This window comes from Rhineura floridana, chromosome 6 (genome assembly GCF_030035675.1).
Source record: "Rhineura floridana isolate rRhiFlo1 chromosome 6, rRhiFlo1.hap2, whole genome shotgun sequence".
Lineage (NCBI taxonomy): Eukaryota > Metazoa > Chordata > Lepidosauria > Squamata > Rhineuridae > Rhineura > Rhineura floridana.
This window is the reverse complement of record NC_084485.1, coordinates 2175063-2246952: the sequence shown is the minus strand read 5'-3', so window position 1 is coordinate 2246952 and position 71890 is coordinate 2175063. Positions and strand designations below refer to the sequence as shown.

Genomic DNA, 71890 nt, shown 5'->3' with positions numbered 1-71890 from the left:
GGTTTGGGGATGGGAGGGCCCTTTTCTCTGAAATCTAGAGGTTGTCCAGAACACTTTTCTCAAAAAACCATTGCACCTGCCGACAAATATCCCAGTGGCATTACTCCGTGCTGAGCTAGGTATCCTCCCCGTCAGCGCTCATATCCACTGTGTGTTGTTAAACTTTTGGGAGCAAACTAAAAACTCCCAATCCAAGATCATTTTAAAATCATGCGAAGAGCTGGCCCGCAGAGATAGGCTCTGGGGAGACAAGATCTCTGGCATATACCGTTCATATCACATCTTACCACCTGCTTCAGCTCTTTATGATAGATCAGCCCTCAAAGATTCAATTTTCCTCCACTGTCAATGGTTAGACAGACTGACGATCATCAACTCCAAACCTTTTAGATGGTTGGAGCTATAAAACAGGACCATCAAAGGGCAAACTATCTGGCCCACCCTATGGCACCCAAGCTTAGGCAAGCACTCACTGCACTCCGGTTCCAGTCAATGCCAAATGCGGTCTTGGTGGGCCGGTACAACCAGACCCCGTGGAGCCAGCATTTATGTATTTGTGGGACAGAGGCAGTGGAGGATCTCACCCACTATCTACTAGACTGTCCTCTATACGCTCATCCACGCGCCAAATTTCTGAGTGAACTGATGGGCTCGGGAAGGTCCGGAAGGTCTCGGCAGGAGCTGGTCGCTTCTCTTTTGGAGGATAAAGATCCGACAATTTCATATAGGGTAGCACTCTTTGCCTGCGCAGCACAAAAGATAAGGGCGGCACACGTAGCTCAACTCCCGAGTGTAGTATAGCGGGTTTTAAATTTTTAATTATTTATCTGTTTATTTTATTAAATCTTTTGCCATATGTTTGAATTTGTGCATTCATGACCAATTATTGTATGTGTTGCAATGGCCTATGGCTAGGCAATAAAGATTGGTTGATTGATACTTCTCATTAAAACAAATACAATTTACACTACATCTTTTTAAAAACAATTTAAAAACATAATTTAAAACTATTAAAAACAATTTAAAAACACATGCTAAAACGCCTGGGAGTCTTGACCTAGCGCAGAAAAGATAACAGTGTTGTCGCAGGTGCATCTCGTCAGGAAGATCATTCCATAATTTGGGGGCCACCACTGAGAAGGCCCTCTCCCTTGTTGCCGTCCTCCGAGCTTCCCTTGCAGTAGGCACCCGGAGGAGGGCCTTTGATGTTGAGCGTAGTGTATGGGTTGGTTCGTATCGGGAGAGGCATTCCATCAGGTATTGTGGTCCCAAGCCATGTAAGGCTTTATAGGTTAAAACCAGCACCTTGAATTGAGCTCAGAAACATACAGGCAGCCAATGCAATCTTCTGTGCTGATCCCTGCTCCTGCCCAGGTTCCCCAAGAGGAGAAATGGGGGGGGGAGGACACTTTGCCAGTACCTGAGTCCAGGCAGCCAAGGCTGCACCCGGTGAAGCAGCACTTCTGGGTGAGGGGACAGTCCCTGTCATCTCTGCAAGTGTCGTTGCAGGGGGCAAAGGTTTGCACCACTTTCCTTCGGGGGCACACGCCGGGGTGCTCTGAAAAAAAAAAGAGTTGGGAAGGAGGAGAGGTTTCCTTTGTGCCCCTGTGCCACTGAGGCATGAGCCCTGTTCTACCTCCAGCTGTACTTTTGCCCTGGAAAACCACTGGGGAGTCCTGCTGAGTCTCTCCCAAACAGGCTCTGCTTCTTCGTCCCACCTGCTGCCAGGACAGCCTCAAAGCTGCAGAGACAAGATCCAGCATTTCTGCAAGAGCAAAATCCAGGAGATCCTGTAGATGGATCCAGGCCAATGGCTCACCTACTTCAGCATCCTGTTCTCACAGTGGCCAACTGGATGCTTTGAGCCCTGGCACCCCTTTCCCTGTAGAGATTAACCATATGGCCTGGCTGGGCTCTCTGCACATGGCCCGCTGTCATGGGGCCCCACTGCATCCCTGGAAAAGAAATACCTTCCTCAGCCTCCGTGCACATCTGCCAGCACCCATATCTGCAGCACTTCTTCCGTGGGATGCGAATGCCCCAGCCACAGTCTCCATCAGTCAGGCAGTTTCTCAGGCAGAGCCGGGACTGGCCACCTTGGATCGTTGGGCAGTAGCCATTGATGGCTGTGGAGGAGCAGAGGGCAAGAGGTGAGAAGGTGGAAGGAGATTCTGCTGAGGCCACGGAGGCCTTTCAGGCAAATCATTTGTCTATATGCCCTGTATTTCCCAATTGCTTAAGGCGGCTGGGCTCGCCTCAACCATGTAGGTCCTTTTGAAAACAAGAATTAAAACAATATATAATGTTTTGCCCTCCTTGCGAACACAAGTTAAAATCAAGACCCTCTTGGCCCAACAGGCAATTTCCCCCCAGAGCTGAGGGGCCATTGCCAAAGGAGTGTTTGCACTCTCATTTCCTGGTGCTGTTTTTATTTAATTACACACAACACCTCCCCACCTTCAATCAAATCGTGCCTGATACCAGCTTGATGGCACCTGCTGTAGCCCTGGGCAGGGGATGGAGCCCATTTACGGACCTTTTGCCACCTACACGGTTATCATATGTTTGTCTGTCCTGCAGCACTCTTGCAAAGAAATCTAATGTGCCTTCATCTATCCAGCTTAAGGTGTGGTGATTGCCCTGCCCCCTTCTCTTCCCGGAGCCACCTGTTGAAGCAAGCCCAGGATGGGTGGGCCACCCTCAGAAGATCTCCCCATCCAGCCTAACTTATAGGCCTGCCTTAGATTGTGAAATGAAATGAAATAGATTGTGAGCTGGACTCTAGTCTGAAAGAAAGAGGTCTTCTTCAAGGGACAGTCTGGACAGACCAAAGGATTGCAAGCAGCTGCTTTATAATTAATGAATTTCATTCGCTAGACTGCTTATTTGCTGTTCTGTGCATCATAAGGATTCTGAAGGTGCTTTTTTAAAAAAATACAGGATAGGTTTGTTGCTGCACAACAGGGGTGGCTCACTGTGGCCCTCCAGCTGCTGTTTTCCCATCATCCCTGGCCATTGGCCATTCTGGATGGAGCTGACAGAAGTTAAAGCTCACCAACATCTGGAGGGCCACAGGTGAGCCACCTGGCTATATACCAGTAGCAATCAGATTGTTAAAAAGTACTGGCAGTTATTACTATCACTGCAATGTTTTAGTTCTGTTGTTATATGCCTTCAAGTCGATTATGATTTATGGCGACCCTGTGAATCAGTGACCTCTAATAGCATCTGGTTCTTTACTTCCTTTCTTTATTATTGCAATTCAGGGTTGGGCTAACATAACTATGGGTGGGAGATCTGCTCTCAAAATGGACTGAACCAGCCTACGCCTCCTGCAGCTGTAAGGATGGTGGTTATACCAGAGCTTGGAAAAGTTACTTTTTTGAACTACAACTCCCATCAGCCCATTCCAGTGGCCATCATCATAATCTCGGACCCTATGATCAGGATGCGAGCCCCAGTTGGTGGTGATCTGTGACAGGCCATGGAGACTAGTGGCTCCGAGATCAGTGGGGCAGTGAACGCGCTCAGGGTTTTAGTCCAAACATTCAAGGTGCTGTCCAAGTTCCTGAAACCTACTGCAAAGGGCCAGTCCAGATATTGGCTTGAAATATGGATAAAATATGCTGAAATCATTTACATTTGCTTATAATGGCTTAGCTTATAGCTTACTACCATATAAATGGCACAGGGGGAAAATGTCCTCTTTTCAAAATGGGCTTTTCCCAGCCCTCCCTTCTGAATAAAGTCATGTTTTCTTATGAGACAGTGTACAAAGAGATAAGGAAGTCTAGGCAGTCAGCCAACACTCCGGCTGTTTGAAGAAGCTCCTTATATGGCTGATACCTGTAGACAGGGCAAGCAGACTTTCCAGGGAGTCTGCAGACAGTTAGGTAAACTAATTGTTGACACTAGTCATACTTGCCCTCTCTAGGAGAAGGCATGAGGAGACAGCAAGGAGAAGGCAGCAATTGATTAGGCCACAGGAACACGCTTTCCCTGTGATAAGAAAGTGTATAAAAGGACAGGTTTTATAGCACTCAGGAGCCCTCAGTTCTGCTGGAGTGGGGACCTGAAGAAAGTGGGAGAACCGTCCCTCTAGTTCATCTGTGACATCTGATGGGTGATGTATCATGACATGTATTTCCATGTTTTTTGTAAATTTCGCCCTGTAATATGATTTAGAGTTTAACTTGGTCCTTCGTCTATTGTAACTTATTTTAACTAAGATGTGCCTTTAAAGTCCTATACTGGATATCCAGCAACGTCTTTCATGCTGATATGTATTCTTATTTTTCTGTTTCTGCAATGATGCCTAAGGCCACCTAGAATGCATTTTATTAGTTGTAGTGTGAAATATACAGATAAATAGCATATATTATAAAGATTGTTTTGCTATCTGAAGTCTGACTCCCAAAAAGAGCATTTCTGGTGTACACACACCATGGCACATGGTGCTAAGGGGTACGTCATGCCAGGCCATAAAACACTGTTTGGTGCATAATTTACTTGATGTATCCAGAGCAGAATGTTTAAAATCCCATAGTAAATAATAATAATAATGATAATAACAGTAATAATAATAATAATATTTTGTCATTCTGTGTTAATTAGTCCCCAAAGATATTTCTCGGATCCATTTGTGTTTTCTTCGGTTCCTGGTTTTTGAGCTGGCCCTTTTCCGGGAGGAATCAGATAAAGGCTTCACCGGCTCAGTCCTTTGAGTTGCTTTCAGGAGCTGGGGACTTGAGTGTAAAGAACTGCATAAGGCAGGGATGTGGAACATCTGGGGCCCTCCAGATGTTTTCAATTTCCATCATCCCTGACTGTTGTCCCTGCTGGCTGTTTGAGTTGATGGGAGCTGGAATCTGGCAACATCTGGAGGGCCACAGATGTCTCTGCCCTCCCCCCGTAAAAGTAAAGAGGGTTCCACAGGAATGGGTTGTCAAGGGCAGACAGGAAGGCAGACAGATTGGGTGTTGGTCTTGTTCTCTCCCAGCATATCCTATCTGAGGGTCTTTGAGGCCAAAAAGAGAGCTGCCCCTCCCCTTACCTTCATAAGGGAGCAGGCACAGTCGCCCACAGCTGGTGTCACAGCAGCGCTCCTCCCCTGGGCAGCTGGCATCTGTGGAGCAGAACTGGCCACACAGTGTGTCGCTTTGAATCAGAACAGGGCACGTGCCAGGCTTGACTGTGGCTGAAAGAGAATGCATTCCAGACTGACTCCTTTGCCAACACGTCCTCTTCTACAAATGGAAAATAACATGCACCTAACAAATTCTGGCAAAATATGTGGAACAATGAATGACAAATGACCAAAAGCATCTCAGGTCGTTTGTTTGGTCCAGTTATCTGCCATCTTCGTGTTGTTTCACCCCGTTCTCTGTGTTGCTGATTGTCTCACTTTGGGTCAAAGACTTTTGCCACCAGCACTGAGTGTCTTTCCAGAGTTCCTAACGTGATGCTTATTTTGACCTTAATGACGCTCCCTAGTCTTAATTTTCAAAACATAAAAGGAGCCCTGTGATGTTCCTGCTTATATTGTAAATATGGTAAGTGCTGTTTATATAGAAGACATATGGTAAGTGGAGTGAAAGAGGAGGGGGAGTACATGAGCAGTAGAATGCTGGATGATTGGCTGAGCGTTTGAATGGCTGAGAGTATAAATGGAAGAATGACAGTTGAATCGGGGGGGTGGTGTTTAGAAGGTGTTTGGAAGTGGTGAATTGAGGAGGTGGATGGTGGTCGATGTTGTTGTTGAGAGTGAGTCGGAGTTCTGAGGCAATTAGTAAGAAGTCAAGTACCTAACAGAATATAGATGAAACCATACGCTTGTGAAACATTCTAAAAGTAATCTTGTTATTTCTAATTCTTAATAAATATATTTCTTGGTTAAACATAAGCCTGATTCCTTCAGCTGGGGAACACATACCAGGGGAAATAGCAAAGTAACCGAGGCTGAACAGTTGTATTGAATGGTGGCAGCGGCGGGTTGGAGGAAAGTGTATCCAGTCCCACAGAGAAACCCAGGGCTGTATGCTTCAGAGACAAGAGGCTGCGGGGGGGGGGTTGGAAATTACCTATACCCATAGACACAAGGTATCGAGATACCCAGGCAGAGACTAGGTACAGTCTAAAGTTTATAAGAGATACAGAGTGTGGGGTAGTAAGGCCTAGCAGGGGGATTTGTTGAAATCTGTGCTAGAGCTGTAAAGGGTAAGAAGAAAACCTGACGTTCCTGTCTGCTGGTAGCCACAAGTGAGAGCTTTACTGGTGGTGCTGGGGAAGGACGTCACAAGCCCTGCTGGACCTGACTAAAGGCTTAACCCGAGCAGTATTCTGTTTCTCACTCTGGCCAACCAGGCACCTTTTATGGGAAGCTGGAAACCAAGACAAGAGTGTGACAGCCTTCTTCTGCTTCTCTTTTCCAGCAACTGGTGTTCAGGGCCATGCTACTGACTAGTAGCCATTGATAGGATTATCCTTCCTGAACAAGTTAAAAGCACAGCTCCCAATACCGATCCATTGGGGGGCTCCACTTTCTACATCCCTCCATTGGGAGATGTGCCCATTTATTCCTACTCTCTGCTTCCTGCTACTCTTATTCCCAAAACTCGTCTTACTCCAACCATTTTGGCTGAAAAGGTTTGGCCTCTCCCTTCTTCTCAGCTTGGGTGTTTGTCTTTGGGCCTCACCTGGGCGGGCACACCTGTGTTCACACTGCCTATGAGTCTGGAAGTTGTTTGCATTCCCTGCACAGCCACCATAGATGAAATTCAGACATCTCCTGGCCCTCGGGTTGTAGTACCAGCGAATGAACCTGGCAAAACATGGGCCTGTCTTGGGATGAAGTCTGCAAATATCTGGGGACAAAGACGAGAGACAGCAAAAGCTAAGCAACAAAGTAGAAAAACAACAACATAAGTAAATTAGGCCTCCCCCAGTCCCTGCCCCCCTCCCCAGGAATCCAGATCTCCTCCTGGCTACTGCCTTCACTCTCCCTGGGATCCAGCTGGCAACTCCAGCCATCAGGACAAGAAAATAGCTTCCGCCCTCATGCGGATGCTCATGCCTGATGCCATCACACATGGTCTAGACAGGCTGTGTGAGGCAGTGTGTGTTGTACATATCCGTGCCAATGATGTTGGGAAATGTAGTAATGAAGTCCTGATAGAAAGGTTTAGATGACTCGGTTGCATGCTGGCTTCCAGGAGCACCTCCAAGGTTGCCTTTTCTGATGTATAGCTTCAGCCTTTGGTTATTGTGTATCACTGTCCAAAAGTTGTTGAAATATTTTGTGATGTTTTGTGGAAATGTTCTCTTCACCACCTAGATTCTTCATCCATTGGGCAGTATTTTATACAGCCACAAGAGTGGCTTTATACTATAGTCAGCATGGATTTTTTGTGTTCTGCAATGTTAAATGGAGAATGCCCCCATGCCATTCTGATGCTTCCCATAAGCTCATTTCAAAACAAAACCTGACAAAACATATAGTCCTGAACTCAGAAACACTTGCTTAACAACCCTCTCAATTTTCATGGTGACACACGAAACAGTCAGAGATAATCAAGAGTTAAAAGTGTAAAAAGAGACAGAGAGAAAAAACAGACCCCTGTTGGACTTTTTTCTGTCAGAATTCTCATAATTTGTTGAACTTAATTTAAAATCAGACATGTTCACAGAGTGTCTGTAATCCTATTACTGACCTTGCCCCATACTCTGACCTTCATCTTCTGCAGTTTAAAAGTTAAAAAAAAATGCCTGGCTGATTTTTAATTAATTTAAGAAAATTAGCATTGGAGTCAATAATAATGTCTGGCATGCTCAGGAAGAACCAACTGTCAGTATTCTCAGAGCCAAACTCACAGCTGGTTGGCTTGGCTAATTAGGGGGCCACACCCACACCAGACTTTTATTTCACTTTAGACAGTCATGGCTTGCCCCAAAGAATCCTGGGAAGTGTAGTTTGTGAAGGGTGCTGAGAGGAGACTCCTCCCCTCCCGACAGAACTCCAGTGGTCAGAGTGGTTTAACACTCAGCCGGTCTGATTGAATCTCTGTGAGGGGAACAGAGCATCTCCTAGCAACTTTCAGAACCCTTCACTAACTACACTTCCCAGGATTCTTTGAGAGAAACCATGAATGTCTAAACTGAAATAAAGGTTTGGTGTGGATGTGGCCAAGGACAGCTTTGGTTTACATTTGGGTGGGAGACTACATGTGCCTCCTGTAGAATAAAAAGGTGGGGGAAACCCTGAAAAACAATGATACTGATACTTTTGGAAAGGAAAGGAGCTTTCCTTCTGCCCAGTACCCACCCACCCAATCGCCTTCCCTCCCCCTTCCTCTCTCCCCTCCCCCTTCCCACTCCTCTCCCCACCCTGCCCCTCCCCCAGGTCAATTTCACCTATCTTAAGCATGATTCCACAGGAGTAAATCCCACTGATGTCAAAAAGCATGCAAATGATCAAACCTGCCCTCCTCCTCCCCCTCCTGCCTGCCCCCCTCCCCCTCCTCCTCTCCCCATCCCCTGTGGTCAGTTTCCCTTATCCTAAGCATGATTGCAGGGGAGTAAATCCCACTGCACTCAATAAGCATGCAAATGATCCATCCATTCTCAGCAAACTTGCACAGGATCCCATTTCTTACTTCCCAGATTAAAAAGCAGGGAAATTCACTAATAGGCAAAAAACCTTGCGGTTTAAGAATGTACCTATAGCCCACAGATCTTTCTGTCAAACTTTAAAAAGAAGGGAAATTGGGCAGCTATAGTGAATGCACCAGGGGAGCAGGAGACCTGAACTCCTCTCTGAGATATTGTACTGCCCTACAATGTTGTCAAAATGCAAACACAATTTGGGTTGGTCTTTCACAGTCCAATCCACTTCCTGTGTAGCTTGGAAGAATTTGGTAACATGTGCCTCTGAGCATATGGTGAGTGGTGGCAACACCTGCAATCAGCCCAAATAACAGAAACAAGACATGTGCTGTGCCGATCTTGTTTTAGCAAGGAGGAAGCAACAATATTAAGAAAGTGGATATAGTTCAGATAGTCACTTTAAATATGTTTGATTTACTTTGCAATTTTAGTGAAGTTTCCTATAGTAAAACATTTTCTTTTGCTTTTGTTTCTGTGAATAGGTGAAGTACAGCAACACTTTGCAACACTAAAAAAAAGCTCCAAAAACAATTGTGGAATCATGGCACTAACTCTTCTGCAGAATAGTTTCCAGTGGACACGAGGAGTGTCTCAGTTTGCACAAGATCAAACAGTGGGAGGTGAAATAAATTCCAGGAAATTTCTAGGTGTGCTCTATGTTTTTAATTGAGCATGCCTGCCTTTCCTTAAGTGGAGTGGTTTAAGCATAGCAGGCTGAACACATGCATCTTGGGCAGGCCAAGTTTGTTTTTTCATTGCTGAAGTAGCAACATATTGTAATCAGTCTGATTTTACATCAAACTGCAGTTTCAGATTCAACTGTTAATGCACCCAAAATGGAAATAGAACATAACCTCCAATTTGAAACACAAAAGGCTGCCTTCACCATCACATGACACTGACCACTAAAAAGGCTTTGAAATTAATAAAAATACATTTGACACAGATTTCTGGGAATTGTAATGAGGAAAATAAAATGTTCTAGTTTAGATTCTCTGTACAAACATTAGTAACACAGAAAAGAAGCAAAGTAAGAACACCAACAAACATACAAAAATATAATTCTCCATCTTTGAATATGGCAGGTGTTGCCACCACTCACCATATGCTCAGAGGCACATGTTACCAAATTCTTTCAAGCTACACAGAAAGTGGATTGGACTGTGAAAGACCAATCCAAATTATGTTTGCATTTTGACCAATTTGTAGGGCAGTACAATATCTCAGAGAGGAGGTCAGGTCTCCTGCTCCCCTGGTGCATTCACTAGAGTTGCCCAATTTCCCTGCTTTTTAAAGTTTGATATAAATATCTGTGAACTATATGTATGTCTTTAAACTGCAAGGTTTTTTGCCTATTAGTGAATAATATATATGCACACAAGGGAAGCCTCACATAGAGCTCACTGAAATGGTCTTAATATTGACCATTCCAGTGCCTGGAAGCACAGTGGCCAAGCTATCTCAGTCCAGGAGTGCTTACAGTTGTCTAACCAGATGAAGTTTATGGAAGTAGTTTCTAGCCACCAAGACCTCTTGGGTCACCCATGATAAACGTGGATCCAGAAGCATCCCCAGACATTGAACTTGCTTCCTCAGAGGGAGTGCAACCCTTTCCAGAACAGGCAATTTCTTTATCTCCTGGACACAGGAGCCATTCACCCTCAGGGCCTCTGTCTTACCAGGATTCATGCTCAGTTTATTGGCCCATATCCGTCCCAATACTACTACGTTCAGGCACTGGTTCCGAGCTTGCACAGCCTCACCTGATTCAGATGTAATAGAGAAGTAGAGGTGAGTCTCCTCAGCATACTGATGACTTCCTGCCCCAAAACTCCTAATGACCACACCCAGCAGCTTCATATAGATGTGAAAAAGCTTTGATGATAATATGGTGACCAGTGATATACGACGGTGCCACCACAATGGGGCTGATGAGAACTCTCCCAATGCTACTCTGTGGACTCAATCCTGCAGAGAGGAACAGAACTACTACTGTGCCTCCAATTCCAATGGATACAGTCAATGGTATCAAACGCTGCAGAGAGATCAAGAAAAAGAAGAAGAACCTCCAGGCTGGATTACTGTAATGCGCTCTATGTGGGGCTGCCCTTGAGGTTGGTCCAGAAGCTGCAGCTGGTGCAAAATGCGGCAGTGAGACTGCTCACTGGGGCAGGGTGTTGCCAACATGTCACCCTGTTCCTGAAATAATTGCACTGGCTGCCCATTAGTTGGCTGGCTATCTTCACATCAATTAGGTATTAATTGGGTCATGACAAAGAAAGAAAACTTCTGATATGAGTGTGCCTTGGTACAGACAGTCATGGAACCATTGTGAATGGTGCCCAGGACAACCTAGTATGAGAAGTTGCCGCCCTAGACTCCTGCTGGGAGGAAGGGTGGGATATAAATAAAATAATAAATAAATAAAATAAATAAGTAAGGGGTTCTTTGAACCAGCTGGAAACAGAGACCCCCAGACAGTGCTGTCAAATCCAGCACTATAGAAGTGGGAAGTTGCCATGAAAGTTACAGATGATTTCTTTTTCAAAAACAATGAAGAGATTGCTTGAAAATGGAGCTGAAATGAGAAATGGGAGGGTGACATCTCTTCAGGGTCCTTGGGAGGTTACTAAATGCTCTTCCAAGAGAAGCTCAGCTAGAATGTGTATCCATGATTAGTAAAGGTACCAACAACTCAGAGATAAAGCCAATGTGGTTACAGGGAGAGTCAAGAAACGTATAAAAGGCAAAAACGGCCCCTATAGAACAGGAGTTGCCAATGATGTGCCCTCCAGATGTTGCTGAACTACAAGTCCCACCATCCTTTGAAAGGTAGGGTGGGATAGAAAATTAATTAATAAATTGATTAATTAATAATTGTTGACCACTGGCTGGGGCTGATCAGAACTGGAGTCCAGCAACATCTGTAGGGCACCCTCTTGACCTCGCTTGCTTAAGAAAAAGGAACAGAAAAGAGCCCAACCTTTGGCAAGACAAATGTAAAAGGACAACCTGACAGTGAGGGAACCATACGCACATATCGAAGGAGCATCTTACTAAAAGCACATATAAAGTCTTTAAATTTGTCAGCAACATGGCCTTAAGGTTGCATGTCTATATAGCTGTGGCGTAGTGGTTAGAGTGCTGGACTATGACCTGGGAGACCAGGGTTCGAATCCCCACACAGCCATGAAGCTCCCTGGGTGACCTTGGGCCAGTCACTGCCTCTCAGCCTCAGAGGAAGGCAATGGGAAACCATCTCTGAATACCGCTTACCATGAACACCCTACTCATGGGGTCACTGTAAGTCGGGATCGACTGAAAGGGCAGTCCAAACCCTGCTGAACTCCCCTTGGCTTGCTTCTAAGTAAGCATGCATCAGGTTGGGCTGAAAGGTATTTCTCCTGTCTTCTCATGAAAGCCCAGCAGGCGGCATTAACATATCAAGCCAACCTTCTGTTGTTGAAGACCGGGTGTGCTGGCACTTCTGCCAATTGTCACAATTGAACTGCCAGTTGAAGCCGTCGGAACACACCAGCATCAAGTTCTAGGAGGGCAGTCAGCAGGGCATGAGGGTGAAGAAGAGGACCAGGCTCCTGCACTTCTAACAGTTGCCTGGCATGCCTCACCTGCTGAAATGCCTTCTTCTCCATAAGGAATAAAGGCGCAGGAGCCCTTGCTCCTTTTTCATGTGGCCCCCATGAAAAGTCCTGACTCACACGTCACAGCAAATTCAGTGGTTTTCTGTCCCAAAGACTTTAGAATGTTTTACAATATAACCATGCATCTAAATGAATTATTGAAGAATTAGCCACAAAACAGGGTTATGTTGAGAGTAACTTTTTGGGATGGCTGGAAGGACTGAGGGTAGAAATGCACTCCCTGTTTTGCTGGTACCAGTGCATCTCCACCTCTCTCCTCTGAAAACAGGGGCACATGATGCTAGTTAAACCCTCTCCCTTTTTACTGTAAAACCTGGTGGGATCAGCTTGAGTGCGTTCTTTAATTCAGCTTCAAAGGGATTTTGCAACTGACTGGCAGATCAACCCATTCCCTCCCCAGGTGTGGCCAATGGAAACGCTTTGATCTGGCAACTAGTGTGTTTCCAGCCTGACACAACCATTATTGCTCTTCTGTCTTTCTTTCTTTGGTTGCATTTTATGTACGTATATGCATACTGCATTTTATGTATTTTAATAGTATTTTATGCATTTTAATTTACATTTTTAATTTGTGTTTTTATTGTGTATTTTATTATACATGTGTGCTATTTTATTGTAGCCGCCCTGAGTGCCCTATTGTAGGGTAGAAGGGCGGAAAATAAATATATCACTTCAAGACTTTTTAGTCGGAGAGGATGTATAAATTGAATAAACCTAACCCTAACCATTATTTATTTATTTATTACATTTATATACCGCCCCATAGCCAAAGCTCTCTGGGCAGTTTACAGCAATTAAATTATGTATGGATGTGAAAGATGGACAGTGAAAAAAGCGGATAAGAGAAAAATCAACTCATTTGAAATATAGTGTTGGAGGAGAGCTTTGCACATACCATGGACTGCGAAAAAGACAAATAATTGGGTGTTAGAACAAATTAAACCAGAACTATCACTAAAAGCTAAAATGATGAAACTGAGGTTATCCTACTTTGGACACATAATGAGAAGACATGATTCACTAGAAAAGACAATAATGCTTGGAAAAACAGAAGGGAGTAGAAAAAGAGGAAGGCCAAACAAGAGATGGATTGATTCCATCAAGGAAGCCACAGACCTGAACTTACAAGATCTGAACAGGGTGGCTCATGACAGATGCTCTTGGAGGTCACTGATTGAAAGGGTCGCCATAAGTCGCAGTCGACTTGGAGGCACATAACAACAAACCCTAACCATAAGGTGGTAACAGAATACCTCTAATGTTCTTATGTTCTTGAATATAGGTTCTGTTCCTTAAGGTAGTAGTACCCCCTTGCAGGTTGGTATTTGAGCTTTCCAAACTGAAATGGTCAATCTAGTCCATTTTTCACAGTGATCCACCAGGTGCCCATGGGAAGCTGACAAGCAGGACCTGAGCGCAAAAGTGCTCTCCTCCTGCGGTTTTCAGCAACAGGTATTCAGAATCATACCTCCTTCAACTGTGGAGACAGAGCACAGTCATAATGGCTAGTAGCCATTGATAGCCTTATCCTCCATGAATTTGTGGAATCCTCTTCAAAGCCCTCACAGTTGGTAGCCATTCCTGCCTCTTGTGGGAGTGAGTTCCAAAGTTTAACGATGTGCTGTGTGAAGAAGGACTTTCTTTTGTCTGCCCTGAATCTTCCAACATTCAGTTGTAATTGAATGTCCATGACTTCTAGTGTCATGAGAGAGGGAGGAAAACCTTTTTCTGTCCATGTTTTCCATGCCAGGGATCATTTCTAGCATGTCACCTCTGACTTGCCTTTTCTCTACACTAAAAAGCCCCAAATGCTGCAACCTTTCCTCACAGGGGAGTCGCTCCATCCCCTTGATCATTTTGGTTGCCCTCTTCTGAACCTTTCCCAGCTCTACAACATCCTTTTTGAGGTGAGGTGACCAGAACTGTACTACAGTATTCCAAATGCATCTGCACAATAGATTTGTGTAATGGTGTTATGATTTCAGCAGTTTTATTTTCAATACATTTCCTAATGATCCCTAGCATGGAATTTGTTTATTTTTCACAGCTGTTGCACTCTGGGTATTGGTAATGTGTCACATCCTCACTTGATACTGGAAGTCGAATATGAGAAAGTGCAATCTGATGAGTTAAAAACAATTGTCAGAAAAGGGACTTAGTCACAGAGGAGGAAAGGGCAATGTGGGGAGCAGTTATTTATTTATTTATTACATATATATCCCATCGTTCCCCCTAAAGGATCACAGGGCAGCAAATACACTGGAGACAAATATATAAAAACAGTTCCAGTACAGATGCAGAATAACTCATTCATCTAATAGAACAAGGGGAATCATAAAATCATAGACTAGTAGAGTTGGAAAGGGCCCATAAGGCCATCAGGTCCAGCCCCCTGGTTAATTCAAGAATCCAACTTAAAGCATCCTCAACAGATGCCTGTCCAGCTGCCTCTTGAATGCCTCCAGTGTTGGAGAGCCCACCACCTCCCAAGCTCATTGGTTCCATTGCTGTACCACTCTGACAGTCAGGAAGTTTTTTTTCTGATGTTCAGTTGAACATCTGGGACGATCCAGAAGAGATCCTGGCCCTCCTCTGTGTAGCAACCTTTCCAATACTTGAAGAGTGCGATCCTATCTCCCCTCAGTCTTCTCTTCTTAAAGTTAAACATGCCCAGTTCTTTCCGCCTCTCCTCATAGGGTTTTGTTTCCAGGGCATAGCTTAGTGGCAGAACAAATTCTTTGCACACAGAAAATCTGAGGTTCAGTCTGCAGCATCTCCAGGTAGGGCAGGGGGAAAACTCCTGTCTGAAACTTGGGAGAGCCGCCTGCCAGTCCGTGTAGACATTACTGAGTTAGAGGGACTGACAGTCTAACTCAGTACAAAGCAGCTTCCTATCAGCCTAAAACAAATTAGGATAGTTTGACTTCTATCAGAATTTAGCCTGAATTTGTTGTGTGTTTCATTTTTGCCTCAGCACAGGCTGAAGCGGTATCACAATGTGACCTCTGCAGTGCAGCCATCTTGCCAACCAACTCATGGACAAGGCACCTTCAGCTGACTTTCTATAAGGAATGAAACACAGTGGAAATTAAGTTCCTGAGGGTGCTGGAGGAAGAAGCCCTTGAGGCAAAATTGCAGGATTTTAATTTTATTTCAAGATGTGTGATGAGAAAAAAATTGAACAAAAACGTATTTGCGCATTTGGTCGCACCTGGATATGTAGTTTCTACAAGCACCTTTTGGCCCCATCTAGAGGAAGGAGGGCTGGTGCCCAGAATCAAGGAAAAGATGATGACGAGAGACAAGGTAGGTTAACAAGGGGCACTGCTGACCATTGGGGGGGACGGTTGGCAGGTCCAGTTGAAAAAGGAGAGCACTCACCTGTATGACCCTTGGCAGATGCAAAAGGCAGCTGAGCCGAGAGCAAAACAGTTCCCACCAGGAGGAACAGGCTGGGAGGGTGATGCATGGTGCAGCCTGGAGCCAGTTCTCTCTGCAGCTTAGCAGGGGCACCTTATTATACTCTGACCTCCCCAGGCTAGAAGGCTCTCTGCAATAAAGCCCAGCCCAGCCCCAAACAATGGAGCTGCAGGGAGGGAATGGAGAGAGTGTCTAGGCTTGATTTGATGCGGATGGCGGAGGGCATGGTGGAGATTTATGTCCTCAGTTCCCAGGCAGGATGCAGAAGTAGTAGATCCAGGAACTGGTGAAGGCCTGTTTGGAGTGAGATTAGCTCTCAGCTCCCATGCAGGAAACATGGAGCTGGAATTAAGAGCTGACCAGTGGCCACAAAGCATTTTGTGCCGGCCTTGATCTCCCCACATAGGGGCAGCAGAGAAGAGGAGGCTCCTGGCAGGAGGGAGAGGCATGCAATGCAAGAGGCAGACTGGGAGGGTGCAGGTGAATTGATGTCTTTATTTTCTGAGAGGGCCGATGAATGCAGTGACCTCCCCAGAGATGGAGGGAGGTGAGTGCCCCAGGGCAACAGGGGCACAGGGCCATTCTGCCATCTGCTCTTGAGGCTCTGAGACTGGGTTGCAGAGCCCTTGCTTTTAGACATTGACAATATTGACTGAGTGACTCAGTCTTCACCCACCTTGTGGTCATAGAAGGAAAAGTCACAGGGGCCAAGGGGAGGCGTGGGATGCCTCTGCAGCCAAGTCATTCAGTGCCTACACATTAGGACTGCCTGCAGCATAGGGTCATAAGGCTTTGTTTCCAGTCTCCTGATCATCCTCATTGCCCTCCTCTGAACCTGTTCCAGTTTGTCTGCATCCTTCTTAAAGTGCGGAGACCAGAACTGGACGCAGTATTCAAGATGAGGCCTAACCAGTGCGGAATAGGGGGGAACTATACTTCACACGATTTGGAAACGGCCTAAAATAGCATTTGCCTTTTTTTGCAGCCACATTGCACTGTTCATATTCAGCTTGCGATCAACAACAATCCCAAGATCTTTCTGGCATGTAGTATTGCTGAGCCAAGTATCTCCCATCTTATAAAGGTACATTTGGTTTCTTTTTCCTAGGTGTAGAACTTTGCATTTATCCCTGTTAAATTTCATTCTGTTGTTTTCAGCCCAGTGCTCCAGCCTATCAAGATCCCTTTCAATTTTGTTTCTGTCTTCAAGGTATTAGCTATGCCTCCCAATTTTGTATCATCTGCAAATTTGATAAGCATTCCCTGCACCTCCTCATCCAATTCATTAATAAAAATATTGAAGAGCACTGGGCCCAGGACCAAGCCCTTAGTTACCCCACTCGTTACCTCTCCCCAGTTTGAAAACAAACCATTGATAAGCACTCTTTGACTACGATTCTGTAGTCAACTGTGGATTCACCTGATAGTTCTTCTATCCAGCCCTCATTTAGCTAGCTTGCTAATGAAAATATCATGGGGCACTTTGTCAAAAGCTGTGCTGAAGTCGATTAGTCTGGCAGGATTTGTTCTTGAAAAATTTATGTTGGCTTCTAGCAATCACTGCATTGTTTTCAAGGTGCTTACAGACCGACCACTTTACAATCTCCAGAATTTCCCCAGGGATTGATGTCAGGCTGACTGGTCTGTAGCTCCCAGGTTCTGCTCTAGGATGCAGTTCATTGGGTGCTGGAAATTTGAACTCGTTCAAAGTGATTAGGTATTCCTTGACCATTTGTCTATCAATCTAAAGTTGCAATTCTGCCCCTTCAGCTTCACATTTCCCAGGAGGGTCATAGACTCTATTTTGGGAGAAGACTGGGCCAAAGTAGGAATTGGTCAACAGTAGACTCCAACCTCCGTGTTCCTTTTATTCCTTGCCCCATTAATTTTAATCCAGATACTCTCAGTGGAGCTACCAAGCTCATCCTCCTGTATGTCTGTGCAGGTATATATCCCTACATCACATCTGGTACTGTGCCTCATCATCCTGCTTTAACAGTCTAAAACTTTTCATCAGACACTTGTTTAGAGTGACATTGGAAGCATTAATCTCACTCTGAATTGTCTTCCTCATGTTTTCATGCTCACATCTCAATCCCTGATTGGCTGGGATCATGCAGCAAGGAAGAAACAATCCTAAGAAAAAGGCACTAATATGTAATATATTGCTTCCTTTTGAAAGACTGCTTTGTAGTCGAGAAACAACCCCTTTTACCCCTCCCCCCAGTGTTTAAGGGAAACAATTCTATACATCCCAAATATGAAATTAACAGGAACCAATATAATTGAAATGTTTATTTCAGCAGATTAAAGGTTGTGCTCATTCCCCATAGTATTTCACACATCCCACATAGGAGGAGCCTGTTTTAGGGTTTCTACAACAAACGACCCTTCAAAGTGGGTTAGTGAAAAGTTCCAGAGCAGAATTTTGCATGAGCTGGAAAAAGGAGCAGAGAAGGGCAACCAAAATGATCCAAGCAGAATTGCTAGGCCTGTAGTCTGTCCAGGGCCTGAAATGTCCTCCATTGTTCTAGAAGTTGCATTGTGTTGTGGACAGCATCACAGAGGAATTAGGATGTTATGTGCAACTGATAGGGATCTTCCAGAGTACATGGAACGCTTCGTCTCTGTCATGTAGACCTGGCAGCTGGTGCTGTGGGTGTAGATCCACAGCATTTTTGAACTGCAGTGTGGTGGTGTAGGAGAAATATTGCACACAATCTCCAGGGGCACTTCAGATTGTGTTTGTGAGAAAGCACAGGTGGAACATCCGTGCGCTGTAACACTCAACAACTATTTATCAGGCACTTGTTCAGGGTAACACTGGAGGCATTAATCTCACTTTGAAGTGGCTTACTGATGTCGTCATGCTCCCTGATTGGCTGGGGAGAAGTTAATATGGAATTTGCTCCCACAAGATGCAGTAATGGCCACCAGCTTGGATGGCTTTAAAAGAAGATTAGACAAATTCATGGAGGACAGGGCTATCAATGGCTACTAGCCATGATGGCTGTGCTCTGCCACCCTAGTCAGAGGCAGCATGCTTCTGAAAACCAGTTGCTGGAAGCCTCAGGAGGGGAGAGTGTTCTTGCACTCGGGTCCTGCTTGCAGGCTTCCCCCAGGCACCTGGTTGGCCACTGTGAGAACAGGATGCTGGACTAGATGGGCCACTGGCCTGATCCAGCAGGCTCTTCTTATGTTCTTATGTTTAATATGAGTACATGGCATCAAATATTGTTTTGTGCAGTGTTAGATCAAACCAGATGTCCACTAGACACTGTCCAAAGGAATCTTCCTGAAATATATTGTATGTAGTGATAAAGCACACCTGTGTGTGTGTAGTGATAAAGGGGGCTGTGTGTGTGTGAGAGAGAGAGCATGTTTGTGAAATGGATCTAGAAAAAATGAAGTGGAGACAAAAATATTTTTAAAGCAGGGGGAGAGACAGCTTCTGCTGCAGCTGTACCCAGTAAGCCCAATCCTCTGAAACCAGAGAACAGGTTTGCCCCCCCCCCCAAACTCTCTGAAAGTCTCACACTGGGGTTGTCTACCATCCATGCCCCAAAACACCTTGCCACTTTTTGTTATTTTTGTTTAATATCCAGCCTGAACAAGCTTGCTGACTGTCCCACAACTTTTCAGTTGGCCCTAATACAGGTATGATCCCTTCATTGTTTTGACCCCTCCCCCCAGTTGGAAGGTGCAGCCGCAACAATTGATGAATGGATTAAAGCTTATTTTTTTTCATTGCAAAATCATGAATTATCTCCCCAGAGTCAATTTCTCCTGCAAGTTCACGTTCAATAGACAAAATGGCTAGGTGTCTTAAGTTTTTGTTCCCCATCGTTCCCTTGCACTGTTGTTCACTGAAGTGGCTTTTTGTAAACCTAATTTCATTTAAGTGGGGTAGTTCATAGTGTTCTCCCAAAGCAGATTCTTCTTCTTCCCCCAGATGCAACATTTCACAAGGAAATGCTTCAGGAGGTTCTGTAGGGTGCATGTGTCTGTCCCAAGCCTGAACCCTGAAAGCTTGAAGCAGGAGTTTTTGTACCAATAAAAATAGTTTACTTTAGCCCTTGGTGTCCATACCTGTATCAACCAGCAATATGGGAGAGCATGATGAAATTCTAAAAACATGCTTGGGACAGACACATGAAATGCAGGAAATATTAACAGCCTGCGAACTCTCAATGTGTAGATTTTCCAAATCACCATCATGCATCACATCTTCCTATAGAAAAAAAAGAGAGGCACTTTAGCATTGGTGTGGCACCAAACTGGGAAAAACAACACACTAAGAACATAAGAACATAAGAAGAGCCTGCTGGATCAGGCCAGTGGCCCATCTAGTCCAGCATCCTGTTCTCACAGTGGCCAACCAGGTGCCTGGGGGATGCCCGCAAGCAGGACCCGAGTGCAAGAACACTCTCCCCTCCTGAGGCTTCCAGCAACTGGTTTTCAGAAGCATGCTGCCTCTGACTAGGGTGGCAGAGCACAGCCATCATGGCTAGTAGCCATTGATAGCCCTGTCCTCCATGAATTTGTCTAATCTTCTTTTAAAGCCATCCAAGCTGGTGGCCATTACTGCATCTTGTGGGAGCAAATTCCATAGTTTAACTATGCGCTGAGTAAAGAAGTACTTCCTTTTGTCTGTCCTGAATCTTCCAACATTCAGCTTCTTTGAATGTCCACGAGTTCTAGTATTATGAGAGAGGGAGAAGAACTTTTCTCTGTCCACTTTCTCAATGCCATGCATAATCTTATACACACTAATAAAAGTCAGTTCAGAAGCACCTACCTGTGGACACCCTTGCTCCATGCCTTCATTTAAATCTTCCAGCCACTCATTTTCTTCAACCTCCATTTCCATCATGGGCTTAAAAAGTACACTTCCATCCACAACCTCTGCAAACTTCATAGGTTCTTCTTCCTTCAGGAAATGAGCCTCTAGACCACACTCTGTGTCAGACCTGGTTTCACTAGAATTTGCCTGGAATGAGGTTTCAGGGTCTGGATATTGTCCGGCAGTAAACACCGCCACAGGTAAGTTTGTTGTTGAAACAGAACCTTTTTTTCTAAAATGCGCTGGTTCTTCCTTTCCACGGCTAATTTTTATACTCGCTGGTGGGAACGATAATCTCCTAGGCTTTACCCGCCTTTTTGAGAGCATTTTCAAAGGTGCTAGAGGATAGGAAAAATCTACTAGCCCCAATGCTGATTCGCAGGCTGGTTCCATGTTCAATCCTCAGAGCATGTCTAGGCATGCAAAATGCACTTCTGTACCAGGTCTCTCCGCCCCCTCTCCTGATTGGTTAGGGATTCAAAACCTCCCCCTATTGGGTGACGTAGCTGTAGAGGGGTTACTTATCCCTATTGGGCTGCTCTGGAGAGGAGGGGGTGGAAATATTTCACCTATGGGTTTTAAACCTCTTCAGATTGGTCCCCGGGCATCCACGTGCTCGTAGAGGGGTCACATGCCCCTATAGAGAGCAGTCTGGAGAGGGGGCAGAAATGCACCGCTTTGGGGTACATTTCCGGCACCCTGCTTTCACCTTTGGGGTTTAAACCTCTTCAGAGTGGTCCGCTGGAGACCACGTGCTCATAGAGGGGTCACATGCCCCTATAGGGACCAATCCAGGACACTGTTTTGAGTAAAAATACACCCATTGGTCCAGCAAGGGCCATGTGCTCCTGGGGGTGTCACATGGCTACTGGTTCTGGGGTGGGGCATGAGGGCTGGGGCTTCTGGGCGACAGGATATCCGGTGAGGTCATCAGGGGAACCAGAAATGCCGGGGTGGGCCTCGGGGTGGGCCTTCCGGGGTGGGACTTCCGCTGACATCATCCATCAAACTCAAAAGGGGCGGGGCTTAGCTGTTTGACATGAGGTGGTCTTGTATTACTACTTAGGTTCATTAATGTCAGTGGGTCTGTTCTGAGTAGGCCCTGAGTAGGCTATGAACCCACTGCTTGCCAGAACAAACTCTTTCCATTAGCCACACCTGGAGGGGAATGGGTTGATCTACCAATCAGCTGCGAAATCTCCGTGAAGCTGCGTTCACTCAAGCTGTTCCCACCAGGTTTGACAGGGAAAAGAGGGCGAGGCTTGGCTACCGTTGTGTGCCCCCGTTTTCAGAGGAGAGAGGTGGAGATGCACCGGAACCGGCAGAACAGGGAGCGTGTCTCTACCCTCTGTTGAAGACAACCCCATACCCCTGAGGATCCTATCCACTCTCCTTTCTGCCTGCCTCTCCCCCACCCCTATCCTCCCACCACAAGCCTTGGTTCTCTGAGCTCCAGTGAAACACATCCTTTCCTTCCCCCACCCCTTGCCATGCTGGGGGGCCCTGATTCCTGGGGGCCTTCTCTCCCTGTTGGAGTGACTGAGAAACCCATGAACAGAAAGTGCTGGGGGCGAGGTCACAGTGACCCCACACAGTGCTGCTTCAATTCTGCATTCTCTGTGTTTACAGGTGGTTAACCTAGAATCTCCTCTCTCCCTTTCTTGTGAGAAACGGCCATAAAGCGGGGGGGGGGGTCCTCGCTGGTGAGTCCCACAGTCAGGATCCTGCCACAGAAAAGGTCCTGCCCAGCATCCATGAGCACCTTTTCATCTAGGACAGCCTTTCCCAACTAGTGGGCCACCAGATGTTGCTGCACTACAACTCCCATCAGCCCCAGCATTCCTGACCATTGGCCATTGGCTTGCTGGGGCTGATGGGAGTTGTAGTCCAGCAACATCTGGTGGCCCACTAGTTGGGAAAGGTTAGGGTTGCCATATTGCCCATATAGCCGGGTTTTGCCCGGATTCTATGCATGCCACCCGGCGCCCGGCTAGCCCCTTACGTGGCCCGGATTCTCAGCTTTAATTTAAAAAAAAATTAAGTTTCTAGGTGGTCCGGTTCTTGAGATATACATAAAAACGTCAGCCGCCCCCCCGACTGTTAAATCTTTCTTTAAACAGTACTGTACTATAGCACTTTGTAGCTTTAACCCCGCCCGTTCAGCATTGCAGCCAATCAGGGATTGTGTTTCAGTTGCATTGACCTGAGGCAGTCTAGAAAACAAAATGGTGGTTTCACCCCCCACCCCCGTTTATCTGAAAATCTCATAAATTGGGTAAGTATATACATTTCAGTTTTTTTTCCTCTTGTGTGCAGGAGTCAGATCTTGGGCAGTGTTTTGAAAACCTTCCCAATGCTTGCTTTTGTAAAAGCATGCTAATCCCATATGCCCAGAGTAAATCCCATTGAATTCAATAGGACTTACTTTTGAGTAGACATGGTTATGAATGTGCTGAAAATCAATGGGACTTTGGAGTGAATGTTAAAAAGAATTGTGTTTGTGTTCTAACTCTTTCTGTTTCCAGTCCAATTTTAAAGCAAGTAGGCAGGGCTTACTTAGGTATTACAGTTTTTATTCTGTAGGAAAGTAATACTGATTTTTAAAAAACTAATACTGATTTTTCTGCAATGACCAACTGGTTTGACAATAAACTATTATATGGGCTGTATGTATTTATACATCTGCAGTGTGTGTGTGTGTGTGTGTGTGTGTGTGGTTTTTCCAACACCCCTGTGAGGTAGGGTTGGAAACCAAGGCAGCTCACAACAAGAAATAAAGCCATTTAAAATCCAATAACCATACAACAAGTATAAACAGTTGCAAAACAGCGTAAAGTGGCATGATTCAGAATTTTGGGTTGTGTGAATGAAGTTGCTCATCACTTGAGGTTGCAGTTGTGTCCCTGTTTGAGTAAGCCCCACTGAATACACTGGGACTTGCTTCTGAATAAATAAACTTAGGATTGCACTATAAATATCTTTACAGTTTGTGTAAATAATAAATATATTTGATAGTCATGCTTATGTAAATATTTCTTCATTTATCATATTTTTGGTTTTTGGTTAGGAATCTTGACTGGTTGTGAGATGCTTAGTTTTCTGCCTTACTCATAGGAATCTTGTCGTGGTTGGTATGGTATTACATTTAGGAAAGTGTTACTGCCTTCTGTTTTTTTTTTTTCCTATTTGCATTTCACTTATCTTTATACAACAAGTATAAACAGTTGCAAAACAGCGTAAAGTGGCATGATTCAGAATTTTGGGTTGTGTGAATGAAGTTGCTCATCACTTGAGGTTGCAGTTGTGTCCCTGTTTGAGTAAGCCCCACTGAATACACTGGGACTTGCTTCTGAATAAATAAACTTAGGATTGCACTATAAATATCTTTACAGTTTGTGTAAATAATAAATATATTTGATAGTCATGCTTATGTAAATATTTCTTCATTTATCATATTTTTGGTTTTTGGTTAGGAATCCTGACTGGTTGTGAGATGCTTAGTTTTCTGCCTTACTCATAGGAATCTTGTCGTGGTTGGTATGGTATTACATTTAGGAAAGTGTTACTGCCTTCTGTGTTTTTTTTTTCCTATTTGCATTTCACTTATCTTTAACCTCACTCTGTTACAGCCATAAAAGCAACAGCAGCATATGCAAGATAATTAACTCCCGTTAGTGATAAGAACAAGAATTTATAATTATTATTTCAATTAAAACAAGAGGCTTCTCAATACTTTGAAGAGGACCAGATATTTATTTTGTTTCTGAGCCCAGGACTGGGTCTTTCATGATGCCCGGTGGGGGGGGGAGCAGGAGAGTAGTCGATAAGACAGACATCCTGGCATTGATAATCTAATTAGCAAGGTATGTGTGGGGTTATTGCACACTTCCAGGCCCAGTTTCATTTTGAGTAGGGAGGTGGAACCTGTGTAGATGTGGTTGAGAAATTTTGAGTTAAGCAAAGCTCTGCTTTTATAAAACCTAAGAAACGTACAGATACTTTGAATGTCTGAGTGCCTGCACCAGTGGAATACTGGAGGAACTTGTAAAACTTGCTGCAACAGTATTTAGAACTGAGCATGTGGTGTGAAAGACTCCTTTTCCTAACGTTTTGGCTTCTTGTTTTTCTCTACCCACCACATCTTTGAAATATATCGTATATGGTTAACCGTACTGCTGCCCTGATTTACTTTATGTTTGTTGCTATTTTGTGTTTTTATTATGTTTTTATATTGATTGTGTATTTTTATTGTTTTTATTATATTTGTAAGCTGTGCTGAGCTCTGTTTTTAACAGCAAAAGGGCAGGATATAAATTCTCTTAAACAATCAATAAATACTCCATAGTGTTGGAAACTAGAGTCTAGGCATTTAAGGCTGAAAATGTTGCTTTAAAAAAAAAGATTTCTCACATCTTTCCCCAGTTTTTGGTGGTAATTCCTAGGCACAAAAACAAAACAACTGGACAATCCAAATATTAATATGCAAATATCTGCATAATATACAAATAATATGCAAATAATTTGCATAATATGCAAATTAGCCTGCCCAGATTTGTGGAACTGGAATATGGCAACCCTAGGAAAGGCTGATCTAGGAGAACTGCTGGCCCAGTGATGAGTCATCATGTGCAACTATATTGTTTGACTGAGAAAAGGAAAGTTCTCAATGAAGGCTTGAGGTTGGATTTTTTAACTTGCAAATGGTGTTATGCTTGATAAGAACATAAGAAGAGGCCATTGGGCAGCCCACTGTCGGGTAAGCTTTAATTTGGATTCCAGCATTGGGGGTTAGACTTGATGGCCTTATAGGTTCCTCCCAACTCTATGGTTCTATGATTCTAAGAGACTGGCTGCAGGTGGATCAGACCAAATGGGGCCCTTCTCATCCACCCTCCTGTTCCTACAGCGGCCAGCCAGATGCCCATAATGGGAAGCCCGCAAGCAGGACCTGAGGGCAACAGCAGGCACACTTGGCAGTCGTGATTCCAAGCAAATGTCATTCAGGCATCCTGCCTGCGAGAGTGGAGGGAGGACATTAAGAACATAAGAAGAGCCTGCTGGATCAGGCCAGTGGCCCATCTAGTCCAGCATCCTGTTCTCACAGTGGCCAACCAGGTGCCTGGGGGAAGCCCGCAAACAGGACCCGAGTGCAAGAACACTCTCCCCTTCTGAGGCTTCCGGCAACTGGTTTTCAGAAGCATGCTGCCTCTGACTAGGGTGGCAGAGCACAGCCATCATGGCTAGTAGCCATTGATAGCCCTGTCCTCCATGAATTTGTCTAATCTTCTTTTAAAGCCATCCAAGCTGGTGGCCATTACTGCATCTTGTGGGAGCAAATTCCATAGTTTAACTATGCGCTGAGTAAAGAAGTACTTCCTTTTGTCTGTCCTGAATCTTCCAACATTCAGCTTCTTTGAATGTCCACGAGTTCTAGTATTATGAGAGAGGGAGAAGAAGTTTTCTCTATCCACTTTCTCAATGCCATGCATAATTTTATACACTTCTATCATGTCTCCTCTGACCCGCCTTTTCTCTAAACTAAAAAGGCCCAAATGCTGCAACCTTTCCTCGTAAGGGAGTCGCTCCATCCCCTTGATCATTCTGGTTGCCCTCTTCTGAACCTTTTCCAACTCTATAATATCCTTTTTGAGATGAGGCGACCAGAACTGTACACAGTATTCCAAATGCGGCCGCACCATAGATTTATACGTGAATTTGTTTAAGAACGTAAGAAGAGCCTGCTGGATCAGGACATATCTCCCCCCATTGGCGTCATCCGTATGGCTTCCTTGGGGCACTCTTGATTCCCAAACTGGATTGGCACAGTCAATGATTCTATCAACAGAGTGTTGAATAAAGTGGTGAGAATGGAAAGGGAAATAAGCGGTGTATGCTCCAGATTGGGAATTAATCTTAGGAATCCTGTAGGAATTCAGGAGGAGGGAGGAGAGCACAGGGGAGAGGGAGCTGGGAGAATAAGGAATGGGGCAGAGACCTCTGGCTGAGTCTTTGGGCAGCTGCTGCAAGGCGCAGGAAACACTCCTGGTCTTGGTGACCCCCTGGAAGGCAACTTGGCACAAAGAGCAGCTCCACACAGCCCCCCCCCCATTTTACATTAAGGCTTTTTAACTCTTTTATTGTGAGATGCTTGGGGGAACCCTTTTTGGGGCAAATAGTATTTTCACAAGTATGCATATTGTTGTATATTAATAATAATAAAAAACCCTATAACTACAGTCCTCTTCCATTCCAGGCCCAAGGTAGCACAGCTCAAGGGCTTTCTGACATGTGTCTGTTGCATGGGGGCAGGAGGGAAAGAGAGGCGTGCCTTGACCAGTGGTGGCTGATGCCCATTGGGACTGCTGGGGCAGAAGGCAGGGAGGCCAACAGCAGGTGGAGCCAGAGAGCCAATGAAATGCAGAGGCACCCCCTGACTGGCTGTAAGGGAGGAGGCAAGCAGGCGGGGGCCAGCTGAGAACAGGGTGAGGGTGGAGGGGGAGTGCCCCATTCACTCTAATGGACCCGCCTCCTCGACAAGGCACAGCATGCGCAACTCACGAACCAGACTCAGCAGCAGATGCAGGGAAGGCCAGTTTCTTTTATTTTGGAGAGAGGGGGAGGTGATTCCTGCAGCTTCTCCACAGGCAGAGGGAGGAGGCCGGTGCCACGGGGCAACCAGAGGGGTCACAACGCCACATTGGCATCCACTCCTGCAGTTCGGATGCTTTCGTGCAATGACCATATCAAGTAACTCAGTCCTCAGTGGTCCTTCCTGGGGAAAGAGAAGGGGAGGAGTCACAGCCTGGGCAAGGGGAGCCAAGAGAGGCTGCCACATGGAGCCCCTGCCTGTAGGGCTGCCAGCAGCGTGGCTGGGGCCCAGTTCCTGCCTGGATGCTCTGCAGGCTTCACCCCCAAGGCAGTAAGTTGGAGTTCTACCATCGCTAAGTTTCTCAGCAGTACAGCTGAGAGAGAACTCCACCCTTTGCACCCTTTCCCACCACACACACCATACATCGTGTCACTTACCTACGTTCCCACAGACCATCATGCACTCCAGTTTGGTGTGAAACCGATTGCCGTTTCCCCCGCAGAGCCCGTAGACAAATATCTCACACTTCCTGGTGGCCCAGTTGTAGTAGTACTGTTGTGAATAACCCAAGCACATGCCAGGATCCTTTGGCAGCTTGCAAACCTCTGTGGCCAGAGGGGGGGAGGGAGAGAGGGAGAGGTCTGTCTTAGGGCAGGAAAATGTTAAGGTGCAAACTCATGTGGGTTTTTCCCCAGAGTCATTTCCAGAGGTTTTAATCCCAGCTTCATGTTTCCTGCCTGTATTCCTTCCCTGGAATGATGCAAAATCCCTCCTTAAAGAGGAAGAAATCACTCGGCCTTCTCCCACCAGGCAAACAGGAACTGTGCCGGCTCCAGGGCCATTTGGGATCTTGCTTTTGCTTCTTGGTTCAAGTCTTTGGGTCTCTTCTGCCTCTCACCCCTTTATGGACCCCCATGCCAACTGTCCTTGCAGATCCCCCTAAACCTCATCTGCAAATCAGCAAATGGATATATATGAACTGATGAACGTTTGAGCGCAGAATATGAGTCATCTTGTTGCAAAGAAAAAAAATCATATCACCAAACTAAAATGGGAATCATCCTTATTCTGGGTACCTTCAAGGATGACAGTCCTCTTTCAATAACTCCTGATGGCAACTGGTCGCTCACATTGCTGGTGCCAATCTGCCACTTCCCCTTGCAAGACTGAATGTGAATTCTGGGCGTAACGCTAAGAGGGTGGCAGAATTTCCAAGGCAACCTTCACTCTTATAAACCCCCAATTTGATCTTGAAGCCAAAGGAACGAAAATCAAAGTTCTGCTTCTCATATCACCTTCAATCCTGGACTTTCAGAATACTGTATTCAGAAACATCCATTCAAATAAAATGGCCCATAGCAACAACATTACTATACAATTCTTAACAAAAACACACAGATTGTCCAGAAACTAGCAGTGTTGCAAATATTGCTGTTTGTTCCCCTTGGTAGGCTTTTTCTGATTTACCACCAAGAACGAGAAGTCAGTCAGTCGAAGGTTCAACCCAAATTTATTCTGCAGAATAGGGACACACCCGTAAAGTAAGCTGCCTGCCTTTTACAAAGCAGGCCCTCCTTTTATACCTTATCTCAGCAATGCTCTACGTGCCAACAGAAACTTACAAACAGCTCAAGCAGTTGTAACAAAGAAAACTAAACTTAAAGACAGATCATCGCTTTGTGGCTATTTGCCAGTTACATATGCATAGAGAAGATAAAGCAGAACTCCCAGCTAGTTTCTTTGTCCTTATCTTAGTACATTGCAATCAGTCCCCTGAAGCTTCTCTGACCTTTGATATGGCTGTCTTTACTTTGCTTTAGCTTTGCACATCTTAATTATAATACAATCTAGATTTTCTCAACAGCGGAGGGCTTAAACTTCCCTACACTCTGGCCAGCTTGCCTGCTGCATCCCCCCTGCCCCCATCAGGATCAATCCCTCGGGGCTTCTTCCTGGGAAGGGGGATGCAGGAATCACTTCTTCAGCATCACCAGCACAGGATCACCTCTTCTGCTGAATGGCTTTTCAGCAGAGGGGTCCATTCTGCATGCTGTGGGTGATGCAAAGGCCTTCCCTTAGTTCAGGGAGTGGGTGATTCTACAGGGTGCTGCAATGCCTCCCACCCAATCAATGCCTCTGTGGGGGGCATCACATCACCTGCAGAATTGACCCCCGTCATACTCAGTCGTGGGGGAGGAGGCGCAAGGTCTCCTTTCCCCACCACTTCCCCTGCTACATGTTTAATTAGGGTTTTAAAACCCTAATTAAACCGCAGCCCTGCCCCTGAACTAATTTAGGAATGAATCCAAGGTGAGGCAAGGGGGAGGTTCCGAGGTCAACCCAGGGTGGGTGGCCTCAACACCCCCTGGAGTGAGAGGAGGATTTGCACAGCATTAGTGGATTCCGTGACCTGTGATGGTGATGATGGCCTGCCTTCAAGTCGATCCAGACTTATGGCGACCCTATGAATAGGGTTTTCATGGTAGGTGGTATTCGGAGGGGGTTTACCATTGCCTCCCTCTGAGGCTGTGAGGCAGTGACTGGCCCAAGGTCACCCAGTGAGCTTCATGGCTGTGCGGGGATTCGAACCCTGGTCTGCCAGGTCGTAGTCCAACACTCTAACCACACTACTGTGATCTGTACCTGGACTGATTTTCCCACAGGCCTTCTCACATTCCTTCTTTGTCTTAAAGTTGTTGCTGTTGCCCCAGCAGCCGCCGTAGTTAAACTGGAAGCACTTCTTCTGCGATGGGTTGTAGAAGTAGCGTGTCATGATTGCTAGGCAGGGTCCAACATCAGGCGGCAGTTGGCATCGGTCACTGCGGACTGTTAGAGGCGGAATGGATGGAGGGTTATAAGGGGATGTTCTCCAGCTCTGGAGCCCTTAGGTCTATGATGCTGCACCTGCCCAGGTGCCCTCAGAAGAGAATGCTGGAGGGAGGGAGGGGAAGGGAGGTCTCATGGCCAGACCCTTTGCCAGTACCTGAGTCCAGGCAGCCAAGGCTGCATCCGGTGAAGCAGCACTTCTGGGTGAGGGGACAGTCCCTGTCATCTCTGCAAGTGTCGTTGCAGGGGGCAAAGGTTTGCACCACTTTCCTTCGGGGGCACACGCCGGGGTGCTCTGAAAAAAAAAGTTAGGAAGGACGAGGGGTTTCCATCTTTGCCACAGAAGCAGGTGCCCAGTTCCACCTCCTCCAGCCTTACTGTTGCCCAGGAAAGCCAAAGAACAGTCCTGCCGAGTCTCTCCCAAACCGGCTCTGCCCCTCCCCCCTGCCCAGGACAGGTCCCCTTCCTTCTGCCCACCTACCCCCCCCAATGCTCTCAATCGACTTTCCTGGCTTCGTGCACAAGATCTACCATGACTGGACGTTGTTGGAATGGGCATGATCATGGCAACAGGGTCCAGACACATGCAGGGGGAATAATCTGAGTAAGGCTCAGGCCTCCTAGAATGACGTTTGAAAGTCAGGACTCAAATAATCAAGAGGGAGAAACTTCTGAGCATGTGTAGAGTTCCTTTCCCTCCTGTGTGGTTCCCAGAAGCAGTCATCACTAGCATTTAAGAAGGCATCGTCTTTCGTTCTGAATTCTGCTGCAGTTTGTCTTCTGCGAAAAACTATATTATTCATCATCATACTGTCTGCATAATGTACATAATTAATTATGTAAATTATGTAAGTTACGCTGTCATAATGTTATGTCACCCCATTCATTTCAACTCAAAGGAAATGCAATGCCAATGGGGACTGAACTCAACACATTTGCTGGACTGATTCCCATTCTGGAGACAGGACAAATAAGTGAGCCTCACAAACCTCCACGCCCGTTTCCGGCAGAATTCTCTGACACTGCTACTCGCCCCACAGCCGAACATTTGGGAGGGGAGATTCTGTGAGTGGCACCCAGGCTGGCTTGAGCCAGCCCCTCTTTCTTGGCAGAAATTAGCTGGGGCTCCCCACAGACCCACACGTACACCCCACTGCCACCCACCATCAGCTCCCGCTGCCCTCCCCCCAGAAAGAGCGACCTTCCTCAGCCACCACGCAAGTCCTCCGGCACCCGTCACTGCAGCACTTCTTGATTGGCAAGGGGATTTGGGAGCCACAGTTCCCGTCGGTGTTGCAAGTTGCTAAGCAATTCGTCTTCTGGCCTGGGTTGGGTGTCACCTTGGGGCAGTATCCGCTGTGGACTGGGGAGGAAAGGAGAACATGATGTGGGGAGAATGAAAGGCCACAGAGGCCTTCAGGTGAATCTTGTGGGGGTGGCAAGCCAGCACTCAGTGTGTTTGCACCATTTTCTGATACGAAGTGCCTTTTCTTCAGTTGAAATCATGTCCAACACCAACACTTGTCTAGCTGGGCAAATGCCAGGGCCCTGTGCCCGGAAGGGGCCCAATCAACTCCCCCCTCCTGACATCCCTCTTATTAATATGACTTTCTAGCAGGCAAGCCTCTTCCATGGTGGGCTCAGCATCTGTGCACAGGGGATTGTCTTGGGTGGCAATACTCCTCGCTGGTTTCCAGTTGGTGTGTGGCCACAACCACATATGTGAGATGTGCACCAGTGACATGTGGGCAACAAGTGGAACTGTGCATCCCTTCCATACCCCCTTCTGCAGGATGCAACTCATTTCTGCTACTGAGTGATTGTGGGGACAGAGATCTGTCCCCTGGGAATTTTCCAGATAGGGTTGATATGCCTGTAATAGGACTAGACCAAGCCCACCAGAACGATACATTTCCCTCTTTGATGTTTGTTGGAGAAAAAGGAGGTTTCTGAAAAGCTGAACTGTGCAATTTCACGCTTAGACAGTGTGCTTCTCTTGCCCCCCAAAATACATTTATGTTACAGGATGAATCCTTCCTCCCGATGGGGTGATCTCAGTCAGTGTGGAGGAATCCTGAGGTTTGCAGGGGAAGGGATGTTTGGGAGGGGAGACTCTCAAGGGAGTGACCCTCCCCAAAACAGCCCTCAGAGCACGGAGCATGGAATGCTGGTTCACTGTTATTTTTGGGAGGGGATGACAGAAAACTGTGGGGAGGGTGGAAGGAAGCATTGGGACTGCTTTTCAGCAGCACTTCATGCTGCAACGTGGTGTTGCAAGGCCCACTTGTTACAACCGCCTGATCTGCAAATATGATCCAAAGGTCCACTTCTTTCCATCCCGAATTGCACCAGGCGTTTGACTCTGGTTGATTTTAACAGCCGATCGGAATGTAGTCATTTTATGCTGCTCTTTTCTTGCTATTGTGTTTGTGTCTTTTCAGTTATGTTGTTATTACTTGTGAGTAACCTTCAGTTACGTTCAGCAGGTAAAGTGGGGCATTTAAAACATAAGTAAGGAAATGAACAAATAATTTAATGTTGAAATTATGGAACCAACCATTTATTTTGCTCTTACTCCAAACTGAGATAGTTCTACTTTGAATTCATGCCTATATTTTGCTTCTTTGCCAGTCTGGCGAGGTTTTGGTTAATAATGATGATGATGATGATGATGATAAAACAAGGACTTGGGCTGACCTGCATGTCCGTCTGCGTGCCGGTAGGTCTCCAGATTGAGGCCATGCAGTGATGCCTCCCATTGGGCATGGATGGCAGTGTCCTCGGTGGAGGTCAGCTGCAACGTCCAGGCGAGCCACGCAGGGGTGGCGGTAGAAGGCCAAACTGAAATGCCTCTAACCTGACTCTGAGCGACTGACACCCGCCGGCACTGCAGAGACAGGCAAGGCTCTTGATGTTACCGGGAGATGGACCAAGGCCCTGGCTGCACAGGTGAGTGGTCAAGAGCACATTCTGGTCAGAAGGGCGACATCTCACTGACACCACGAGGGGGGCCTGCCCTTCCCTCTTACCTTCATGAGGGAGCAGGCACTGTTGCCCACAGCTGCTCTCGCAGCAGCGCTCGTCCCCTGGGCAGCTGGCATCCGTGGAGCAGAACTGGCCACACAGCGTGTCATTGGTTGGGGTCAGAGCAGGGCATGTGCCAGGCTTGACTGTACCTGAGGGGGGAGAGAGGAGGGCACATTAGAGAAGCCTTTCTTGGTGCTGACAAAAGAGAACTTTTCAACTCCTCTCCACCTCGCAATTCTGCCACCTCCTCTCCTGTTCAGGCAAATAATCAAGGGTGCTTTACAGACTTTGGCTTGTTCCGTTTATCAATCATGCTGCTTTTTCCTCATCCTGGGCTAAAGAACTTTGCAACCACCAGCACTGGGATTGGAAGGATGGGTCAACTTCAGTTCTCTCATTCTCTCTCCAGTCTTACAGTCAGTTCTCCACACTTCTGCACCAATTTATGATTTTTTTAAAAAAGAATCCTAATGAACATTCTGTGGTATTTCAGTGCAAATGTTTTCCAATAAACACATTTCCCCCCCAGTGGCTTTGGGAAATATAGACACATTTTTGCAAGCAATTTCTCTTAATATAGTGCATTTTGTATGTTATTTTCACTAATACATCCATTTTAACGACCACTTTTACCAGTTGTGGCTCTGATGTCAGTGGGGCTGTGACTCCCCTCTGGGTGTTAGGGCTCTAGCCCATTGGCCAGCTCCTTGAAAGCTCAGACTAAAACGCAGAGTGGATTCACTGCCCTGCTGATACTGGAGCCATCTCTCTCTGCTGCTTTTACTGAATATATTCATTTTTGTAAGCCTGGTTTGGTTGGAGACTGCATCACAAAATGAGGATAAATGTGAATCTTGAAGGAAGAGTGCACTTCAATTCTCACATTTCTTTTTGAAAGTGCAAATTCGATAGATTCACCTTTCAATGTGAACTGAACCAAATTTCTCCTCTCCCCCTAGCCAGCACTGACTCTCTTTCCTGAGTTCCCAGGGTGACTTTTCCATATAGTGCAATGCAAGTTATAATCCTTGCATTCAGTACACATTAGGGTAGGAAAGTTGCACTCCCCTGCTGCAGATCGCAGGGAAGGAGCTTCCAGGCCACCTGCCCATATGCTCGCTCCACCCACCTCTCTCCTGTCTTGTGCAGCATGCGTGCCACTAAGCAAGATGGCAACCAGGGCATCAGCCCTTAGAGAAGCCTCCACCACCATCTTGGTTGATGGCATCCCTGTGCGCAGCGGCACAAGACAGGAGCGAGGTAGGTGGAACACGTCGAAGGGCCCAGTCATGCCTGGTGCTGCCCTTTTGCTATTCAGCCATTTATAACTGTGCATTTTCCCTATTATCCATCCATCCATCCATCCATCCATCCATCCATCCATCCATCCATCCATCCATCCATCCATCCATCGCCAGTTTGAACTTTTCGACATAAGCAGCCAAAAACTCTGTTTTGCTCCCTCATGGATGGGCAGCTTCCATCTGTCTACTGTGAGCTCTTATGCTGCACATCCTGTATGGGAATGAGAGGAAAAGCTGCTCTCACAAACGTCTCCATCTTGTTGCATCTTTTACTGGGTATCTCTGCTGAAAGGAGACATCAGATTTGGCAGCAAGAGTTTCTCCTGCCTTCTCACAAAAGCCCAGCAGGTGGCACCAATTTTGCACTTGACAATTCTGCTGTTCCGAAGGGGCTCTGCTGCGCTTGCAGTTCGCGGGTGGGGTGGGGGGCATTCAGGAAAGCGCTGCCACTTCATAGGCAATGTAATGCTTTTCTGACGTGACAGAGGTGAGGTTTTCCTCCTGGGACCCCTGTCTCGTTCTCAGCCACCACTGCACCTCTCCATGGATTTTTTACTTGGGGACTTCACATGACAGGCATCGAGTCCAAACTGATGTCAGTCCATGAAGCTGGTCGGTGGAGGATTCAGGAGAGACCAACAGCTGCACTTTGTCGGGCAAAGCACTACTGGTGTTCCCTGCCAGAAGGAGACGGGCGGCTTTCCAAAGGGCTGAGAAAACTCTTAAAGGGCCATTCTACTGATGGCTGCCATTTTTAGGATAGCTTAATGGAACCTGCATTTCCAAAGGCAGTCTGGTTCTGGGTCCCGGAAGTGGGGAACGCAGAACTGAGGAAGCCCTGCTGGTAGATCTCAGGACGTAGGAGGCTGCCTCATGCTAAGTCTGCCTAGTATTGCCTGCTCTGACCGGCAGCAGCTCTCCAGGGCTTCAGACAGGATACTGTGGACTGAACCTGGGACCTTCTGCATGCAAAGCAGATGCTCTTCAACTGAGCTATGGCCCTCCTCCTAAAGACAAAGTGAGTGTCTAGTTCTCACAGTGCTGCTGAATAAAGGGCTGAATTAAACAGATGCACAGAAAGTTGCTTTATACCCAGGCCGGCTGCTCATTGGACCCTATTTGCAGGAAGAATACAAGCGCATAGGGGGACCTTGCATTTGTGCCGCTGGAAGTGGCTTATCGGACTCTGGCTGTAAACACACTAGTCGCCGGATCAAAGCCTTTCCATTAGCTGCACCCAGAGGGGAACAGGTTTATCTGCTGATCAGTTGTGAACACTCTTAAAAGCGATTTTTTTCAAAAAAAAAAAAACCCCACTCAATTGGCTCCGACCAGGTTTTCCAAGAAAAAGGGGTGAGATTTGAGTAGCATTGTGTGCCCCAGTTTTCAGGAGAGAGAGGCAGAGACGCACTGGAACTGGCCCAAGAGTGAGTGTGTTTCTACCGTCAGTCACCCTCACACAATGAACCCACTTTAAAGATTCTTGCACTCTTTGAGGTTTAGAAAGCAATGGGGAAAAGCATTGACAATTGTGGGATGAATGAATGATGAGTGGGAAGATGTGCAAACACCCCAGAAGCCAATCAGAATGAATGCAGCATGAATGTTAGTTGACATCTCACTGTCCTACAAACAGATCTGAATGAATGCTCAATAAAGACCGGATATAATCTAACCCCTGCATAAGCTTTGTGCAAGTAAATTAGGATGAGCACTCAATGAAGAGGTCATCTGAAGGGCTCTTCCTGCAGTATTATCTGCACTGACTGGCATTAACTTGGGACCTTCAGTGCAAACGGCAGATGCTCTGCTGCTGAGCTATGGCCCTTCCCCAAACTTTGTGAAGAATCTGTCTGACTGGAGTTCTTTCACCAGTAAGGTGGCAAGAATGGTACCTGGAGAAATGTTTGACATATGAGCCTGGACGGAGGGAGAAGAAGGAATCTCTTACCTGGACGTTTCTGGCCAGAGACATGGGGCAGCTCAGCCCAGGGGGCAAGGAGCCCCACAAGGAGCAGAAGGCCTCCGGAGCGCATGATGGAAGAGGGGAAGTTGGGAGCCCACTGCCCAGCCGGGGTGCCCTATTATATCCCAGGAGCACCAGGGAGGGTTGCAGAATAACAGCCCACCCAGGAAGCAGGTGGAAGTGGTGAGGACAGAGCAGAAATTATTCTCTCACACACAAGGTTTTGTAACAAACCGTCCCAACGGTTGTAAAGCTGTGGTGGTGGTAACATTTCTTCAGAGGTGCCTGAGTGAGGGCTGCTGGAAATGCACAAACAGAGATGGGCTTCCCCTCTTGACTGAGGTTCTGCAAGCCAGGATGCCTTCTGTGTACCCAGTTGAACTGTCAGCAGAGCAGGCAGAAAGGCAAGGCAGAGTTCTAGTGGGAAAGTTCCTTGTTGCTTTCCAGATCCTCTTGTTGGATCCCATCCTCACTAAGGTGCTCAATGTGTGTAACTCTGGACCTGGACCTCTGAAAATGTCAGGCAGGAGCTCACATGACTCCTCTATACCAAATCAAAAAATCCCTGGGCATCGAAAACTCGCCTGTCAGGGAGATGGTGAGGTTTGAATTTTTCTCCCTGACATGCTCCTGTTCAGAGATTTCTCTTTGCAGGGTGCGTGTGTGTGTGTGTGTGGAGAGAAATTCACCCATGTCAGTCAGCTATTGGAATGTCAGCAGAGGTAACTCAGCGGCTGCAGCAAATCAATCTGTTACGACCACTGGTAAAGGTGAGAAAGAAAAGTTAATGTTTGTTCACTAAGGACTTGCATACACCCATTTCCCTGAGTAACAGATCAGAGAAAGACGTGGACATGTGGAAGGTACATCACATTTGTTACACCAACCGAATGGTCTTTAACCTTTAGTCCACCTGTGTCACATCCACCTATCCTAATGGATTCTCCATCGGCTACAAAAAGAGACCCACTTTTGTTTCATTGAAAAATGTTTCATTCCCGCTCATATGTGAGCTTGAGCCAAAGTCGACTAGCCATGTGGGGTTTGCATGATTACTTTGGGTTGCCAGGGCTTGTACATTTCTGATGAGAATTACCTCTTCCCCTCCCCCAAAACACAAAGCTTGGGCTTTCTTCTGTGATTGCCTGCATGCAAATTTCTGGGTTCTGCTTGCTGATTGGCTGCATGCAAAACTGCTGTTCCCTTTGTTCTCCTGGGTGACGTAAATTGATCCACTAGCTTGTTAAAAGGTCCTCAGATGCAAAGATGTATCACTGAACACCAAAGTCAGGATCATTCAGACCATGGTATTCCCGATCTCAATGTATGGATGCGAAAGTTGGACAGTGAAAAAAGCTGATAAGAGAAAAATCAACTCATTTGAAATGTGGTGCTGGAGCTTTGCACATACCATGGACTGCGAAAAAGACAAATTATTGGGTGTTAGAACAAATTAAACCAGAACTATCACTAGAAGCTAAAAAGATAAAACTGAGCTTATCATACTTTGGACACATAATGAGAAGACATGATTCACTAGAAAAGACAATTATGTTGGGAAAAACAGAAGGGAGTAGAAAAAGAGGAAGGCCAAGCAAGAGATGGATTGATTCCATCAAGGAAGCCACAGACCTGAACTCACAAGATCTGAACAGGGTGGTTCATGAGAGATGCTCTTGGAGGTCACAGATTCATAGGGTTGCCGTAAGTTGTAATTGACTTGAAGGCACATAACAACAAAACTCTCTACAACAAACAACTCTTCAAAGTAGGTTAGTGAAAAGTTCCAGAGCAGAATTTTGCATGAGCTGGAAAAAGGAGCAGAGGAGGGCAACCAAAATGATCCAAGCAGAATTGCTAGGCCTGTAGTCTGTCCAGGGCCTGAAATGTCCTCCATTGTTCTAGAAGTTGCATTGTGTTGTGGACAGCATCACAGAGGAATTAGGATGTTATGTGCAACTGATAGGGATCTTCCAGAGTACATGGAACGCTTCGTCTCTGTCATGTAGACCTGGCAGATGCAGCATGCTTCTGAAAACCAGTTGCCGGAAGCCTCAGGAGGGGAGAGTGTTCTTGCACTCGGGTCCTGCTTGCAGGCTTCCCCCAGGCACCTGGTTGGCCACTGTGAGAACAGGATGCTGGACTAGATGGGCCACTGGCCTGATCCAGCAGGCTCTTCTTATGTTCTTATGGCAGCTGGTGCTGTGGGTGTAGATCCACAGCATTTTTGAACTGCAGTGTGGTGGTGCAGGAGAAATATTGCACACAATCTCCGGGGGCACTTCAGATTGCGTTTGTGAGAAAGCACAGGTGGAACATCCCTGTGCTGTAACACTCAACAACTATTCATCAGACACTTGTTCAGGGTAACACTGGAGGCATTAATCTCACTTTGAAGTGGCTCACTGGTGTCATCGTGCTTCCTGTTTGGCTTGGATCACGCAGAAAGGGAGAAATTAATATACGTACAATCGCATCAAATTTTGTTTTGTGCGGTGTTAGACCAAACCAGATGTCCACTAGACACTGTCCAAAGGAATCTTGCTCAAACGTACTGTTCCAAGGGGGCTGTGTGTGTAAGAGAGAGAGATTGTGTGTGCAAAATGGATCCAGAAAAAATGGAAATGGACATGGATTGTCTTCAAGTCGATTCTGATTTATGGCGACCCTACAAATAGGGTTTTCATGGTAAGCTGTATTCAGAGGGGGTTTACCATTGCCTTCCTCTGAGGCTGAGAGGCAGTGACTGGCCCAAGGTCACCCAGTGAGCTTCATGAAGTGGAGAGAAAAACATATTTAAAGCAGGGGGAGAGACAGCTTCTGCTGCAGCTGTACCCAGTAAGCCCAATCCTCTGAAACCAGAGAACAGGTTTGCCCCCCCCCCAAACTCTCTGAAAGTCTCACACTGGGGTTGTCTACCATCCATGCCCCAAAACACCTTGCCACTTTTTGTTATTTTTGTTTAATATCCAGCCTGAACAAGCTTGCTGACTGTCCCACAACTTTTCAGTTGGCCCTAATACAGGTATGATCCCTTCATTGTTTTGACCCCCCCCCCCCCAAGTTGGAAGGTGCAGCCGCAACAATTGATGAATGGATTAAAGCTCTTTTTTTATTGCAAAATCATGAATTATCTCCCCAGAGTCAATTTCTCCTGCAAGTTCACGTTCAATAGACAAAATGGCTAGGTGTCTTAAGTTTTCGTTCCCCATCGTTCACTTGCACTGTTGTTCACTGAAGTGGCTTTTTGTAAACCTAATTTCATTAAAGTGGGGTAGTTCATAGTGTTCTCCCAAAGCAGATTCTTCTTCTTCCCCCAGATGCAACATTTCACAAGGAAATGCTTCAGGAGGTTCTGTAGGGTGCTTTTGAAGCAGACATTTACTCCCATATATTTGGGGTTGCAAATCCGAGAAACAGTGCTGGGGTGAATGGGTTGTACTCAGTGCTCGTCCTACTCAGAGGAGACCCATTGAAGTTATGGCCAAGTTAGGTTCATTAATGTCAGTGGGTCTGTTCTGAGTAGGCCCTGAGTAGGCTATGAACCCACTGCTTGCCAGAACAAACTCTTTCCATGAGCCACACCTGGAGTGGAATGGGTTGATCTGCCAATCAGCTGCAATATCTCCGTGAAGCTGCGTTCACTCAAGCTGCGCCCACCAGGTTTGACAGGGAAAAGAGGGCGGGGCTTGGCTAGTGTTGTGTGCCCCCGTTTTCAGAGGAGAGAGGTGGAGACGCACCGGAGCCAGCAGAACAGGAAGCGTGTTTTAATTCAGGGCTGAATTAAACAGAACCACAGAAAGTTGCTTTATACCCAGGCCGGCTGCTCATTGGACCCTATTTGCAGGAAGAATACAAGCGCATAGGGGGACCTTGCATTTGTGCCGCTGGAAGTGGCTTATCGGACTCTGGCTGTAAACACACTAGTCGCCGGATCAAAGCCTTTCCATTAGCTGCACCCAGAGGGGAACAGGTTTATCTGCTGATCAGCTGTGAAATCTGAATGATGAGTGGGAAGATGTGCAAACACCCCAGAAGCCAATCAAGATGAATGCAGGATGAATTTTTGTTGCAATGAAACTGCCCTGCAATGCTCCATAAAGACCGGATATAATCTAACCCCTGCATAAGCTTTGTGTAAGTAAATCAGGTGAACACTCAGGGAACAGGTGGTCTCATGGGCTCTTCACTCAGTATTATCTACACTGAGTGGCAGTAGCTCTCCTTTTTTAAAAATTCTGTTCTCCACTTTTCTGCAGCAATCTGCAGGGTCTTTTTTTTTTTTTTTAAATCCTAATGAAATTCTCCGGGATTTCAAGCAGGGCTTCTCTCTCGGACCTACCTGGAGATGCTAAGGATTGAACTTGGGGCCTTCAGTGCATAAAGCAGCTGCTCTGTTGCTGAGCTATGGCCCTTCCCCAAACTTTGTGAAGGATCTGTCTGACTGTAGATCTTTCACCAGCAAAGTGGCAAGAATGGTACCCAGATAAATGTTTGACATATGAGCCTGGGAGTGCTGGAAGTGGGGCCAGAGCAACTCCTGTTTTGTTTTTTTGTTTAAGCTCCAGAAGGGAGATAGAGCTAGGGTCCTCCAGATGGACAGGCTAGTTTACCTTTACCTGTGATGCTCTGACTGACTTCCTTCTCTCGCTAGGCTGTTACGTCTTTAGGGAAACTTACCTGTCCCTCCTCCTTCCGCCCTTCAAAGAATACGTAAGATGGTCCTCTCTTTCAAACTGTAATGTTCTATTTTAAAGTCATGTTTATATTTATATTTTATTGTATATTTTAAATGTTTTATAGACTGTTTTCTTTTATCTGATGATTTGTCTTATTGGATCTGTGACCGTACAAGAAATTGAAATTAAAATTGATCACCTACCTGGATGTTTCTGACCAGAGACATGGGGCAGCTCAGCCCAGGAGGCAATGAGCCCCACAAGGAGCAGAAGGCCTCCGGAGCGCATGATGGAACAAGCAAAGTTGGGAGCCCACTGCCCAGCTGGGGTGCTCTTCAAATATCTTGGGAGCACCGGGAGGGGGTTGGGTTGCAGAATAACAGCCCACCCAGGAAGCAGGTAGAAGTGGTGAGGGCAGAGCAGAAATTCTTCTCTCACACACAAGGTTTTGTAACAAACTATCCCAACGGTTGTAAAGTTGTGTGTGGGGGGTGACCTTTCTACAGAGGTGCCTGAGTGAGGACTGCGTGAAATGCACAGCCACAGGGGAAGAGCTTCTTGGCTGAGGTTCTGCAAGCCAGGATGCCTTCCGTGTACCCCAGTTGCACTGTCAGCAGACAGAAAGGCAAGGCGGAGCTCTAGTGGGAGTGTTCCCTCTTCCTTTCCAGATCCCCTTCTTGGATCTCATTCTCACTAAAGTGCTCAATGTGTGTAACTCTGAACCTGGACCTCTGAAAACGTCAGGCGGGGGCTCACATGACTGACTATATGCTCCTCCATACCAAATTGAAAAATCCCTGGCCATAGAAAACTGGCCTGTCAGGGAGATGGTGAGGCCACATTACAGCTGTGGGGCTTGTTCCTATGAACAGATGAAATGCCTTTACACTCAGTCAGACCATTGAACCGTATAGCTCAGTACTGTCTGCACTGACTGGCAGCCGCTCTCTAGGGCTTCGGGTGGGGCCTCTCCCAGCCTGACCTGGAGATGGTGGGAACTGAGTCTGGGAACTTCTGCATGCACAGCAGCAGCTCTGCCACTGAGCTATGGCTGCATCCCAAGGGAGAGCAAGGAAAGGAACAGACTGAAACGGTCCGTGCCAAATTCCAGTCCCCGCTTGTGTTTTGTTCATGTGGGATGTCCATGTGTGGTCATCCAAGTGGCACATAGGAAGGGAAGGGCAGGGCACAGAGGATCTTCTGTGGATGACAGAAACCCCCTGTCGTCGCAGTTCATCATTGCATATGCAACGCGGCTAACTTATTGTCTCTCCACTGGAGCACCTTGGAAAGATCTGGCTGTTACTTGGAAGCAACCCTTGGATGCTAATCTTGCCTGTTCATACAGTGAACTGGATGCTCTCTCTCCCTCCACCCAATCCGTCATCCCTTTTGCATAGTTGCCAAACGCTGGTTTTTTGGCACACCCTGATAATATAATAATTATACAATAATTATAGTGCCACAACTTTTTTGGAAGTTGTGTTCTGGGTTAAAACTATCACAGGGCTGGTTCACACGGGAGCTAAATCTGTTTTGAAAATGAAGCGTTTCCCATCACGATAGAATTGCAACATTCACACACCTTGTTTTCCAAAACCTTTCAACCCTCTGTTTCCCATTCACGCTCCCTCTGGGGTATTGCTCATGGAGGAGGGGACTGTGTGTGGGTTATTTCATTTCTTGTCAATTGCAAGCCTCTCCAGCAGCCAGGAGAGCCTGGGGGTGAAATTGACATGAAACGGGGGGGGGGGGGAAGTGAGTGAAAGCAAAGTAGGGCAGCTTTTGCCAGGGGCAGAGACAGGGAGCCTTCTCAGCATGGGAGGAACGCTGCGAAGCAGAGATTCCCCCCTTGCTTTTCAGATTATCAGTGCACGGGTTGGATTGATTCGCATTTAAAGGGAAATGCAGCAACACACCTTCCCTTTCCAAAAAACGTCACATGCTCACTGTAAATTAAACAAAGATGCAGGGAGGCTTGATCTCAAATTAAATTGCCATGTGAACAAGCCCACACTTCATGGGCTGATTTTTATTTGTTTATGTTATAAAGACTTATAAACCACTTTAATATTTAAAAATCCCAAAGTGGTGTATGAAAGCAAAAAAAAAGCATAAGAATCCATCATCATCATAAAAAATACTCCCACAAGAGGCAGTGATGGCCACCAACCTGGATGGCTTTAAAAGAGGAATGAGACAGATTCATGTAGGAGGGTAAGGCTCTCAGTGGCTACTAGCCAGGATGGCTACACTCTGCCTCCCAAGTCGGAGGGATTATGCCTCTAAATACCAGTTTCTGGGTATTGCAGAAGGTGATAATGCTGCTGTGCTCACATGTTCTTTATAAATACAATTCCACAGCTACACAGTGACATGTAATACATATGACCAATACCACTAGTCTGAAAATGCTTGGAAGAACACATAAAAAAACCCTCACTGGTTCATGTCTTTTTCCCAAGGGGAGAATATTCCATTTTGCCCATGACAGCAGAGTAATACTATAGAGAAGGTAGAGCTCTAGAAGGAGAGATTGAGAGATGTTGGAAGCCCCATCGAGGGCTCTTCCAACTGCCTAGAGCAGGCTTCCCCAACCTGGTGCCTCTGAGACATTTTGGACAACAACTCCCATCAGCCACCACAGCCATACGATGCCCAGGGGAAGGCTGACCTAGAGACTGTTTCATGAGAGGCCTAGCGATATGGGGAGTCTGGAAAAGGGAGTCAAAGGAGACACTCACCTGGGCTCTTCTGACCAGACACAGATGCCAGCTCACCCCAGAAGGCAAGAAGCACCAGAAGGAAGGGACCGACGGACTTCATGGCTGGGAAGGTTTGAGTCCTCCGACCTGTACACAGAGTGCTTTATAGCCCATCTAGAAAGAGCCGAAGGGACATTTTGGAGTTATTCAGCTCTGACAAGGACTGAACACAAAGAGAAAGGAATGGAGAGGTTGCGAAAGGTTGGAGATTCTGAATGCCTAGAATGAGACATTTCCAAGCCAGCATCACATTAGTAGGCAGAAGGGGAACCGGCTGACTCTAGGAAATGTGGGGTGTGCCTCTTTCATGGTTAAAATGAGAACAACAATGGTTGAGTGGAGGAGCAGCCTTCGGGCACTTCCAAGCACCAAGCAGAACTGGGTCAGAAAACCAAGAGACCTGATGCCATTGAGTCTGGATGGCCTCATGCTTGGGTCAGGGAAAGGATGCATCACAGGATGGACTTGGCCAAAGGAAAAGGGCCAGTTGCCTGCAGGATGCAGCAGAGGAAGAGGAGGAGGAGCTTCTTCCCCCACCGAAGTTGTTGCCATCACCCAACTGAGAGCTGCTTTTGTGAGAAGAAGAAGGTCCGGGTGTGGCTGGGAGCAGAGCTGCTCTGGGGCAGCCGTTCACAAACCGCACATCCCTTCTGGATGGCTACTTGGGGATGGACAGAATGGAGGTAGCTAAGTCAACCTTCACTGCTTCACAATAGGCATGATTATGTGCTCTGGTGCATGTTTGATCACCCTCACCGCGAATCTTGTGCCAAATACTTTCCAGCCACTGTCCAGTCTATGTGCCCCCCCCAAAAAAACCCACCAGGGCTCTGCAGCATTGGAAAGGGGACTCAGGAGTGATCCTGTCAGTGCCTCCTTGAATCTCACCATTCCACGATGAGACTAGTCCTCAAAAAGAGCATTCAGGAATCCTTCACATTCCCTAAGTGTTTAGAAGTGGACCAACATAATGGGCCCCCCACCCAAGTAGGGAGTAATCATTGCAGTGAGGCCAAACGTCTTTAGGAAATTGTCTGACCATGACAACGGGGCTATTACTACACCCCATTTCACAGTCTGGGGCACAGTCGAAATGGAGGGCATGTCCTGCCCTGTATGTTGAGCCACTGACACGCCGAGACAGCCCCCTGGTTCTTATGGGGATGACAAAGCCCACAGCTGCATCACACACAATGGCCTCTGTCCTGGGGTTCTTCAACACCAGGCTCAGCCATGGAAGTCGTTGGTGGGTACACCAGCCCCCACCTTAATCTGTTTCTCTGGCCAAACACTAGATGCAGGCCCTCAAAGCCCATTCTGTCATGGAGAGGGTTCCTGGTCAGTGAGATGGTAAATGACATGGAGCATTGGAACTCTCTTCCCTCCAACCTAGATTGGTGCTGCACCCGCTATCCAAATAGGCAAAGTTGACTGAGAACCACCCCCTTCTCCAGCTCATTCACCCAGGTGTCAGTAACAGTCCCAGGCTATGGTCTGAAGGAACCATATGTAAGCTGCCTTGGGTTTGTATCATGAAAAGAAAGGTGTGGTAGAAATGTAATAAATAAATAAGTAACAGATGCCAGGCTGGCACCCTCATCCACAATTAAAGGGTGGCATTCAATTCCATAACTGCACTGGCACAGAGGGACTTTCCCCCCTTTCCCCATTTCAAGCGCACCCTGCTCTGTCCCAAATCCGCTCTGGAGGGTTGGGAAAAATGCCAAAACAGATTTAGGAGGGGGAGAACATTCCATTGCACAAGGAGAAATCCTTGCAGTGACGGTTTGCTTAGCGTTACCTTGAAGGCAACCCAAAGCGTGAATGAGTGTGGTCTTGCTGTGAAATGGTCTGGCATTAAATAGCAAGACAAGCAGGCTACAGGGCATGGATGTCGAGCTGCCAGGAATCTGGGTAAGGGAAGGGAAGTCACAGGGTGTTGAATTCCAGAAATAACCATATCTTCCCTTCCCCGCTGCCCATGTGGTCATCCCAACAACGGCACTCTCAGGAGTCTCTCCCTTGTTCTCTGCATTTCCTGGCCCACTCAGATCCGTATAAGTTTCACATCCGCCGATTAATACACACTCACAGCACTTACACACTCTCACCCTTCCATAATCAGCAGTTTCATCTCCACCTACAGAGCACAAAAGCAGCTAGGGAAACCAAGGCTGGGAAAGGTTGCTGAGCCAGCCAGCACCAAAGTTGAGTAACTGTTCCCATTACTGGCAAGAACCAGATCCAGGATCCTGCGGATCAAGTCTCGAGCATTATGTCTACAATGCCACCTCCAAGACTTGTGAGGAGTTCTTTTATTCAGGGTGTTGTGGAGGGGACGGAAACAGCTCTGAGGACACAGAAACCTGTCTCCGCTTCTCTCTATTTAGCACAGCATGGCAAGGCTCTGGCTACGTACACACTTACCCAGTTTGAACACAAAGATGTAGCTTATCTGAATACAACATTCTTCATAGTCATCCTCAATGTGTTGCTCTCGATCTAGGTGTATTTTAGTCCCCATCAGTGTGGCGTAGTGGTCAGAGTGTTGGACTATGAGCTGGGAGAGCAGGGTTTGAGTCCCCACACAGCCATGAAGCTCACTGGGTAACCTTGGGCCAGTCATTGCCTCTCAGCCTCAGGTGATGGTAAACCCCCTCTGAATACCACTTACCATGAAAACCCTATTCGTAGGGTTGCCATAAGTCAGAGCTGACTCGAAGGTAGTCCATTTCCATTTCATCCACATGGATGGGTGTGGTCACTTGATATGCATTTGAAAACCTTCCTCTTTGATTAGGTTTTCATTCCCCGGGTCAATGAAGAAGGAAGTTGTAATTGCAATCTTGGGTGGCCTCCTCTTAGCGCAAGGATTTCTGTTTGAAAAATGGGACTCCCCCATCTCTCCTCCCTGCATTCACATGTTGTTCATTCCCCAAATCTGCTCCTCATGGTTGTGGGAAACCTAGAACAGGTTTAGAGGATGCACTGGGAGCAGGGGTGTAGTCGTCCAGGGTCTCAGGGAGTTTTACTTTTTTTTAGGAGCAGGGTCCCAGCAGGGTCCCTGTGTCTCCAGCATCCTGTGAGCCAAACAGCATGAAAGGGGAGTGTCTTAGCCACTGCTTCCTTGACCTTTCCTGCTGACTGAAGCCAATGAGATTAAAGGGAGGTGAGTTAGCCACAGAGAAGAGTCTTCTCGGTGGCTAAGACTTTCCCCTTTCATGTTTATTGGCTCCTAGGTGTCTGTTGTGGGACAAGGCATTAACAAAGATCTCATTCTCAACCCCGCAGCAAAAAAGGGGGAGGGGGCATGGCTATGATTAACATGAGGGGACCCTGCATGTGTGAATTTGTCACTAGACTACTGTCTGGGAGAGGAGAGGGGGAGACATTCAAAGGGTTTACTCTGAGTAGGACTCCACTGAATACTACACATTTTTAATGTTCTATTTATAAAAGTCTGCATCAACTGATTCTGTTTAACATCTTTTTAATGAAAATGCTAATTCCCTTTTATTATAATAAATTGCCTGAATGATACTCAGTGGCAGTCCTTGACTCTATAAAATGCCAGTTTCAGGACACACTCAGCCCTCAGTGTCCAAAGATCCAGAAATGTGGGTCAGGGTTGCACGTGAGAATGGCAGGTTTGCATGCAAACGGCACACTTTCTAACACGTAAAGTATATAAATAAATCCCCTGCCAACCATGCCTCTTCTCCACACTGGATTTTCACCCTGCGCGCTCACCGGAGTTTGAACAGGGCTGAAGGCACTCTTTACTCTGTCACAAAGTCCGTCTTGGTACCACAGCCTCCATCAGATTGCTGACAATGATGAGAAAAAAATATCATAATAGAAGGTGACATGGGATTTTTGCAAGGGCAGACATCTAGGATCTGTTTATAGACCGGAGCAGTTTCACCACAGTGGTTCTCCAGACAGAGTGAAGAAAAGCAACGCCCAGGGATGGGGGCTGTGGCATCATTGAGAGCAGATGGTGCCTTAGACCCATAGCTCATGAGGCCACCAGACTAAATGAAATGCCACCTCACCCTGCCCCATCTCCAGCCCAGCAAGTGGAGCCCTGTTGCCAAGAGGGTGCTGAGTTTCTGAGGACTGCTGGATGGCAACATCTAATTGCGTGCCTTATACAGCCTAGGAATAAGAGAACCTTTCTGGGTGCTCCCCAATGGGAGAGGTGCTCCTTATGTATGCAAGGTCTTCACAGCATGCACACAATATTGTTGGCATCAAAATGCCAGCGTGTATTCCTCCCCTCCCCCTGCCATTTAAGCCAGATTTATTTTTGTTCAAACATTTATATAGCTCTTGATTCTAACAACAAAGTCTCGAAGCGGTTTATAAGAAATACTAAAATTATTGATAAAAACAATTTAACATAATTGAAAACATTTAAAAGACAATTGACATCAAAAGTGAACCAAAAGAACATTAAAACACATCAACATCTGTGTGTCTGGAAAGGCTTTGCCCAGACAAAAGTATTTTAAGCAGGCACTGAAACGAATACAGCAAAGGTGCCTGCCTGATGTCAGTAGGCAGGGAGTTCCCAAATATAGGGCCTGCTGCATTAAAAGAACATCTTCTTACAAGTGCAGAAGGAGTATTATATGGCGCCTTCAACAGCACCAGTTCTGTAGATTGTTAAGTCAAGAAATGTATAAAGATTGATGCCAAATATGGTCGAGGATGAGCCTCTGGCATTCAGAGGCCCAAAGGGGGCACTGTTAAGGGTTAATTCCTTTCTAACAGTACAGCTTAACATCTCATAAGAACATAAGAACATAAGAAGAGCCTGCTGGATCAGGCCAGTGGCCCATCTAGTCCAGCATCCTGTTCTCACAGTGGCCAACCAGGTGCCTGGGGGAAGCCCGCAAGCAGGACCCGAGTGCAAGAACACTCTCCCCTCCTGAGGCTTCCGGCAACTGGTTTTCAGAAGCATGCTGCCTCTGACTAGGGTGGCAGAGCACAGCCATCATGGCTAGTAGCCATTGACAGCCCTGTCCTCCATGAATTTGTCTAATCTTCTTTTAAAGCCATCCAAGGTGGTGGCCGTTACTGCATCTTGTGGGAGTAAAATCCATAGTTTAACTATGCGCTGAGTAAAGAAGTACTTCCTTTTGTCTGTCCTGAATCTTCCAACATTCAGCTTCTTTGAATGTCCACGAGTTCTAGTATTATGAGAGAGGGAGAAAAACTTTTCTCTATCCACTTTCTCAATGCCATGCATAATTTTATACACTTCTATCATGTCTCCTCTGACCCGCCTTTTCTCTAAACTAAAAAGCCCCAAATGCTGCAAACTTTCCTTGTAAGGGAGTCGCTCCATCCCCTTGATCATTCTGGTTGCCCTCTTCTGAACCTTTTCCAACTCTATAATATCCTTTTTGAGATGAGGCGACCAGAACTGTACACAGTATTCCAAATGTGGCCGCACCATAGATTTATACAACGGCATTATGATATCGGCTGTTTTATTTTCAATACCTTTCCTAATTATCGCTAGCATGGAATTTGCCTTTTTCACAGCTGCCGCACACTGGGTCGACATTTTCATCGTGCTGTCCACTACAACCCCGAGGTCTCTCTCCTGGTTGGTCACCGCTAGTTCAGACCCCATGAGCGTATATGTGAAATTCAGATGTTTTGCTCCAATATGCATAATTTTACACTTCTTTATATTGAATTGCATTTGCCATTTTTCCGCCCATTCACTCAGTTTGGAGAGGTCTTTTTGGATCTCTTCGCAATCCCTTTATGTTTTAACAACCCTGAACAATTTAGTGTCATCAGCAAACTTGGCCACTTCACTGCTCACTCCTAATTCTAGGTCATTAATGAACAAGTTGAAAAGTACAGGTCCCAATACCGATCCTTGAGGGACTCCACTTTCTGCAGCCCTCCATTGGGAGAACTGTCCGTTTATTCCTACTCTCTGCTTCTTAACCAATTCCTTATTCACAAGAGGACCTCTCCTCTTATTCCATGACTGCTAAGCTTCCTCAGAAGCCTTTGGTGAAAGTTATCTGCTATTATGACTCGAGGGCTATCTACTGTTATGACTTAGCACCTCAGTGTTACAATGGATGCCCTACATCCGCCATCTCAGTAGTGGAAGCTGATCACGCACTCAGGGAGTGACCAGTGCATGACCGGAAGTATGACTAATGGAGAAATCAGGGAATGGCCGGAAGCGTGATGAGGGAATGTTGTAAACTGGAAGTTAGCCAATCAGTATGTGAAGTAGTGGAGTGCTGCTTTATTTGGAGTTCCTATTGTAAAGCTTCCTGTAAGATACTTACTGAAGGGTATATATGCTTGGGGACAAAGGCAGATGGGTGTCAACTGCACCCACGTTGTAGTTGTTTCTTGTGAGTGCCTTTTTAATAAACTTTTTATATTTTACTTCTAAAACTGCTGTCCAGCAACTTTATTTGACCAGAGTGAGTCAAGAACATTATTTTTTACTTATAACAAGATCTAAGCAGTTGAGTGGGCACATAGGGGCAAGGTGATCCCTCAAGTAAACTGGTCCCAAGCTGGGGCCAGTCTCTATCTTCCCATGAGAGAAAGGTCAGGCCAGATCAGGACAGCCCTGCCCTGTCTCCAGGATCCAAGCCGGACAGAGGGGCAAGGAGGGCTCTGGAACACTGTTAAGGCAGGCACAACTGGATGGGAAGAGTTGGGGCCTGAATGTTGCTTGCTTTGATTTGGGGCATTGTTCGATGACATTGCCTCCCGTTGCTGACCTTTAGGCATATGTTGATTTTATATAAGCTCTTTGGCCTAAGGTAGATTAATGGATGGTGATGGTGACACATGCAATAATGATAAAAGGCATAACACCAAGTCCTCTTGTAGATCAGAAACAATCGAACGGGCCCTGCTGGCTGCTCTGCCTTGTCTTGTTGGCAGATCCAGGCACTCGCAACTAGGCATGTTGTATCCGCCTCATTTCTGAACTGCTCCCTTTCTGCGACGATAGTCCTGACCCAGTTCTCGAAACAATGATCACACCTTGTACTAGGAAAACAATAGATGACAACAGGCCAGACGCAGTTCTGGTGAACAGAAGAGAAAGATAACCTTGTGGTTCCTTGGAAGCGTCTGGCTGCTCACTGTTGGAAACAGGAAGCTGAGTCTGGCTGGGGGACCTGATGGAATTGGGGAAGGGCCGTAGCTCAGTGGTTGGAGCAGAGTGGTTGGCTAAAAGAGGATCACATCCACCCCATACATTTAAAACACATGGCTTCCCCATCCCCCCAAAGTAGGGTTGCCAGGTCTCCGGTTTTCTGCCGGAGTCTCCGGCAAAAGGGGGCTGTCTCCTGCCTCCGGCTGTAGTTTATGGAAAGACGTCAATCTCCGGCTTTTTAGTGAGGCCGTGAGCCACGCATGCGTGATAGACATGGGCGCCTCCATCATCGCTCCTGCAGGGCCCCTCCCAGCAGCGGCTGGAGTTTGGTCGTCTGCAAATGACGACGTAGTGTAGGTTGCTGGGCAGGAACGCTTCGCTCCTGCAAGGCCCCTCCCAGCAGCGGCTCGAGTTTCGTCATCTGCAAATGATGACGTAGTGTAGGTTGCTGGGCAGGAACACCTTTTATCGGCAGGCTGGAGTGGTCACAGAGAGAGAGAGAGGGAGAGAGCGAGCAGCCGCTGTGAGACGAGGCCCACGTGGCCCGGCAGTCTCAGCAGGAGCCGTGGAGGGCAGGCCGGGCTGGCTCCTTTTTAGCCCCGGAGCCAGTTCTCCTGCTCCGGAAAGGGCGGCCGTCGGCTTCACCCCTCCTGCTGTGGGCGCCGCTGGGCGGCAGCGGCCGCGATGGCCCCCCCCAGCCAGAGACTGCGATTCCAGGACAGTGTTAAGATCTGGATGAATTGCTGTAAGTACTTTGAAGGCTGCTTGTTCATAGCAGCTGTGCTCTTCTGATATAAAATCAGTCCTCCTAAAACGTGAAGGAGCCAAATTCACAGTTGAACACCTTTCCTCTTTCCCCTGCAGCACTATAAGTTTCCTTGCAAAATATAACACTTGAGGTTTTTTTCAAGAAGGTGTCAGCCCCCTAGGAAGCTCTGAATTGCCTACTTCAGTTAAAATTTTATTTTGAAATGTTTCATACTCGGAGAGCCTTCCTGGAGCTGCATTAAATAAACAGGGATTTCTCCTGAGCACAGCAGCAAAATGCAGTTTTTTTCAGGGGGGGGAAGCTTAGAAAAAGAAACTAGGGTAATTAAGAGACTTTAAGGGTTTTAAAAAAGAGTCTGCTGCATTTCAGGACCCTAGTCCTTGGATAAGTTAACTTGTTCAGTTAGATTTCCTCCAGAAACCAAGTATATGGTCAAGTATATGGATGATTAGGCACAGCAGTGATTGTTATGAATGTACAATGGTGGGTAGATACAATGTGGGTGCAGGAAGGGATTCTCTCTTAGACCCTCATTTGTAGTTACAGATGCCTTCTCTTCCTACCCCCAAACACTGTATTTGGAGATTTAAAGAAACTTGACTGGAAGAGGAGAGGGGAAGAGGTTACAACACAAGGGGCAAGTTATACATTTCCACCAAGAGGGAAAGGAGTGAATGGGTGTGAGTGAACGGGTGAGCATGCTTGCCTGATCTGTTGTTGTATTGGGGAGATTTAAAAGGTACCTGACTATGGTAGGAGGTGGCAACTTCTGAGACATATTGTATTACCCTTACCAATAAGATTGCTGGGCTGCAACCCACACATTCACTCTGCCCCTTTAAAGCAGAGGTGGCTAACTTGATTGGCCTTCCAGGTGATGCTGGACTACAGCTCCCATCATCCTTGACTATTGGCTATGCTGACTGGGGCTGATGGGAGTTGGGAGTCCAGCTACATCTGGAGAGCCACAGGTTAGCCACCTCTGCTTTATAATGACAGATAAGGCAGGAAGAGACCCAACTATCGCAGCCTCTGTCTGTTCTTTTTGCCCCTCTGTCCTTTTGTTTGTCCCCTGCTAGCAGGATTCCAGGTGGGCCACACAGCAGCAGAAGCAGAGGAGGAGGCAGATGGAAGGGCTCCAAGGAGGGGGCAGAAAATGTGGCCACTCAGTTTCCCATTTCATGGGGGAATTTGGAAAAATAAAATCCATTTCCAGGTTGCAACCTGGCAACCTGATCCGCCAGCATTGCTTTAGTGCTGATTAAACAGGCAGTTTAATCAGTTACTAAGAGAGAGATTTAGGATTGTGAAACTGTTATCTCTTGCAGGATGGCCTTTAATTAAGCTGTTTTCAAGGCCCATGAGGAAGAAAGGTTATCCAGCAGTTTGGGCATTAACCTCAAACATAGGAACTTCAAAATAAGTCAGACTTCTGGAATCAGTCAAACCTAAAAGTGTCCTTCCTAATCGGTGGCCAGTACCAGATGCTCAGAAAGGAAGTGAACAGGAAGCAGAGACATGATGGTTCGCTGACTTCCTTGTTCCATCTATTTTTGGCATCCCCTCCATCAAGCTCCATCCCCTGATAAAACCTTGACTAACAGCCACAGATGCTCCTGACTTCCAGAAATTTGCCTAATATTCTTTGAACAGAGCTGGCTGTTGGTCTTCACAATATCACAGAGCAACATGAGTCCCAGAACGTAACACTGTGGTGTGTGCGTGAGTGAGGAACTTTCATTTCTGTCTGTTCATTTCACAGAGTGTCTCTCTTCTTTGAGTTGTATTAAGGGTGTAGTGGATAGCATTTCATTTTTTTATTTGTGACAAGCTGAAAGGAGGGGGGAGGCTCCTTCTAGTCAAAGTTTTTGTCAGCTGCAAAGGTGCCCCCTCCTATAACCCCCCATGACCTGGGATGGCTACACCCTTGTGCTCATCCTCAACATGTTGCTTTCAATCTAGATCTAGACTGATGCTACATCCTGCTATCCACAAGGGTTGGTGTGGTTATTTGATATACATTTGAAAACCCTCCCCTGGATTAAGTTTGTTGTTGTTGTTGTTATGTGCCTTCAAGTCGATTATGACTTATGGCGACCCCATGAATCAGCGACCTCCAAGAGCATCTGTCATCAACCACCCTGTCCAGATCTTGTAAGTTCAGCTTTGCTGCTTCCTTTGTGGAATCAATCCATCTCTTGTATGACCTTCCTCTTTTTCTACTCCCTTCTGTTTTTCCCCAGTATTATTGTTTTTTCTAGTGAATCATGTCTTCTCATTACGTTCCCAAAGTATGATAACCTCAGTTTCATCATTTTAGCTTCTAGTGATAGTTCTGGTTTAATTTGTTTAACATGGCTGCAACCATATTTACTCAGAAGTAAGTCCTATTGAGTTCTATGGGGCTTAGTTCCTTAATAAGCATGCTTACAGTTGTTGCCTTCAGGGGCATCCATCTGTGCTCCCATCTAACATCTCTGCAACACTAAGCTCCTTTCTTCCAATAATGGCCTGGCCTGAGGGCACGTAAACCCTTCTTGCCAGAAGCAAGTAAGCTAGATTAAATGTTCCCTAAAGGTGTTGAACTGTGACCTGGGAGACCAGGGTTCGAATCCCCACACAGCCATGAAGCTCACTGGGTGACCTTGGGCCAGTCACTGCCTCTCAGACTCAGAGGAAGGCAATGGTAAACCACCTCTGTCTGAATACTGCTTACCATGAAGACCCTATCTGGGATCAACTTGAAGGCAGTCCATTTCCATTTTGCATCACCCTAAGCTTGTGAGAAAGAATGACCTTGTCACTTCAGATGGACCTAGGAACACCCTATTTTAGGTAAGATTTCTATTTTAATCTCCAGAGAATTTTTTTTTGAATGGTATGCTCCAAGCAACTGTGGTTGATACAATGTATCATGTCTAATGATGTCACTAGGGCCCGCCCCGTGACATCACTAGGGCCCGCCCCGTGACATCACTAGGGCCCGCCCCATGGCATCACTAGGGCCCGCCCCCATTTTCTCAGGTTTTTGGATGGCTCCGACCTGGCAACCCTACCCCAAAGAATCCTGGGAACTGTAGTTTACACCTTACAGAGCTACAATCCCCAGCACGCTTAAGAAACTACACTTCCCAGGATTCTTTTGGGTAAGTCATGTGCTTTAAATAAACTTTACGGTGTGGATGTGATCAAGACACATTGGCCGCTTCTCCCTCAGGGGCATCAGCTATCGCTGTTTGTTGCATTGCATTGCATTTATATGACACCTTCCTGCCAAGCCACCCAAGGAAATGTACAATTTTAACAAATGATACAAACAAGCAAATGATATAAATGTAAAGTTGGCCATGGGGTGTGATGAAGGACTGTCAGTTCTGGAGACTGAAGCAGTCAAGTGAGCACATAGGGGGTAAGGCAATCATTCAAGTAAACTGGTCCCAAACAGCTAAGGGATTTATATACTAATAGTAACACCTTGAACTTGGCCCGGTAGCAAATTGGCAACAAGTTCCGATCTCTGAGTAGAGGTGTAATATGTTGGCAGGGTCTCACTCCTGTCATCCAAGAATGCCTGCAGTTGTTCCACCACTACTCTCTCCACCATCTTCCCCAAGAAGGGGGTATTTGTGACTCAAGAGGCAGGGAGAGAGTCAGCTCACTCTTTGCTAAAAAGGGCAGCTTTAGCCTTCCTTAAACACAACCACAAGCTCTGTTTCCCTAGGTTAAAGAAAGGTCAGGCTGTTCTAGGTGGGGAAAAAGAAAAAAAGACTCGCCTGGAAGTCGCAGCCCCTTGCTCAGATTAAAAGCAGCCAAAAGTTAGTCTAGTTTGTCCAGGCCAGAGTGCAAGGCACCACTTAAAACTACAGGGGAACTTGCACTGATAAAAGTGGTTGTTGTCAGCAAATAAAATAAAAATAGAGTAAAAGCTAGTTAACCTTTCTTAGTACCACTAGTCAGAGTCCTTAAACAGCCCCCCCTCGCTAAGGAAGGAAGCCTGCCTTCCTGCCTTCAAATGGAGGAAGCCTGAGATAATCCTAAAGAGTTAAGCCCCAGCTGATTGTTGAGCCATCAGCCTCAACACATCATTGGCTGGCAGCAGTAGCTGGGCAGGACCAGCCACACATACAAATTCAGAGCACCCTAGCGAGGGAGCCTGCTCCACGAGCTAGAGGGAGCCCCAGCTGACGAAGCGTCAAGGCGAGTGAAGCAGCAGAGTGAGTTCGGCAGCAGGGCGATGAGGCCAGGGCCCCCCACTCTGCCCGTCTATTCCCTGACCTCAACTAAACCGCATTTTCCAACCCATTAATGTAATAAACCTTAAACAAAACTATGCAGGTAAGAAGCCAGCAGGAGTGTGGGGGCTTTCCAGTGTTTTGCACCGCCTGCAGCATGTACGACTATCTGCCTGTTGGACAGAAGTCGTGGGTGTGCTCTCGGTGCAATGAGCTCCTGGCTCTCCAGGAACTACATTTCCTTGAGGCCAAAGTGGCGGACCTGGAAAAGCGGAGAGAGGCAGAGAGGTGTGTGGAGGAGGCCTTCAGGGACGTTATAGCTGTGTCCCACTCCAACGATGATAGCTCTCCTGCTATCACGGAGAACGATGGTCTCAGGGAAGGAGAGCATCCAGCTGAGGAAGAGGGAAACGATCTCTTAGAAGAGACCCATTCCTTGGGGGATGAGCAGCTATCCTCTCGTGCCGAGGATATATCTCCAGGGGGTGGAGGGATCCTTGTAGTGGGTGATTCGATCATTAGGAACATAGACAGTGGGGTGTGTGATGGGCGTGTAGACCGCAAGGTGTTTTGCCTGCCTGGTGCGAAGGTTGCGGATATCGCCCATCGTTTAGATAGTTTGGTAGACAGTGCTGGGGAGGAGTCAGTTGTCGTGGTGCACATTGGCACCAACGACATGGGGAAATGCAGCCGTGAGGTCCTGGAAGCAAAATTTAGGTTGCTAGGTAGGTTGCTGAAAGCCAGGACCTCCAAGGTGGCTTTCTCTGAAATGCTACCGGTTCCACGCGCAGGACCAGCCAGACAGGCCCAGCTTCGCAGTCTCAATGCGTGGATGAGACGATGGTGTCGGGTGGAAGGGTTTGGATTTGTTAGGCACTGGGGAACATTTTGGGACAAGCCGGGCCTGTACAAAAGGGATGGGGTCCACTTGAACCAGAATGGAACCAGACTGCTGGCACTTAAAATTAAAAAGGTGGCAGAGCAGCTTTTAAACTGACTGAGGGGGGAAACCCGACAGGAGCTGAGGAAGGTCCATTTCGGAATAAACCTCCCCCCTGGGATAAAGACCAAAGAAATGATGAAATTTTAAAAGGGGTAGGCCTAGAAGTAGGCATTGTGAGCGCAGGGGCACAGGATATAAATTCAGAAGAGCAAAATTACCACAGGCCAAACCACAAGTGCCAAAGACACTTGAAGAGAGACACTACTTACAAGTGCCTGTACGCTAATGCTAGGAGCCTCCGAACCAAGATGGGAGAACTGGAGTGCTTGGTCTTAGAGGAGAGCATTGATATAGTGAGCATAACCGAGACCTGGTGGAATGGAGAAAACCAGTGGGATACGGTTATCCCTGGATATAAACTATATCGGAAGGACAGGGAAGGACGTATTGGCGGCGGAGTCGCTCTATACGTGAAAGAAGGCATTGAATCCAGCAAGCTTGAAACCCCAAAAGAGGCAGACTCCTCCACAGAATCATTGTGGGTGGTGATACCATGCCCCAGGAGGGATTTAATACTGGGAACGATCTATCGTCCCCCTGATCAGAATGCTCAGGGAGACCTTGAGATGAGATATGAAATTGAGGAAGCATCCAAACTAGGAAATGTGGTAGTAATGGGTGACCTCAACTACATGGACATAGACTGGCCGCATATGTGTTCCACTCATGACAAAGAAGCAAAATTTCTAGATATTCTAAATGACTATTCCCTACACCAGTTGGTCATGGAACCGACCAGAGGGATGGCAACCCTGGATTTAATCCTCAGTGGGGACCGGGACCTGGTGCGAGATGTAAGTGTTGTTGAACCGATTGGGAGCAGTGACCATAGTGCTATTAAATTAAGCATACATGTAAATGGCCAATTGCCAAGAAAATCCAACATGGCACATTTAACTTCAAAAGAGGAAACTTCACAAAAATGAGGGGATTGGTAAAAAGAAAGCTGAAAAACAAAGTCCAGAGGGACACATCACTAAAAAATGCTTGGAAGTTGTTTAAAAACGCTATATTAGAAGCTCAACTGGAGTGCATACCGCAGATCAGAAAAGGTACCGCCAGGGCCAAGAAGATGCCAGCATGGTTAACAAGCAAAGTCAAGGAAGCTCTTAGAGGCAAAAAGTCTTCCTTCAGAAAATGGAAGTCTTGTCCAAATGAAGAAAATAAAAAAGAACACAAACTCTGGCAAAAGAAATGCAAGAAGACAATAAGGGATGCTAAAAAAGAATTTGAGGAGCACATTGCTAAGAACATAAAAACCAACAACAAAAAATTCTACAAATACATTCAAAGCAGGAGACCAACTAGGGAGGTGATTGGACCCTTGGATGATAAGGGAGTCAAAGGTGTACTAAAGAACGATAAGGAGATTGCAGAGAAGCTAAATGAATTCTTTGCATCTGTCTTCACAGTGGAAGATATAGGGCAGATCCCTGAACCTGAACTAACACTTGCCGGAAGGGATTCTGAGGAACTGAGACAAATAATGGTAATGAGAGAGGAAGTTCTAGGCTTAATGGACAATATAAAAACTGACAAACCACTGGACCCGGATGGCATCCACCCGAGAGTTCTCAAAGAACTCAAATGTGAAATTGCTGATCTGCTAACTAAAATATGTAACTTGTCCCTCGGGTCCTCCTTCGTGCCTGACGACTGGAAAGTGGCAAATGTAACGCCAATATTCAAAAAGAGATCCAGGGGGGATCCCAGAAATTACAGGCCAGTTAGCTTAACTTCTGTCCCTGGAAAACTGGTAGAAAGTTATTAAAGCTAGATTAACTAAGCACATAGAAGAACAAGCCTTGCTGAAGCAGAGCCAGCATGGCTTCTGCAAGGGAAAGTCCTGTCTCAGTAACCTATTAGAATTCTTTGAGAGTGTCAACAAACATATAGATAGAGGTGATCCAGTGGACATAGTGTACTTAGACTTTCAAAAAGCGTTTGACAAGGTACCTCACCAAAGACTTCTGAGGAAGCTTAGCAGTCATGGAATAAGAGGAGAGGTCCTCTTGTGGATAAGGAATTGGTTAAGAAGCAGAAAGCAGAGAGTAGGAATAAACGGACAGTTCTCCCAATGGAGGGCTGTAGAAAGTGGAGTCCGTCAAGGATCGGTATTGGGACCTGTACTTTTCAACTTGTTCATTAATGACCTAGAATTAGGAGTGAGCAGTGAAGTGGCCAAGTTTGCTGACGACACTAAATTGTTCAGGGTTGTTAAAACAAAAAGGGATTGCGAAGAGCTCCAAAAAGACCTCTCCAACTGAGTGAATGGGCGGAAAAATGGCAAATGCAATTCAGTATAAAGAAGTGTAAAATTATGCATATTGGAGCAAAAAATCTGAATTTCACATATACGCTCATGGGGTCTGAACTGGCGGTGACCGACCAGGAGAGAGATCTTGGGGTTGTAGTGGACAGCACAATGAATATGTCGACCCAGTGTGCGGCAGCTGTGAAAAAGGCAAATTCTATGCTAGGGATAATTAGGAAAGGTATTGAAAATAAAACAGCTGATATCATAATGCCGTTGCATAAATCTATGGTGCGGCCACATTTGGAATACTGTGTACAGTTCTGGTCGCCTCATCTCAAAAAGGATATTATAGAGTTGGAAAAGGTTCAGAAGAGGGCAACCAGAATGATCAAGGGGATGGAGCGACTCCCTTACGAGGAAAGGTTGCAGCATTTGGGCCTTTTTAGTTTAGAGAAAAGGCGGGTCAGAGGAGACATGATAGAAGTGTATAAAATTATGCATGGCATTGAGAAAGTGGATAGAGAAAAGTTCTTCTCCCTCTCTCATAATACTAGAACTCGTAGACATTCAAAGAAGCTGAATGTTGGAAGATTCAGGACAGACAAAAGGAAGTACTTCTTTACTCAGCGCATAGTTAAACTGTGGAATTTGCTCCCACAAGATGCAGTGATGGCCATCAGCTTGGATGGCTTTAAAAGAGGATTAGACAAATTCATGGAGGACAGGGCTATCAACGGCTACTAGCCATGATGGCTGTGCTCTGCCACCCTAGTCAGAGGCAGCATGCTCTGAAAACCAGTTGCCGGAAGCCTCAGGAGGGGAGAGTGTTCTTGCACTCGGGTCCTGCTTGCGGGCTTCCCCCAGGCACCTGGTTGGCCACTGTGAGAACAGGATGCTGGACTAGATGGGCCACTGGCCTGATCCAGCAGGCTCTTCTTATGTTCTTATGTTCTTAAGAGTTATTGCAATCCAAGGGATCCAGGACCAGTTTCTTTAGGAGTGGTTGCACCATTGCCAGTGCAAGTTTCATAGATTGAGGTTAAAACGTGAACTGAATTGAAATTCTCAACCATCCCTGTTGGACAGGTGGGAGGATGTTTTCACTTCTAGACACATTAACATTCAGCTCACCGATTTCAACAAGTGGCTTTTCATCACAGAGCAGCCTTCACACGAACAGCCTCATACTTACCCTTTGCAAGAAAAGGATTGTCTTCAAACTCTGCCAAAAGATCATCATCATCTCCTAAGCAAAGAGATAATGGAAGGCGAAACTGAACAAGTGACCTTCAAAATCAAACATTCAAAAACGCTGAGCTAGAAGGGTTCCCAGTGAAAGGCAAATGTGACCATTACAGCTTCCTTCCATAGTTGGGATCTTTTAAAAAAAACATTCTCTCAGTCTATAAGGTATTTAGACCTTCAAGTTGGGAGTCCACTCTTTCCCACACAAGAGCCTAGTAAAGGGGAAAGATCTGGGGAAAGGAGTCACTCTCCTGGAGGTTTCTGACCAGACATGGATGCCAGCTGAGCCTGGTGGGCAAAAAGCACCACAAGGAAGAGATCAGGTGCTGTTTATTTATTTGTTTAATTTCCCACCCATCCTCCCAGAAGGAGCCCAGGGCAGCATACAAAAACACTAAAAGAACTTTCGAAGCATCTTAAAAACAAAAGACTTAAAAACAAACCAAAACATCTTTAAAAACATATTAAAACATATTAAAACCATCTTTAAAAAAACACCTTGAAAAACTTCTGAAAAAGCAATTCCAGCACAGACGTAGACTGGGATAAGGTCTCTACTTAAAAGGCTTCTTGAAAGAGGAAGGTCTTCAGATGGTATCTGCAGGAGGCCCTCACCTGCAGAACGCAGTGACTGACTGGGTGTATAAGGGATAAGATGGTCTTTCAGGTATCCTGGTCCCAAGCTGAGTAGGGCTTTGTACACCAAAACCGGAACCTTGAACTTCAACTATTTTGGCTAAATAATCTACAGACCAAATCAGTTTTCACCAAACAGAGGCATCCAGCTTTCTGAGGATGAACCTTGTGTTAAAAAGGCAGCTTTATTTCAAGCTTGTGAGGACTGCTCTTCTAACAATCAATGCATAGTATCGTAAACATTGATAAAAGCAGATTAGTATATGTTGGTATTGGGTTTTATAATGTTTAGTGGTTTGATTATTCAACCTTTACTTTTTCCATTAATTGTTGATGCTATGAGGGAAAGATGTTTGCTGTTCAAATATCTGGGAAAGATATGGTTTTTACTGCTGTCTCTGAAATTTATTTATTTATTTATTTGATTTATATCCCACCCTTTCTCCCAGTAGGAGCCCAGGGCAGCATACAAAGACACTAAAAACACTCTAAGACATCTTTAAAAACAGACTTTAAAATATATTAAAACACAACTATTAAAAACATATTAAAATACAGCCTCTTTAAAAACATTTTTAAAAAAGCTTTAAAAACATTTTTAAAAAGAAGGTTTAAAACATATTAAAAAGCAATTCCACCACAGAAGCAGACTGGGATAAGGTCTTGACTTAAAAGGCTTGTTTAAAGAGGAAGGTCGTCAGTAGGCGCCAAAAAGATAACAGAAATGGCGCCTGTCTAATATTTAAGGGGAGGGAATTCCACAGGGTAGGTGCTGCCACAATAAAGGTCCATTTCCTATGTTGTGCAGAAAGGACCTCCTGATAAGATGGTAAAGTAGGGCCCCACTTATATGGCAGGTTAGGGACCAGACCCTTGCCGTAAAGCAAAAATTGCCGAAAAGCGGGACATTGATCAGCTATAGTGCGGGGAGCTGCAGCTGACAGCGCTTGGCCCCTGAAGCACCCCCTGCAACAGCTGATCGATGTTCCACTTTTCCGTGCATTGCCCTCTCCCCCCCGCTCGTTTGTCCTCGTTATGGTGGGGGAGTAGTGCTCCCCTTCTGCGGCAGGCTCCCTGCCACGGATTGCAGGGAGGGAGCTGCCCACCCACGCGCACCTGCTCGCTTGTCCCCCCTTGCCCACTCGCCCTCCCCCCTGCCTGTTCGATCGCTCTCTGCTGCCTCCCTCGATTATCTCCCCCCTTGCCCACTCGCTCTCCCCCTGCCTATTCGCTCAAGTGCTCGCTCACCCTCTGCTGCCTCCCTCGCTCATCTCCCCCCTTGCCCGCTCGCTCTCCCCCTGCCTATTTGCTCAAGCTCTCACTTGCTCTCTGCCACCTCCCTTGCTCATCCTCCCTTGCCCGCTCACCCTCCCCCCTGCCTGCTCGCTCGCTTTCTACCGCCGGCTCCCTGGCTCATCCTCCTGCTCGACCTCCTCCCTGCCAGCTCCCTCGCTCATCACCCCCTGCCTGCTCGCCCTCCCACCCCCCACTCGCTTGCTTGCTTGCTCGCTCAATGTGTACACACACATTGCTTACCTTGTCTGCAGCGCTTCTATCTTTGCCGGGTCTCCTGGCATGGCGCTGAGGAGTGGGTTGGAGCTGATGCAGGTGTTATTCCTTCGCACACAAAGGTGATCAGTCTCTGGGCAGCTAAGTGCTTGGCATAGTTTGCCCTTTCATCCTTTAGGGCTGTGAGGCCAGCTGGCTCTCTGTCGAGTGGCAAGCCTTCGCTGTCGCCCCTGGGGCTGGCACATTTTCATCATCTGACTCCAAGTCATCCAAGTCTCCTGTTGGAATGTATGAGGTTCAACTCCAACTTGGTGGGTTGAGGCTGCATGGGGTTAATAAGGGTAGCTAGAGAGCTAGACCTCTTGCTGGTTGAGGCTATACCTATCCCTTTGATCCTATTGTCTCTTCCCTTTCTGCTAGACTGATAAGCAAAGGGATGTTAATCTCAGTTCCTTCCCGCCTTTCTCAGTTCTTCTCTTTCTCTCGAGAGGGGAGGCAGACATCTTCTCTTTGTCTCTCCTCTCAACCAGGATGAGGGTGAGTACTGGGACCAGTGCTCGTTTCTCCAGCATAGACCAGTTAAGCTAGATATAGGACTCTTTCCTATCAAGCATGTACTTCCAGAATAAAGTAGTTGTTTCTTATTTTAAAGCTTAAAGTCTCTGTCTGACTAATTTGCAGGGAAGGTAGAATCTTAGCAAAGATTTATACACACACACTAAGCTTGCTCAATAGTCTCCGTTCCGCAGTGCATACACAACTTTGCTACGCATCTCACTAGAGAGCAAATTCTGACAGGTCATGGGCCCAGCCATGCAAATGGAGATTTGAGCAATTAAAGGAGCTATTGTGTTTGAAACAAGGAAGCTAAATTAGAAACCTTCAGAGTTTTAGTCAGTGAAGAGTTGAGGCTTTTTTACTTAATGTTTTTAGTCCTTGGCGAAAACCTACCAAGGAAGGGACATGGCGTAGATCGTATGGCAGAGAGTTCCAGAGGGTGGGGGCCACAACCGAGAATGCCCTCTCTCTGGTCCGCACCAGTCTAGCTGTTTTAACTGGTGGGACCGAGAGAAGGTCTTGAGAGGCTGATCTCGTCAGGCGGCATACTTGGTGATGCTGGAGGCGCTCCTTTAGATATACTGGACCGAAACCGTGTAGGGCTTTAAAGGTTAATACCAACACTTTGAATTGGGTTTGGTAAACAACTGGTAGCCAGTGTAGATCTTCAAGTACCGGGGTGATGTGATCCCGCCGGCGGCTGTTCGTAATCAACCGTGCCACCGCATTCTGTACCAGCTGTAATTTCCAGACCATCTTCAAGGGTAGCCCCACGTAGAGCGCATTACAGTAGTCTAAGCGAGAGGAGACCAGTGCATGCACTACCCGCGGGAGCAGATGAGCCGGAAGATAGGGTCGCAGCCTCTGTATCAGATGCAATTGATACCAAGCTGCCCGGCTCACTGCTGATACCTGAGCCTCCATGGACAGCTGGGAGTCAAGAATGACCCAGAGGCTGCGAACCTGGCCCTTCAGGGGCAAACTAACCCCATTCAGCACCAGGTCAGTATCTCCTAATCTTCTCTTGTCTCCCACAAGCAGTACCTCGGTCTTGTCGGGGTTCAGTTTCAGCCTGTTGCCTCCCATCCATTCACTTACGGACTTCAGGCACTTGGAAATGGTCTCCACAGCCAGCTCCGGTGAGCACTTAAATGAGAGATAGAGCTGAGTGTCATCTGCATATTGGTGGCACTGCAACCCAAATCTCCTGATGATGGCCCCCAGCGGCTTTACATAGATATTAAATAGCATGGGAGAGAGGATAGAGCCCTGTGGCAGTCCACAATTTAGAGGCCAAGGGTCTGAAACCTCCTCCCCCACTGCTACTCGTTGGTGCCTGTCAGAGAGATAGGATCGGAACCACTGTAACACAGTGCCCCCAATTCCCAATCTCTCCAGGCGGTCCAAAAGGATACCGTGGTCAAAGGTATCAAAAGCTGCAGAGAGATCCAGGAGGACAAGGAATGAGTATTCACCCCTATCCAACGCCCTCCTCAAATCATCCACCAGGGTGACCAAGGCTGTTTCAGTTCCATGTCCAGTCCTGAAGCCCGATTGGAATGGATCTAAATAATCCGCTTCCTCCAAGTGTGTCTGTAGCTGTTTGGCCACCACGCGTTCGATCACCTTGCCCAAAAATGGTTAAATTGGAGACTGGGCGGAAGTTATTCAAATCTTGGGGATCCAAGGAGGGTTTCTTTAAGATGGGTTTTACTACCGCCTCCTTGAGGGCAAATGGCAGTGCCCCCTCTTCCAAGGAGGCATTTACCACCGCCTTGATCCCTTCGCTCAGTCTCTCTTTACAGCCCACAATGAGCCATGTGGGGCAAGGATCAAACAAACAGGTGGTCGGTCTCACAGTAGAGAGCACCTTGTCCACTTCCTCAGAGGGAAGAGGCTGAAACCGATCCCACCAGACCAGATCGCAACTGGCCGCCTCTGGCCCGCTTCCTGTGTCCACGGCGTACGGAATCGAACTCTTCAGACGATCGATTTTATCAGCAAAATGTTTTGCAAATGTGTCACAGGAAGCTTTAGAGTGCTCTAAGGGTTCCTGCGCAACTGAACCGACCATCATCATCATCATCATCATCATTTTATTTGTATGCCGCCTTTCCACATAAAATTGTGCTCAAGGCGGCTTACAACAAGGTGAACAAAAATACATGTCAAAAACAATTGCAAAAACAATTTCCTAATAACAAAAAATAATAAAACAGTGACATAACAAATATAATAACCAAAAACAACTTTTCAACATTATGAACATAATAAACAATTATTTAAAAACAAAAAAGTAACCATTAACACCCCAAACCCCTAAAGAAAACCATTTACTGTATCTCCTACAAAACTTCATTATTCAGAGGGGAGGCTTGTTTTGTATCAGCACATGTCCACTCAGAAGTACTTCTCACTGAGTTCACTGGGGCTTACTCCTAATAAATTGGTGATAGGATTGCAGGCTTCGGACCACTTGGAACAACCTCCTGGGACAACATTCTGCAGATACAATAGAAGCAGCAAAGAAACCCCTCTTTGCTGCCTCTGTTGCCACTTGGTAGGCCGCTATTGCTACTCTAACCCATGTCCGATCGTCTGCTGAGCGAGATTTCCGCCACCGGCGTTCTAGTCATCTCACCTCCTGCTTCAAACCCTGCAACCGTGGTGTACACCATGATGCGGTTTGAGTTCTATTCAGGGGGAGAGGACATTTCGGGGCCACCCGGTCTATTGCCCCGGTGATCTCTCTATTCCACTCTGTCACCACGGTTTCGACCGGGCGGTCTTCAGTCAGCTCCAAATCTCCCAGTGCATTCAGAAATCCTGTTGGTTCCATCAGGCATCTGGGGCAGACCATCCTAATAGGTCCCTGTCCCCTGCGGAGGGTGTGCGGCAATAAGAGGTCCATTTTTACCAGATAGTGATCTGACTATGACACGGGGTCTGAAGAAATAACCCCCATTTTCAGAGCACTACCTCCCCCTCCCGAGGCAAATACAAGGTCGAGAGCATGACCGGCTACATGGGTGGGCCCGCCAAGGACTAAAAACATGGCTATTTCAGCGGGCTTATAGTATCCCTAGTTAATTTTAGTTCTATAGTGTACAGATGAGGGTAAACTGAATATGTTATAATTGTATTTATATGTGTATTTTATAACTGTATTTAAATTTAATTATGTATGCTGCCTAGAGTGGCTGTTCATTCAGCCAGATAGGCGGCCTAAAAATAAAATTTTATTATTATTATTATTATTAAGGATGGCCACCGTGATGGAGCGGCTAGGCATTGTTAGGTCCAAACCCAACACGCGAGCCATCACTGTCTACCCCAGCTCACGTCCACCCGGGAAGGGTGCGGAGATGAGTGCAATAATCCACTATCAGAGATCAAGTAACCACAACACAATTCCTTTGCAAAGGGGAACCCGATACTTACAAGCCAAAAGCCGTTCAGAATGGGAACCCCGTTTATTGGTAAGTTAGAGAATATATAGCTTCTCCCAAAGGTTACAATATCGGGGAGCAGCGTCATAAAGTGTAAAGAAACATTTAATTGTCACTATAACCTAAAGATATGCAAAAGGAGGTAAAGGGGTGCAGGGGAAGAATATGAGAAGAAACATTAGGGAATGCTTTCAGACTATGGGTCTGCATATTTCACATGTCCTTGAGATAAGCACTGCGCGTTCAGAAACAAAGGAGAGATACAGAGGAGGGGCCCCAGCTGCAACCGGGCGCCCCTCAAGTGGCGGCAGACTCTAGATTGCTAGACTTGCATTTCAAAAGGGGTACATGTCAAGGTTTGTGGGGGAACAGAGAGAACATTAACAATTTTATGCATGGTATACTTTGCAACAATATGCGAGGCAATAAGCCTATATGTGATACAAGGATCAAGGAGGGGAAGAGGAGGGGAGGTTTCCAGCTTAAACCGGCTTTTATTATGCGAGCCACTGGAATGTAAGGAAAGGGTCAGGTCACCAGGAAATAAACTGTTGTTTTATATCAAAAGTCACTCAAAGGCCATTTTGGATCTGGTTTCTTAACACTGTTCATGTTTAGGTGGAACAGTGTATAAGGCAAACGTGTAATCTGGAAGACAGGTTCAAATTTAAACACAACAGCATCGACAAGCTTACTGCCGGAGGGTGGAAACTCTGGGAATTTCACATGAAGAAACATCTGAGACAACAGAAACTGTTGGAAGTTATTACAGGATCAGAACCAGAAGGTGCTTCTCGGGAGGAACAAAGAATTTGTACTGAGAAGGATGAAACAGTACAAGACCTCATCACTAAATCTGTGAGTAATAATCAGATTCCTCTGATTATGAATTCTAAAAATACCAGAGAGATGTGGAAAACTCTGGAATCCCATCATAATCCCAAAAGCCAGGGACATTTAATTGCAATGCTACATAGCCTTACTAATTTGCAAATGAGGGATGATTATTTTGAGGAACATCTTACTAGATTTATGGTGTTAATTCAAGGGATAGAAGAGAAGGGAACGCAGCTGGACCAAAATGTACAGATTACTTTATTCCTGGAAGTTTCTCCTCTTTCCTAAGTAAAGAAAGGGCTGCTGGCTGAGAGGCAGTCAGATGCAGATTTCAGGAACAAAAGGATTCCAGAGGTGTGAGATCTAAGTGATGTTTTCTATGCAACTCAGAAAAACACCTTAGGAACCAGTGTGATAAGAAGGGGAAGCCTGAAGGAAAGCCTGAAAGAAATAGAGGATTTAAAGGGACAGAAAAGAAAAGTGCAAAGGGCTTTCAAGTAACCATGTTGAAAAATGTTACAATGAAAATATTTTTTTTGTGGATTCGGGAGCAAGTGCTCATTTAATAAAAGAAAAACATTTGTTTGAGGAATTAACCCCACGTGGAGGATCCGTCACAGTGGCGGATTCGAGGGAGGTGCCCATAAAAGGGGCAGGAGATGCTAAGCTGTTTTGCCAGACTCCAAGCGGTACTGAGGAAATTTATCTCAGGAATGCGCTCTGGACCCCAGGAATCTCAAACAATTTAATTTCTGTTAGTGAAGCTACAAACAATGGATGTAACGTGTTATTTGAACGAAATTCTTGCATAATTTCTAGAGATGATGAAATTTTATGCACAGCTACCAAAAGAAATGGCATGTATGAAGTGGATCAGGAAGGACCACAAGCTCATGTTGTGAAAGAATGCTGTAGCAAGTCTTGTTTACATTTATGGCATTGGAGATTAGGGCATAGAGACATTGCAAAGATAAATACCCTTCAAAAGAATAATTTAGTAAGAGGCATGAAAATTGAACCCTGCCAAAAAAAGGGGAGATGCACATGCTGTGTCAAAGCTAAAGGGACCTGACCCAGTTTTCCTGAACCGACTGAAAGGAAGACTAAGCGCCCCCTAGAGTTGATTCACAGCAACATTTGTGAAATGCCAATCACTTCAACTGGTGGAAACAAATATATTTTGAGTTTTATTGATGATTTTTCAAGATTCACTGTGATATATATGTTGAAGGAGAAGGGGCAAATGCTTCAGAAACTCAAAGAATATGTGGCAATGGTGACCACTAAATTTCAGAGAAAACCACAGATTCTACGTTCTGATAATGGGGGAGAGTACATGTCACATGCTACCCAGCAGTTTCTGCTTGAAAATGGGATTGAGCATCAAACCACTGTACCCTACAACCCAGAGCAGAACGGAGTCTCAGAGAGAAAATTCAGAACCCTAATTGAGATGGTGAGATCCATGCTGGAAGATGCCAATCTCCCACAGAAGCATTGGGGAGAGGCAGTGTATACTGCCACCTATCTACAAAATCGTTTGCCAACAATGGTGAATGGCAACAAGACTCCATTCGAATTATGGTATGGGCACATACCCAGTTTGGCTCATATAAAGGTGTTTGGATCAAAAGTATATGGTCACATTCCACACCAGAACCATATTGGACAACACTACAAAGGAAGGAATCTTCGTTGGATATTCTTCAAAGCAGAAGGGATACAGAATCCTAAATCCCAAAACAGAAAGGATTGAAATCCAAAGAGCCGTCTACTTTGGTGAAGGTCATGGTGCATTCCAACCAGAAGGGGCACCATCCCAAGACCACAACAGTGAAGAAGATGAAGTAGAAATACCATACAGTACTACAGATTACAGCAACATGCCAGCACTGTAGGACAGTGAGGAATCAGAGCAAGAAGGGGAACCTGCACGGCCAGAAGGGGCAGCAGAGAGTCCTGCACCAAGACGCTCTAACCGCACCAACAGAGGTGTACCTCCACTGAGACTGTCCTACCTGGTGAGAGCTGATGAACTTCCAGAGCCTGAGACCTGGAAAGAGATTGAAGCCTTACCCAAAGCTGAAGCTGAGAGGTGGAGGCAGCCAGCCAAGGAAGAGCTGGACGCTCTACACAAGAACAAAACTTGGACACTTACCAAGCTTCCTCAAGGAAGGAAAGCTGGAGGTTGCAAGTGGGTATTCAAGAAAAAGCCAGATGCTGAAGGGAACATTGAGAGATACAAGGCAAGACTAGTGGCCAAAAGATACTCTCAAAAGTATGGACAAGACTACTATGAAACCTTTGTTCCTGTAGTCAAACATACAACAATCAGAACTCTACTAAGTGTTGCTGCTAACAAGAAAATGCAAGTGGAACACATGGATATAAAAACAGCGTTCTTGCATGGGGAAATAGAAGAGGAAATCTACATGCAACAACCACCAGGCTTTGAAATATAAGGAAAGGAAACCCTAGTATGCAAACTGCAAAAGAGCATCTATGGACTGAAACAAGCTGCAAGAGCTTGGAATGACAAACTGAACCAAATGCTCTTGAAACAAGGCTATAAAAGAGGCGAAGCAGACCAATGCCTCTATAGCAGATTCAAGAACAACAAATGGACGTATATTTTGATTTATGTGGATGATTTACTACTGGCTTATGAGAATCCACAAGACAAGTAAGAGTTAGTAAATAATCTAAGCAAGGAAGTTGAAGTGAAATATCTAGGTGACATCACATACTACTTTGGAATACAAATTGAAAGAGAGGGCGATGGATCCTTTCTTCTAAACCAAAAACAAAAGATTCAAGACATACTTGAGAGTCTAGGACTGAAGGATGCACATCCAGCACCTACACCAATGGAAGTAGGATACTTAATAATAATAATAATAATAATAATAATAATTTAATTTATGTGTCGCCTATCTGGCCAATGGCCACTCTAGGCGACGTACATCTCGGTTACAATAAAATACATCATAATAATACAATACAAACGATAAAAACTATACACAATGACAGTTCAGAGTAATAGGCAATTTGTCATAGAGAGTAACCCTCCCCGGAAGTCCCAAAGGCCTGTCTGAAAAGCCAGGTCTTCAAGGCCTGGCGGAATACATTCAGGGAAGGGGCATGCCGAAGATCATATGGGAGGGAGTTCCAGAGAGTGGGGGCCGCCACTGAGAATGCCCTCTCTCTAGTCCCCACCAACCTAGCTGTTTTAGTTGGCGGGACTGAGAGAAGGCCCTGCGTGGCTGATCTTGTGGGGTGGCATAATTGGTGGCGTTGGAGGCGCTCCATCAGATAAACTGGGCCGAGACCGTGTAGGGATGTAAAGGTTAATACCAACACCTTGAATTGGGCCCGGAAAACAACTGGGAGCCACTTGAAACCAGACCAGAACAATCAACCCTGGGAAGACAACGAAAGGTACAGACAAGCTATAGGGAAACTCCTGTACATCAGCACAATAACCAGACCAGATGTGGCGGTAGCAGTGGGATACCTTTGCAGGAAAACCAGCTTGCCAAACAAGACAGACTGGGAAGCAGTCAAGAGAGTGGCAAGATATCTGAAAGGCACTGCAAACTTAAAACTACAGCTATCAGCTACTTGAGATCCTAAACTTCTAGGATATGCTGATGCTGACTGGGCTGGAGACACCAAAGATCGTAAGTCAACCAGTGGAAACTTGTTCTACTATGGGCAATCACTTATCTGCCGGACAAGTCGAAAGCAAGAGACTGTAGCACATTCATCTACTGAGGCTGAGTACATATCAGCTGATGAGGCATGCAAAGAAATGCTATGCAAGCTTCTGGGAGACTTGGGCATATCTGAACCAGAGCCTATCAGAATACTTGAGGCCAATCAAGCCTGCATAAGACTCGCAGAATCAGAAGGGCAAAGTTCTTGCATGAAGCACATTGATGTGAAGTTCCACTATCTGAAGGACATAAGGGAGGAAGGACTTCTAGAAATGACCTACTGTCCAACAGGAGAGATGACAGCTGATGCTTTGACCAAAACATTGGGCAAAGTCCAACACCAGAAACTACGAGGCAAGATGCACCTTGTAGAATAAACCAAGTTCTCGTTGAGAAGGGGCGTTGGAATGTATGAGGTTCAACTCCAACTTGGTGGGTTGAGGCTGCATGGGGTTAATAAGGGTAGCTAGAGAGAGCTAGACCTCTTGCTGGTTAAGGCCATACCTATCCCTTTGATCCTGCCGTCTCTTCCCTTCCTGCTAGACTGATAAGCAAAGGAACATCTCCATCATCAGATTCATCATCGAATCTTATTCGTTTTGATGGTGGAGACTTGGATGAAGCTCTTGCTGTTGATGTTGATGTTCAAGGCAAGCTGTAGCTGTTGCTGTTGAAGGTTGTGATGGTACTTTCTTAGAGTAGGAAATCAATGAACTCTGCCTGATGAATTCCTGTCTCCTTTCCCTTAGAATTTCTTTATAGCATGCAATATCGTTTAGAA

At 46.3% G+C, this 71890-nt stretch overlaps 1 protein-coding gene across 1 annotated transcript; it reads right to left on the bottom strand.

The window, feature by feature from the left end:
- Positions 1 to 27171: 27171 nt before the first annotated feature.
- On the bottom strand, positions 27172 to 44018 carry LOC133386930 (WAP four-disulfide core domain protein 3-like). Its single transcript, XM_061630746.1, has 7 exons — positions 43722 to 44018; positions 33031 to 33177; positions 31203 to 31364; positions 30159 to 30296; positions 29819 to 30001; positions 27613 to 27780; positions 27172 to 27358 (listed from the first exon to the last, which is right to left on the bottom strand). Exons 1-7 carry the CDS (start codon positions 43801 to 43803, stop codon positions 27339 to 27341), a joined length of 900 nt encoding a protein of 299 aa, XP_061486730.1. The 5' UTR covers positions 43804 to 44018; the 3' UTR covers positions 27172 to 27338.
- Positions 44019 to 71890: the final 27872 nt, after the last annotated feature.

Bases quoted from the DNA above. Each gene is read 5' to 3' on its own strand.
- LOC133386930 (XM_061630746.1), bottom strand. From the start codon at position 43,803: ATGAAGTCCGTCGGTCCCTTCCTTCTGGTGCTTCTTGCCTTCTGGGGT. The intron at 33,178-43,721 runs GTGAGTGTCTCC...CTCCCCCCTCAG, and splicing joins GTCTGGTCAGAAGAGCCCAG to GTACAGTCAAGCCTGGCACA. The intron at 31,365-33,030 runs GTAAGAGGGAAG...TTTCCTCCCCAG, and splicing joins GTGCCTGCTCCCTCATGAAG to TCCACAGCGGATACTGCCCC.